General features: G+C 38.3%; 1 long non-coding RNA gene across 1 annotated transcript; it reads left to right on the top strand.

Annotated features, from left to right (window-relative positions):
* The first annotated feature begins 30372 nt into the window (after window positions 1–30372).
* LOC131481594 (uncharacterized) lies at window positions 30373–41577 on the top strand. Its single transcript, XR_009246431.1, has 4 exons — window positions 30373–30572; window positions 31163–31279; window positions 31972–32050; window positions 41354–41577. It is a non-coding gene; the product is annotated as an uncharacterized LOC131481594 (long non-coding RNA).
* Window positions 41578–72089: the final 30512 nt, after the last annotated feature.

The following is a 72089-nucleotide window of genomic DNA, read 5'->3' as shown; positions in this document are numbered from 1 at the left end:
CTTTTGAAAACAGACGACAGAGAATGCCTGTTTTAGTAAATACCTTTTTGGTCTTTGTCTCATAATATTTGTAAAATATTATCAACACAAAGCACATTTGAAAGCTCATGTTTTAATAATGCTAGGATCTTTGAGAACTATGGTATACTTCAGTGCAAATGGAATTTTAGTCCAGGTGAGGATACCATGTACAAGAAAAATGCTAAAATATAACATTAAATGTATATGTATGTCATTTGACTTTATAGGAAATAAATACCATTCTTGCTTAGAGAAATATAGTAACCATGAAGACTGAATAATAATTAATTCTAGAAAATAGAAAACTTCCAAACAGAAAAATTGCAATGTCCAAAGGAATGGAATCATCAAGTTCGAGGAGATTCTTTTTGTTTCAGCAATCACCACGGAATAGCTTTACAATTTCTAAGTGGTTTTGCACAGATCAGATAGATTTTTAAAAACGTCTGATTAGTCCTTTAACAGGTTCTATATAGTTCACAAATTCGCAGATAAGCATACCAAGATATTCTCTCCCACCCTCCAAACCCTCTTTTCTTTCTTGGTTGCTTTGTTCCCTCCCCTCCCTGCCTCCTTCCCCTCTAACTTTTTTTTTTTCCTCTTTTCTCTCCCACACTTTCTTTCATTTTTGAGATAATATATTTTTAATTTAAATTGCGTAGGCTTAACAATCCACAAGCTAAGACATTCAAAAATAAAAGCAGAACACACTAGTGGGATTATAGGCAATGGCAATAAATAATAATTGGGTGGAATTCAACCATATATAGTAAATTAAAAAGTAATTACAGATTATTTAAACTATAGTAATACATTCTTAACCATTGGTTTAGCAAAGGAATAAAACACAAATTTTTAGAAACCTACTTTCAGTAATGGTAATCACTGGAATTTCTTATATTTTTTTGTTCCTTTTAAAAATACTATTTCCTTTTGAAAGAATTTAGCTCCTACACATAAGGAAGAACATGGTATTTTTCATTCTTTGCCTTGTTTATTTCACTCATCAGGATGCTCTTTTGTTGCATCCATTTTGAGGCAAATCATAGAATTTTATCTGTTTTTACGGTTCAATAATATTTCATATCTATCTACCTCTATATAAATACAGACAGAAGTGTTGTCTTGATTCATTCATCCAATGATGGACATCTTAATTGGTTTCAACTTTTGGCTATTGTGAACAGTGCTGCGATTAACACGGCAGTGCAGGTATCTCTGATACAATATTTTCACGTATTTTGGGATATTGTTCCCACTAGTGGAATTGCTGATTTATGGCAAGTCGATTTGTGGTTTTTAAAGAAATCTCCTTACTGTTTTCTGCAGTGGCTGCACTAATTTTCATTTCCCCCAACAGAGTATAAGTACTCTATTTCTCCACATCCTCACCAGCATTTGTTACTCTATCTTTGTATCTTAACCATTCTGATAAGAGTAAGCTGCTACCTCATTGGCAGATAGGTTTTAAATCCTGGGTTCACAATTCTCTGATGATAAAGAACTCTAATTTAAAAACATTATTTAAAATACGGAGGGAAAGAGAGGTGGGGAAAAGGAGAGAGGGAGAGAAAGAGATTTTTTCTATCTGTTCGTTCACTTCTCAACTGGTCATATTGGACAGGGCTGTGCCATATTGAAACTAGGATCACGAAATTCCACATGGGTTTGTGAGATGTGCTGGCAAGGGCTCAAATACTCTGGCCATCTCCTGTTGGTTTCCTGGGAGCAATACAGGGAGCTGGATCTGAAGGGAAACAGATAGGACTTGAGCAGGCATTCAGCTGGGATGCATGACAACAACGACCCAGATCATCAGACTTTAACCTGGTGACAATGATTTCCATGATAAATATAAAATGAAATGGACAGTCATGTGGAGATTTGTTGTTCTTGTTGTTGTTGTGAGTATGCAGGTTGGTCCTCATGAGTCTTCCTAAGATATTATCATTCATCTTGATCCAAACCTACCCTTCAATTTTCTAGCATCATGAATAAGGTCTGAGCACATATGAAGAATTATTAACCTTTCTGGAACAAACACACGTTAATTATTTTCACAAGGGAAATTGCTTAAAACACTCTTCCTTAAGTGTCCCTGTAAACCTCGTACCTAGCATTGGACCTGAAACTAGAGTCCATGCACTTCAGAAAGGCTGAAAATTGATTTATTAATTTATAACCAACCATGTCAAAAGCTCTGGACGCTTGAGCCCTTTGAAGGAACAAAACAGAAATGAAGGCATTTTCTCAGGGTGTCATTTAGGACAAGAAAAGCTGAGTTCCTCAAAGCCTTCCTGCTGGTCCTGCTGATGATATCCTCATTTATACAGAAGAAGTGCCTGGAATTTCTCCGATTACACAGCTCCCAACACATTCTCAGACTTAGAAATAACGTGGCATGTCCATCTTTCCTTTTTCTTTTTTTTAATTTTGAATTTCAAGCAGCAGCTTCTTTTCCATACTGATGGTATATATTGCTGTTTGTCCTCAATCTGATGAAGTCGTTTTGATCTTTTTATTTCTGAGAACAGTGTGTGATGCTTCCTTGCTAGCATCCTACTCATAAATTCTCCCCTTCTCTCCTTCTCAGAAAAGCATATCAGAAGGCTGCTGAGGGAGAGTGATATTTCAGGATAACCTTGACTTCCCTCTAACTTATAAACAAGAGTAAATCATTTGCAAACTTTGAACTATTAATAGTAACAAATTACTTGCACAGAGCTCACAACAGATTGTGACACCCCTTTGAATTTTGACCTTTGTGTCTAATGGAGAAAATGAGAGGCTGTTTTGATCTCTTAAATTTCTCGTATTTAAGAGGAAAATTAACATACACAGCACATAGACCGTTTTTAGTTTGATTTATGTAACATAAAAAGCAAATTTAGGAAACGGAGCTTTCTTCAAACATTTAAAGAAATGAAGAATTGTCCCAGCTTGTTATCAACATGGATTTTCTTAAATGCCTACAAAAGAATGAGGGGAGATATAGGCATTTGTGTTTTAAAATGTTGCAATGTATTTATCTTAGTCGAGAAGAAGAGAGAAAAGGTGGAAATGATAATTAAAGAGAGTAAACACAACTTTCCTGGGTTCCTTAGGCTTTCAGAAGATAAACAGAAACCCATAGGTTCCTTCTTCTCCACTAAGTAAAAACTTCTAATTGTAGCAAAAGTTGGAGTTAGGTTGATTCAACTTTGAGCTTTCTCATCTTCTCCATGTTATTTGTGGGTCAAAAGAGAAGTCATTAGGGACTTAAATTTCCTGTCTCATCTTTTCCTTTTTCCTTTCTCAAATGTTGTGAGAAATCAACTTCACAAAAAAATATAGTAAGCTATGGGCTTGAGTTTCTAAAATGTCCTCCACAGATCTTAATCCTTTTCCAAGGAAGTTTTTCCCCCAAAGCTTAGCCAAACACAAATCTTAGTGTAGGAGGGAAGTGTCTGTGAACACGTAATACCATTTCTCTTAAGTGAGGAATGATTCGTGTTATTAAGCTTTCCTTATCTCTTCATAGCCTTTTCTTTGCTTGCTGTCCTCTGTTATTCTCAACAACATTACTAATCCCGCAGATAAGACAACCAGGTGAATTTATTTATGGAATGTCATCCATCTAGGAATCCGCCTCTGAACCTTCTGCAGTTTCCATTCTCTGGCTGAAATGTAAAACCTTTTGTCTAAGGAATTTTACTCAGTCGAGAAGACAATTTTTGAAGTGTCTTTCTATCCTCATTATGCAGTCGATGAATTTTTCCTATTGAGTGGTTGAGAGATCTGGCCCCTTCTTCAAGCTGTCTGGACAGAACTGGCTTCTCATGGCCACTCCTAATGGCTAATGGAATAAAAACATGATTTTAGGAGTTTTCTAAAATATAGGGACAGGTGCTTCATTATGTAAGACCAGGAAAATTTCTGTTTCTGACAGATGAAAAAAAGATAATCCTAAGGCTGAGGATTTTAATTCTTTATTTCATTTGAAGGACAAAAAGCAGACAAGAGAGACAGAGACACAGAGAAAGGGATCTTCCATGTATAGTTTCACTTCCCAAAATTTCGCAACAGGAGAGTTGGGGAAGTGAAAGCCACAAATCCAGAACTCGACTCAGGCCTTCAGCAGGAGTGTGGGGATTTCAGTGACGGAGAGCCATGCTGCCTGCTTCCAGGCTCCGCAACAGCAGGCAACCGTGTCTTCCCCTCTGCTGCATTCCCCATTTTCTTTTTGCTATGGGAATCCTGAAATTAAAGTCAGAAAATGCAGAAGAAATTAAGAGGAATGTTAGTGGGAAGCACACAGGACGCTGGAGTTCATTTATGTAAGCAAGGTAACAAGGTCTTCTGTCTGTAGGTGCTTGGGGAAGATGCTTTTCCACATACAAAACCCATTGCGGGGGAGGGGCGGCTTAAGCCAAAAGACCATCTGTTCCTTAAGAAGCAGAAAAGACAGGGAAAATCCCTGCTTCAGTTTCTGTTTTGATATGGTCGTGGTTTCACATGATTTTGTTTTCCCTGCTCCATTTCTAAAGATATTGGTAATGTGAAGATACGTCAACAAGTTCATGGAAAGTGGATTAAAATATTCATTTGTTTTGGTATAGTGTTTTGAAATCTATGTTTTTTTGGGGGTAAAATGCACATTAGTGAGTTTTTTTGAAGACACCTCATTAACATCCCATTCACTCTATCTCCTTACAACTCCCTCACAGTGACCCCAACATGGCTCCAATGTGGTCGACCAGTAGCTCTCGTGAACAGATGTTTAGGTTGCATCTGTGAAGAAAAAACTCCAACCTATATTCACCCTTACCTGCTCACATCTGGTTTCTCCCTCCACAACAATTTTAAAATTTTACAAGGAGGAAACTTTGGGGTCGATTCTCACCGTGACGAACTACTGCATCAACCACATTGCTGAATATCAGTCCTTGTTTACCCAGTGATCTTCATTCTAAGCCCCCTCCTGTTCCACTTACCATGTAATTATTCCCAAACATCTCCCCCTTTGCCACGTTAAACCTCTAATGTTTCATAAGTACCTTCTACTTTATCATATTGTTCTTTTTTTTTTAATCTGTTGAGACTGAGCAGATAAAAGGTGGTCTCTTTCAAGGCTACCTTTCCATTTTAGTCATTTTGAGATAAAACTACTTCTTCTCTCACCCTCTATGACCATGCAGCTACAAATGTTAGAATGACATCAATGATACTGACCAGTTGTTAGGGAGTACAGAAGGATGTGACGTGTTGGAAAGCATATGCGTTGTGTAATTATGACACACGTTGTGGAACTAGAGAGGTTTTTGTCACTCAAGATGAGAAGCAAAGTTATGCCATATCCTCCAATATTTCTATATGATAAGCCACAACTTCCGGTTTCACTGAAATTAAAAATCTCTTTATCAGTAAGGGTGTAAGTTTCATTGATCATTGTACAGATCCTGGTAAAGTAGTTGTTTTACAATTGCTTGCTAAATTCAGAGGTTAGTTTCTTTGGAACTTTCACTACAAATGTGTTCATCAGCTCTTTTTTTTTTTTTTTTCTTGGTGGGGTGGTGTGAGCGTCTTGGTTTGTTCTGCCTCAGAAACGTAAGGGAAAGCAGATTCATAAGCTACTAATGTCTTTGGACAGAGGAGAAAAACATATTCAGAGAATGGGAAAGTGAGGCAGTGAAAGAAAAGTAGTCAACAAAATACACATGATCAAGGCATTGACTGTTCTCTTCCATTCAATCTTAATTACACCAGAGAAGGCTTGGCAAGTCATGAAGTACTGTACCTTAATGGTATTATACCCAAGAGACAAGGTTCCTGGGGGTAGCAAGAGACCGGTTTCTTTTATTAATTAATATGGAGACTATTCCCAAGGAAAATTAATACCTAAACCTAACCAGAATGTCACACAGGTGGGCAAAACTGGCTTTGTTGGCAAGAGAGAACCCTCTGGCAAAGTAATAAGGTGCAGGTTACTGCAAGTCCAGCCAGCCTGTACTGAAGTGAGGAAGGCTGGGCTATGGGTAGGGTCTCCACAGTATCTGCTTCAGCAGCTCTACATACTTTTGAATCTGGTAACACAGTGGGGCAATGATTTCTCTCCGCTCCCACTTTTACTAAAAAGAAGACTTTTAATGGTATCTGCAGGGGTAAAAATCTTTCATAATGATTCCTTTTGTGTCTGCCATTTTGGAATGTATAGAAAGAAAGCATCATTCATATAAATTTTCAAATCAGAGGATTTACAGTGTACCTTTCTGTATCTATTGTCTTCAAAGATTGGTTTCAGAAGAAGGGGTTTAGCTTATAAATCCATACAAAAGTTAGGATGCCTGAGACCCAACAATGAGAGTGGGCTTTATTCCCAGCTCGGCTTCTTGATTCCAGCTTCCTCTCAGTGCAAAACCTGGGAGTCAGCAGGTAATCAATCAGGTAGTTGGGTTCCTGCCACACTTCTGGGAGAACTGAATAGAGTTTTAGGCTTCCAGCTTTGGCCCAACTCAGTCATGGTTATTAAAGGCATTTGGAGAATGAACCAGCAAATGGGAGATCTTTCTAGCTAATTCACTCTCTATCACTCCTTCTCTAATACATACTGAATGACAATCTTCAGTCCTGGAATTATCATTGGTGGCACATTAGAGCTCTTGTAATGACACTTCTTTCATCCATTTCTTTTGTGTTATGCAAAATCTTCCATAGTCATTTATAGCAGACACAATATTATTTATACCCTATACTACTTGTTTGGGTAGACACACGGAAGAAATAGACAGGACAGTTGCAGTTTGAAATATACAGAGTAATGGAACAAACTTTTAGAGTGGACTATTATGTGTTGCAGTTAAGATCAACATGTACAATTTTTAAAAATGGTAGAAGAATTGACTATTTATATGAAAAAAATTGAAAACATCCTTAAAAAGTAGCACAATTTGAAATAAGACTCATTAGCATGAATTGCCCCTTGAATGCTGACAGTGGAAAGATTGTAAGAGTTGTTGTTTATTCAAATCCTGAAACAAGGCCGTGACAGTTGGCAGGTGGTAGGGAGCTGGGATTTATAATATCTCAGCAGGTGTACAGACAGGAATAGGACATTGACTATCTGAACAGTGTGGGAGATAGATGAGCAAACTCTTCATCTGAGGATTTGGATTTGGATAACTGAGCACTGCCATGGCTATGCGAGACAGGACAGCCAGCAGGCAGCTGCTTTGTGGGAACGAGTGTGAGTTCAGTTTGGACATGAACTGGGATTAAAGTGCTCGTGACTTTTCCAGGCAGAGTTGTACAGACACGAAAATCCTATCACTAAATCTCCTTAGGAATTAAGGGGATTCCGCAGAGGGCTTTAATGATAATAGTAGAGGTAATGACAACAATAAATATTTCCATTTCCACAGTGGTAGGAATGCTGGATATGATTGCAGGGATTTCTGACGCAGCTTGGCATGCACCAAGAAGCATTTATTATTTTGGACAGACTCATAGATCTCCCTCATTCTCATCTTTCACAAGCTCTCAGAACAACAACATTTAAACTTTAGTAACAACAATAAATGTGTAAAAACAATGATGTCCACAGATGGCATACGAAAGCTAAAACTGTTTGTGAAAATGATCATTTTTTCCCAATGCATCTTGTTCATTTCAGTTGGCGTGGTGGAGAATGTTTTCTTTTTGCACATTGAGATCATTAGATGCATGATTCATTCATTACCTGATATGTCCTGAGCACTTTACACACACAATTTCCCATTCTTCCAGCCATGCTGCTATTTGCTGATAAGGAAATTGAAGGTGAGATGAAATAGTTCGATGTGCCCATGGTCTCTGCTGACTTGCTTCCGTTCTTTCAGGAGGTTCCTCTGAGGATGACATCTCAGCCCTGAGTGTTCCCGGCAGCTGGGAACTGGCAGAGGAAGAGCCTGGGCACCTGCACCCCTCGTGCTCTGCCATGTGAACTCCAGACACTGCCCTTGGGATACTGCTCATTTGCGTTCTTCGATAGGCATTTTTTCTCTTAGGTCTTTCATTCTGTGCTTAACTTCGTTCTGTATTCTTGGACACTTGTGTTTCACACTCTCAATTCTCTGGACAATGAAGCTCAAGCAGATAATATGAATGGATTACAGAAAGAAAAAGAAATACAGTGTCTGATGATTTTTCTCTCGACATGCCTCTCTTCTTTTAAAATAACATTGGGAAAATAAAACTACTGATTACTCCCCGCCTCCCCCCCCCAACAACCTTCCTGCGAACTCTTCTCACTGTTGCTTTTCTCTGACCCTCCCATTGATGGACTCAGTGGGTACTTTCACAGTTATCTCATTGCAGTCAAATGCGTGTATACTGTTTTATATTTGATGCTCATATACATTTATCACAGCTACTTTTCAAAACTTCCCTTCCTTGTCTACATGTATAACTGACACATAGGCAAAAATTTGAAGTACCCGAGTTGGAACCCAAGTTTCCATCTGCTTTCAAAGTCACTACTGTTGAACATCAGAATGTACCTCCACAAATTATGTAAATGGTGCTTTCAACCACACTTTAGAAGGTCTGAAACAAGAATGATAATGACAGTTTTTGAACTTCAGACTTTTAGGAGGCAAAACCATAATGGCATTCCAATAAGGTCTATTTGGAATATGAGTGTGGTGGTGCAGTAGGTAAGCTGCCTATTGGAGTGCTAGTTTAAGACCTGATTACTCCACTTCTGATTCAGCTTCCTGCTAATGCACCTCAGAGGCAAACAGGGCTCTCCAGAGCTGTCATCCATGCCTCCCAAACTGTTGACTTCATTTCTAAGGAAGAAGAATGGAGCCTGCAAGAAGTTGGGAAGTTTGGGAGCAGAAAAATATTAAATTGACTAGCTTTCCAGAGACAGATTTAACTGCACAGTTCACTGATAGCATATTTAGAGACCTACATAAGTCCACCATCCAACTTTATGGTTTTTGAATCTTTAGAATTTTTTTTTTCTTTTCACTTCAAAAATGTCTTTCATACCTATTTGCTGTCAGTTTTCACTCTAACCTCTGGCTGCAGGCAATTACTGAGTAGCTTTGTGTCGTTAAAATTTGCTTTTCCATTTTGGATGTTTCATACAAATGAAATATATCATACAAATGGAATGATAACGCATGGGCTTGTCTGGAATTTTCAAGTAGCATATTTTTTATGTTCAGCTATATTACTGCTGTAACTAGTAGTGAATTTTTACTGTTGAATAATTTGTATTTTTATGATGACTTACGATGTTGGGACTATATTTAAATGTGATTACTAATAATCTTCTTGATGTGTAGTTGGACTCAGCTTCTGATAACTTTTAGGCATTTTTCTGCACCTATGTTAATTGGGAATAGTGTTATGTTGTTTTCTTATAATGTCTTATAGTTTTGGTATAGAGTATTTCTGCCTTGGGCTGATTTGAAAATTGATCCTCCCACCAACTTTTCTGAAAGTGTAGTGCAGTATTAGTGTCATTTCCTTTTGAAACATTTGACAGATCCATGGTTGAACCATGTGGGCTTGGGTTTTGTTTGTAGAAAAATTTTTAATTATTCATTCTAATTCATTTGTTACAGATCTATTTTATCTATCTGTTTCTTCTTTTAGAACATTTGAAAACTAGTATATTTCTAGGACATTATTCATTTTATCCCATGGTTTAATTGGTACGATCAGAAGCAATGTCCTATATATATTTTGTTTTATTCCTGATTTTGGTGGTCTGTGTTTGTGTATCTTCATTTTTCCTTCTTGACCACTATGGCTAAATATTTATCAATACTGTGATTGTTTCAAAAAGAACCAATATTCTACTTCACTAAATTTTTTTTTTTTTACCTTCTCACTTCATTCCAATGGTTTCTACTCTAACTTCTATAAGTATTTAGCTTGTCCTTTTCTCAGTTTCTTTAAAAGGAAGTGGAAGGTGAGCCTGCTGATGTACTGGGTTACCCTCTGCGTGGAATGCCTACAGTTCACATTGCAGTGGCCAGATTTAAGCCCTGTCTCCAATTCTGATACAACTTCCTGCACATGTGTACCCTAGAGATAGATGCTGACTCATATTGGAGATCCAGATGAAATTCCTGGAACCTGGCCCAGCCCCAGCCATGGTGTGTACTTGGGAGATGGAACCAATGGATAGAAGATCTTTTCTCTGTTTCTCTGTTACTCTGCCTTTCAGAAGAACTATCTTTTTTCTTTTTTTTTAGTTAGGAAGTAAATACTGTTAATTTGAACTTCTTCAAAAGAAGTGTATTTAAAGGTAGAATTTTATTCTAAGTATTGATTTACATCCATCCATTAATTTTGACAGACTGATTTTTAAGAATGATTTATTTGTTTTTATTGCAAAGTCAGATATACAGAGAGGAAGATTTTCTGTCCAAAGATTCATTCCCCAAGTGACCAAAACAGCTGAAGCTGTGCTGATCTGAAGCCAGGAGTCTGGAACCTCCTCCAGGTCTCCCACATGCGTGCAGGATCCCATGGCTTTGGGCCATCCTCAACTGCTTTCACAGGACACAAGCAGGGACCTGAATGGGAAGTGGGGCTGCCGGAATTAGAACTGGCACCAATGTGGGCTCCTGGCATGTTCAAGGTGAGGACTTTAGCTGCTAGGCCATGGTGCCGGGCCCTTTCTTATTTTTAAATTGTTTTTAATATATTTTTATTTTGAATTTTGAATTATGTGGTGCAATTTCGTATAGGCTGGGATTTCCTCCAAAACTCCCACCCCGTGACAGATTTTCCCCATTTGACTACAATAGTGTGGTCCTTCATAAGGAATCATAATTCTATCAGTCTTTTATTTAAGTGTACCCTAACATTGTTGGTACAGACAATGTCAGACAGTCCAGCATCCCAGTGTCTACACATGTCCAACAGGTTCATTGGGAAATCTCTTTAGTCTGAAAGCAGGGATGCATCTTCATTATTAATTGAATATGTTTCAAATGGTCTTTAATCACTTTAACTAGCTGGAGATTTTCGTTATGTTGTCCAGTGTTTGATCTATCCTGGAAAATGGGTTACATGTTCTCAAAGAAAGATAAGTCTGCTGATATGCTTTCAAACCTATCGGTTGTAAGACTGGTAGATATTATTTATCAAGTCCTTATTTTATGATGATTTCCTTGTATTTCTACCAGTTGTTGAGTTGAGACATTGACATTTCCTGCTGCAATTGTTGAAGTATTTATTTCTCTTTTGAATTTTCTTGTTTTTGGCATGTTGTAGTAGGAGTCTTTTTAAAGGGCTAATAACTTCATATTTATTTCGTTTTCCTTGTTTATAGGTCTTCCTTATAACTTATTCCCTTTATTTTCAGCTTTTTTCTTAGAGTTCTTTTTAAATTTTAGTTCTTTAGTGTGCACTTATTTGAATTGTATAATTCACATAGTATACTTTTTGTAATTGTTTCACTTTCAATCTGTCAGTATCTGAATTTGAACTGTTTTGTAGTTGCACATTTGTGGATATTACTTTTTAAATTCAACTCTGAATGTCTCTTTGCCTTTTAATTCAAATGCTGCATCCATTCATTTTACTGTAACTATTAATCTCATTGAATATATCTGCTTTTTGTTTACTTTCTATGTCATTTTATTCATCTGTTCCAAATTTTATGTGAAGAAATGTTTTTAGTGTACTAAAATGGCTATCATGTTGATTTGTAAAATATATTTCTGAGTTTCATTTTTTCCCCCCTGGTGTTGTTCTAGGGAATGAAATATTTGCTTTAACTTACCAGGTTCAATCAAAATGAATGAAACCTAATATATTTTAATGACTTCATTTGAATAAATCTAACAAGCTTCTTATAATTCAACTCTATTTTGTAATCATTTTAGTTCTACCATTTTCAGATAAATTCATACGTATAGTTGAAATGCAAGCCAGAAGGTTAGCTGATATTATTATTACTTCATTAAATGTCCTATCCTGTGTGAGGTTACAAGGAGGTAAGAGAAAACACTTGTATGCATTTTTTATACCATTCATATACTTACTGTTTCTGGGCTGGATTTTGGTGATCGTCTGCTGTCACTTCCTTTCAGCCTTGGGGACGGACATTAGAATTTCTTCTAGGAACGGTCTGGCAGCATGCATTCCTTTTAGCTTTTTGTTGTTGTTTTCTATTGTTTTTAAGAGAAATCCCTTTTTATTTTACCTTCTTTTTTGAAGGATCCTTTGACAGCTGTTATGTTCATTGTTGACTGTAATTTTATTTCAATATTTAGAAAACTTCATTTCATGGATTCCTGGCATCTATTCTTCCCATGGAGAATTTCTCTCGTAAGCATATTGTTTTCTTTGTGTTAAGAGTTGCTTACTCTGTGTTTCTCAGGATTTTCTTCTCTGGTGTTTAACAGTTTGACTGTGAGGTTTCTACATCTAGATGCCTTTGTCCTTAACTGAGTATAACTGAACTTCCTGAATTTGTATATAAACATTTAAAAATCAAATTCAGGAAGTTTTTGCACGTGATCTTCAGTCTGTTGATTCATCCTCCAAGAGGCCGCAATGGCTGGAGCTACGCAGATCCAAAGCCAGGAGCCAGGAGCCTCTTACGGGTTTCCCACGTGGGTGCAGGCTCTCAAAGCTTTGGGTCATCCTTGACTGCTATCCCAGACCACAGACAGGGAGCTGGATGGGAAGTTAGGCTGCAGCATTAGAACCAGTGCCCATATGGGATCCTGGTATGTGCAAGGTGAGGACATTAGCCACTAGGCTACTGCACTCGGCCCCACAATTATATTTTTAACTTCTATGAAATCAGCCTTTTCTTTAGACTCCACATATGGATGAGATTAGGTGAAATTTACCTTACTGTCTGGCTTATTCCATTTGCTTTTTTAAATGACAAGATCCCATCCTTTTTTGTAGCCCAGTAATATTTTGAAATTTTATGTGTCACGTATTTTTATGCCTTCACTAGTGGATGGACACTTAGATTGTTTACATTTCTTGTCTACTGTGGGCGATGCTTCTCTGAGCATGGAGTGCAAATGTTTCTTTGACTGATTTCCTTTCTCTTGGATGTTTATATTGAACAGCAGGCTCACTGGATCACAGTTGCTCAACTTTCAGCTTTATGAGGAGCCTCCATACTGGTTTTCACAATGGTTGTACTGATGTATTTTTATTTCACAATGGTAGTACTGACTCATATTCCTCCAGCAGTGAGCATAGATTCCCCTTTCCTCTGCATCTTTGCCAATACTTACTAGCTTTTGTCTTTTTCACAACAGGCAGCGTTATTTCCTGAGGAGATATCTCAGTCTGATTTTGATGTGCATTTTCCTGACGATAGTGAAGAGGAGCTTCTGCTTCTTAGCCACATGTATGCCTTCCTTTGCCAAATTTCTAATAAACCTATTGTGTTATTATAGGCTCCGTGCACCAAGTCCATTGTGCAGGAGAGCAAACAGTTTCCTTGCTTTTGGGGTCTGTCCTAGTTTATCTTGAAGTCTTGAATATTTAGAATCTTGAAGTGTTTTCATATGTGTTCATCTAATAATTGCAATGTTTTAGATAACATTTATTTCTTTAATTGAATTTTTTAAAAGATTTATTTATTTTATTACAAAGTCAGATATACAGAGAGGAGGAGAGACAGAGAGGAAGATCTTCCATCCGATGATTCACTCCCCAAGTGAGCGCAGCGGCCGGTGCTGCGCCGATCCAAAGCCGGGAACCAGGAACCTCTTCTGGGTCTCCCACATGGGTGCAGGGTCCCAATGCATTGGGCTGTCCTCAACTGCTTTCCCAGGCCACAACAGGGAGCTGGATGGGAAGTGGAGCTGCCGGGATTAGAACCGGTGCCCTATGGGATCCTGGGGCTTTCAAGGTGAGGACTGTAGCCGCTAGGCCACACTGCCGGGCCCTTTAATTGAGTTTTGCTTGTGGGTACATGATCAGAGACAGGAGTCTGGTTTTTTTTTTTTTGTTTTTTTTTTTTTTTTTTGCATGTGGCTGTTTACTCTTTCCAGCACTACTTAGTGAAAAGACTGCCCTTTCCCCATCTGTGCTTTTAGCATGTTTGCCAGCGATCAGTTAAATGTAGATGTGTTTGTTTACTTCTAATGTCTCTGTCTAAATCCTTCGGCCTTTGGGTCATTTTGCATGCTTGTTATAATAATGATATCATGTTGTTTTAATAATTATACATTTGTAGCGCACTTTAAAGTCAGGTAGTACAATGCCTACTGCTTTCTTCCTTTTTGTTCAAGATCATATTGGCATGCCAGGTGCAATGGTTCAATGGCCAAATCCTCACCTTGCAAATGCTGGGATCCCATATGGGCACCAGTTTGAGTCCCAGCTACTCCACTTTCTATCCAGCTCTCTGCTTGTAGCCTGGGAAAACAACAGAGAATGCTGAGAGCCCTTGGGACTCTGCACTCATGTGGAAGACTCAAAAGCAGCTCCTGGTTCCTGGCTTTGGATCTGCTCAGCTCTCGTCATTGTAGCCATTTGGGGAGTGAACCAGCAGATGGAAGATCTTTTTTTCTCTCTCTCTGTAAATTTGATCTACCTTTCCAATAAAAATAAATAATTTTTTAAATAAAGATCATAGTTTTGTTTGTATCTTTTTTTAGTTCAATATGTATTTCAGTAGTGTATTTTTTCTAGTTTTGAGAGAAACACCATTGTCAATTTGATAGGGTTTACAATGAATATGTAAATTGCTTTTTCTAGGATGAGCGTTCTAATGATACTAGTTTTTTCAGTTCAAGAATACTGGATATGGTTTCATTTTTTGGTGTGATCTTCAAGTGCTTTCATTAGATGCATAGTTTCATTGTAGAGATATTTTTACCTCTGGTTAATTTTGTTCCCCAGTATTTTGTTTTGTTTCTATTGAAAATAGAATTGCTATTATGATTTTTTACTGATGACTCACTATTGATGTATAATGATGCTACTGATTTGTGTACATCGAAGTCTGAAACTGTAATGAATTTGTTCATTAGTTCTAATACTTCATGGTGGAGTCTGGAATTTTTTTTTGTATAAAATGTCTTCTGCAGGGGCTGATGTGGTAGTCCAGAGACTAAAGTCCTTGCCTTGTATGCACCGAAATCCCATATGAGTGTCGGTTTGTTTCCTGGTCACTCTGCTTCCCTTCTAGCTCCCTGCTTGTGGCCTGGGAAAGCAGTAGAGGACAGCTCAAAGCCTTGGGACCCTGCATCTGCATGGGAGACCCTGAAGCAGCTCCTGGTTCTTGGTTTCAGATTGGCTTAGTTCCGACAGGTGCGGTACTTAGTGAGTGATCTGGCCAGTGGAACTTTCTGTCTCTTCTTTGTAATTCTGACTTCCAATAGAAATAAATAAACTCTTAAAAAAAGTCTTCTGCAAGCAGTAACAATTTTACTTTCTCTTTTTCCAATCTGTATTTCCTTATTCCTTCTCTTGCTTAATTTCTCTAGATAAAACGTTAAGTACTGTGCTGAATAACAGTGGTGACAGTATTTAATTCTTTTCTTTTCTTTTGAAAATATGTATTAAAGTCTTATTTTGGATCTTACAGAGTAAGATGTTAGCTTCTTCCCTTTTCTTCCCATTCAATAGAATGTCAACTGTCGGTTTGCTGTATGCTATTATTATGTTGAGGGCTGTTCTGCAACTAATTTTGTCAGAAATTTTATTGTGAGAAGAGGAAGGATTTTATCAAAAGCCTTTTCTGCATTTATTGAACAATTATATGATTTTTGTCCTTCATTCTGTTGATGCAGTATATTGTACTTATTGACTTTCCTATGTTGAGTTGTCTTCACAAACCTGGGATAATTCTAATTTGGAGGTCATGAGTGATCTTTCTAAGACACTCTTGAGTTCAGTATGCTAGTGTTTTGTTAAGAGTTTTTCATCTATGTTTTTCAAGGATATTAGCTTGTAGACTCACGTATGTGTGTGCATGCATGTGTGCATGTGCATGTGTGTCCTTGTCAAGGTGTATCAATATATTGCTTTCCTGAGAGTAATTTGGGAGGGTTTGTTCCTCTTCTAATTCTTGAAATCCATCAAGAAGGATTGGTATTAATTGTTCTCAAAAAGTTCAGTAGAATTCAAGAGTGAAACTTTTGTTCCTTGTTTCTATTTTTATTGTTATACTTTAGTATTTATTTAATATTTTTATTGGAAAAGTGGATTTGCAGAAAGAAGGAGAGATAGAGAGGGAAAGATTTCCAGCTGCTAGTTCAATCCCCAAATGGTCACAATGGCCAGATCTGATGTAATTACAAACCAGGAGCCAGGAGGCTCTTCCAAGTCTCCCATGGGGCACAAGGACCCAGTGACTTGGACCATCCTCAGCTGCTGTCTCAGTCCATAATTAGGGAACTGAATCAGAAGAGGAGTAGCTGGGACACAAACCAGTGCCCACATGGGATGCCAATACAGAGGGTGGAGGATTGGCCTGTTGAATCATGGTGATGGCCCTTATCATTATTATTATTATTATTGATGGAAGATTTTTTTTTTACAGTACTCAGTTTTAAAACTCAGGTTTGTCTATTTACATATTCTACTTTCTTATGAGCCATTCTTGGCAAATGTATTTTCGATAAGTTATTTACTTTGGGTAGATTATTGCTTTGTGATAATCATGATGCTTACAAAAACTTATTTTGGATATAAGCAACTATGTTGCAATCATTACAGTTTAGCATTGAACATCAAAAGAATGAAAGAGACAAACAGAAAGCAAAGCAAAAAAGCTCTAATAAATAGCTCTAACTTTGTGTTCTGTTTCTGCATTTTAAAGTTTGATGTCACAATTGATTCCTTTCAATATTGTCTACCTCACAACATCTTAAAGTAATCATTGTAATTTGTCTTTGCTGCAAAGCTATAAATTATTTACATACCAGGTATACAACATTACAGCATTCTGCTTTTGTTTGAGCAATTACTTTTACCAGTGAGCTTCCTATCTTCTCATCTTGCTTGTTAATGTCTTCTTCATTTTGAAGAACACTGTTGCAACACAGGCATGGTGGTGGCAAATTTTCTCAGTTCCTATTGGGGCATGGAGTTATCTTTCTGTCCTATGTGAAGGATAGCCTTTCTGGATGTAATATTCTGGTCTGCAAATTTTTGCTCTGGCAGTATTAAAGTTCCATTCCATTTCTTGCTGAAAATTCCACAGGCAGGTGTACTGGGACCACTTTTTATGTTGTTTGATTACTCTTTCTTACAAATGTGAAAGTCCTCTCTTTATTTTTAGCACGGAAGACTCTGACTATACTATGTCTTGGAGTAGATTTGGCTGAGCAGTAAGCTGAGTCATTCCTCCAGACTCCACATTCCTGTCTTGGAGCTCGTGATTCTTCTGTTTGACATATTCTGCCACTGATGCTATCCAGTACATTCTCACCTTCATTTAGTTTATTTTCAGTTGGAAGATTTCTACTTGATAGTATTTAGTTAATTTTACCTATTAAATGTTAGAATATTGAATGTCTTGAATTTCACTGAGATCCTTTATAACAGCTGCTTTGAAATTTTCATCCACACCTTCATAAATTTAAACTCCTAACTAGGTAGTTTTGGGTACCTAATTTTGTTCTTTTGTGAAGTTCTGATTCCTTAAAATTTGATATTTGATATATGATGATGTACCACATTTTCTGTACATTAAGGGAATAGTTATTTCTCTGAGCCCATGGCTACTGCTATTGATTCACTGCTAAATAGTATTCTAAGTTTTGGTTTACCACAGGACAACTATTGTACATCTTTTCCTGTTTCAGTCTTACAGCACTCTTCAAACAGAAATCTGTCCTAAACGTATGGTTGAAGCATTGTTCAGTAAGAAGCCGGGAGCTCTGCTGGAGGACAGATGAGGTAGCTGCTGGAGACTTATTCATCCTCCATATTGGTTCCACCCCTAAAGTTTTCTTTGATCATTTTCATTGTGTTCTTCAGGATGCGTAATGTCTGCGCATTAATCATCAAGAATGCTCAACATTCCCCCCTTTTTTAATGAATTGTGAATTTTTCTCTTGTTTCTGTTAAAAATAATGTTTCTTCTTTAAATTTAATATTTGTTGAGTTTTCACATTTTTTTCTTTATTCAAACACATTCCGCCATTTTTTTAAAATAAGGGGCTGTTTATGTTCTTGACAGAATGACACAGAGAGAGGATACATACAGAGATCTTCCATCTGCTGGTTCACTCCTCAAATGGCTGCAGTGGCCAAAGCCAGTACAGGATTAAGCCAGCAGCCTGGAGTTCCACTCAGGTTTCCCATGCGGTTGTTGGGATCTGAGCACTTGGGCTCTTTTCTGCTGCTTTTCCCGGCATAATAGCAGGAACCTAGGTCTGCAGCAGAGTAGCTAGAATTCAGATCAGTGCTCCCCTCTGAAGTGGTCATGTACAGAGCAGCCCCGGCCGTCTTTCCTTGAACAGACTGTATTTATAGCACCTACATTTGCTGACCGGGGTCTGGACTCAGAATTAATTTGACTTTTGTTTTCCTCTTGCCTGTGAATTACATTTCCACCTTTCTTGGCATTTCTCAGTTTGCTTTTGTCTCTTGTTGTTCAGAACTCTTATTTTAATTTTTTTTGAGAAATGATTTGCTGACTTGTGCATATTACTGTCATTTGAAGATTTTTGTGAATTACTTTTAAAAGTCTATGAATGTCAGTTTAACTGGAAATCGTTGCATTAAGTACGATTGTGAGAGGATAGCCACAGACTTCACAGCTAAGTGTTCTGTCAATCAAGAGGGACAGTCCAAGTTCTTTCCCCTGTTCCCCAAAACCCTTGAGCTCAGGAAGCTTTGTGAAAACCCTGACTATGGAACACAGCAGCAGGGACTTGGAGACAATTCCTGGCTTCAGGACTTAAAATATTGGAAACCTTTGATTTTCACTGCTTTTTACTCTGTTTTGAGGAGGAAGCAATACTGTGAAGAAGGTTTGTGAAAAAGCACCATGACATTGGCCAGTAACTTCATTTGAGTATCAAATTGCCAGCCACGAGGAAAAGCCATCCTGGATACGTTTCTTTTAGGTATAGTTGAACTACTTCAGTGAATTCTGTCTGGAGTAGAGATAAACCTGCTTGCTGAACTCTGCCCAAATTATAAATCTGTGAGCAAAGTAAATGATGATTGTTATTTAAATCACTAAGTGTCTGGGTGGTTTGTTACATGCCCACAAATAGCTGCAGCATGAATTTCCTGCCTTCTTGAGGAATTGAAGCTGAGGATTAAAGTGAAGAACAGTTACTATAAATACATTTATCATGTACCTAGGAAGCAAAAGTTTTTACTACAAAATTGAATTTCAAAAACATAATTCCCTCCCTCCTCCAAAAGGTGGGGGCTGTGTAAGTAAATCTTTTTCTTTTTGGTAGAAGGTGATGGTGGTATCAGTGAATGAAGTTTATTCAGGATGTTGTGGAATAGAGTGAAGACACACAGAGAGAGGAAGGAGAAATGGGAACTTCTCTGAACACAGAATGGACAATCCTGTCATGTCATCGCTTTAATGTCCTATGAAATCTTTGGCTGGAAGATTTTACATCAGCATAAGCTGATGGGTATAAGCAGAATTAAAAGAGAAGATTGGTACAGGAAAGGAGAAAAGGAGTTTCTACTTGGCTTTTTACATCTGGCTACTGAACTAGGAATTAGAAGGCCTCATCTGCCATCCACAATGGCAGCAGGAAAATTCCAGAACTGAGTTATGGGTGACCCACTGATATCAAGGAAATTATGGGAACATGTTAAAACTTCTGAGTGACTTACAGAGCCCACATGAGAGTGTGATATTGAGGAGATGTTCTTATAGCTATGGGCAAGCTTAGCACACCTTCTTGCCTCCTACACACACACACCCACACACACACACAGAAGAGAGGAAAATAGGAGATCCCGTGTGTGGATTGTTCTATCAGTGCCACAGGAAAGCCCATTTAAGGGACCAGTGGCATCTCCAATGTCATTAGCAAACACCAGGAAAGCAAAAGTATTCCAAGAGCTCTGTACCACGAGGTCATGTATATCCATTTTCCATATATATTTGTAACCTATTTCAGTAAGGAATCAAAGAGGTAGAGATCAGAAGTCAGGACATTAATTAATTAACCCAAGTGGAGATTGCTAGGGCTTTAAAATTGTTAGATGAAATTAAACTGATCATTTTATTGGAGTTTTGTAATTTTCTTGTTACATTATGTGGTGGGCTGTTGCTACGTTAAAGACCTGAACACTTTGATATGAAAACCTAGAAAACAGACATTTCAATTCAAATCACAGTTATAATATGAACATATTTGAGGTCTTATAGCAAAATTGCTCAATATTGTTTTGTTCTGTGGAATCATTTCAGGAAGCACTAGTGTGGCTAATATTTTCCTTTAAGCATTTTATCTCAGCCTCTCACATCCCTCCGACTCTCCCAAGGTCAGTTATCACTTTATATCATCACACTTACATGGACTGAAAGGGAGTATCACCTATCTTACTTAGGAAATGCTATATGAACAGGTACAAAAATGAAGATTCTCAGAGAATACACGCTAGGTCCAGAATTTATGGATTTGAATTATTGCTCTGGTACTTATTTGCTAAATGATAAATTACTTAAACTCTTAAATTCCTCAATTTTATCTGCAAAGTGGGAATGATGAAAGACCACCTTTCTTGGTGTTCAGATTATTGAACAAGTTAACACATTTGAAGTATCCACAGAGAGCGTACATCATGCATTATAATTCAACTCTGTTGTCATCCATCTTTCCTTTCTCTCTTCTTTCTGCATCTATTCTACATGCATACTTCTCTGGAAACTTGCGCTTGCTGAAACTACAGCATGTCGTGTTAAACCAGAAGATGGGCAGCCTGGGACAGAGTGTCAGCCCCTGAGTCTCAGGAGTGAAGAGGGTAGGAAATAGAAAGGTGGTAGTCTGTTTATTCCTTCTTGGTACCACCGGGTTGCCAGTGGGACTTAGTGATGGGGAGTGTGATGACCTGGTGCTGGACAATTTGAGAGGTGGACAGGGATCCTAGTATTGTGTTAGTGTTGGAAAGGCAGAGATGGTGAACAAAGGATCTGCCAGCAGCGTGGCTCTCACCTATACTGGCTTAAATTGAAGAGACTTTGAGCAGAAAGCAGCAGAGGATGGGCCAAAGCCTTGGGATCCTATATCCACATGGGAGACCAGAAGAGGCTCCTGTCTCCTAGCTTTGGATCAGCTCAGCTCTGGCTGTCCTGGTCATTTGGGGAAGTGAACCAGGGAGTGGAAGATCTTTCTTTTTGTCTCTCTGCTCTGTAAGTCTGCCTTTTCAATGAAAATGAATAACTTAAAAAAACTAGTGACACTCTTGAGAGATCACTGAGCAGGACATCAGGTGCCTTGGATTCAGGGCATTTTGACATTATCAATCAGTGATTTCTTTGGAACAGTTGAGGATATTGATTAAAACAAATTGTGACTGAATCTTTTCTTAACATCAATTCCCATTTTTAGAATGAAAATGTAACCTTGGAAAAATTCTCTGGAAGATGCCTATGGCAGAAACCAAAATGACAAAAAGTCTAATTCAAGAGCTACAGTGCAAATATCAAGAAGTGGAAAAATCATATAAATTTGTGAATTCTAGGAGATAATATGCCTATATTATTGAAAAATTCAATCTCAGGCACATTATATTGTACTGTGCCTTCATTTCCTGACTGAGAGTGGAAATTATTATCAAACTAAGTTATAGTGGGAACACTGTCTTGGGGAATTTCAATCCAGATCCTTGTAGCAGAATTTTTCTCTTGTTGTAGGAGCAGAAGGTGAGCAGGACATGATCCCAGAGGAAGCTGAGATCCCTGTGATATCAGGTTCATTTTTCTTCTGCTGAACTCTAAGACAATAGTTTGTTTCTAGTGAGAAACAGAAGAATGTCAGGTTGAATGTCTATAACTAACATACCTTTGATATTTATGCAAAAATACAAATTTCAGGTAAAAATACAAATTTCAAGTAAATACTTTTATAAGCAATCATTAAGTTCATAAAGTGAAAAATGGCCATTTTTAATTTAATGAAACCATAAAGTGAATCTTAGTAATTTGAGTTTATTTTCACTGATATGACAATAAACATTTTTATTTATATAATGTGATATAATGTAAGTCCTACCACATACACCCTCCCCCCACACACACACACTAGTACATCTAAGTAAAACATCTCAGGAACTTGGTTAGCAGCCTTATATCAGCAGTCATTTATCAAGAGCTCAAAGCAAGAACATTCACAGCTCCTTTCTGCTTAAAAATTGCACAAAATAATGCTATTAACAAAATGGTGCCCATGCAAGAGCAAAGGCTTTGAAATCATTTCTATCAACATTTGATGTAAAACTGACACGATGAGGACAAAATTTATTGGCAAAACATTATAGAAGTTCAAACTAACTTCTATTATTATGTACATTAAAATTATTTGTATATTAAAATTGCATATTAAAATGTAACTGCTTTATAAATGAACGTGTTAAGGAAAATATCCCCTTAATAAGAGAAATATACATACATGTATTCAGGAGAAATGATCCTCTTGTAAGACTTTGAACAGAGATGGTTTATTTTGTTTCATCAAACAGGAAATGAAAGAAAATCATTAAGTCAAGATTAAAAAGGTTTTACATGGGGCCTGGTATGATAGTCTACTGCTTAAGTCATCACCTTAGATTCACCAGGATCCCATATGGGCACCGGTGCCTGTATCAGTTCTACCTTCCTTCCAGCTCCCTGCCATGGCCTGGGAAAGCAGTAGAGGAAGATACAAAGCCTTGGAATCCTGTGCTCGTGTGAGACCTGGCAAATGTTCCTGACTTTGGATCAGTAGCTCTGGCCTTTGCGGCCACTTGCAGAGTGAACCGTGAATTTGTCTTTGTATCACCTTCTCTCTGCGTATCTTCCTTTCAAATAAAAAATTAAAATAAATTTCAAAAAAAGGTTTTCCATGATTATTCTAAAAAGATTAACCATTTGACATAAAAAGAGAGTGTAGAAGACGTGTAGGTTATAAGTTATTGACAATATTTTATTCAGTGCATGTCATCCTATATGTATATATGCTTGCATTCTTTCATGAGTCTGTTAATTGATATCCAGTTATCTTAATAAATAATTTTTCATAGAAATATCAAGTTCAATGAATGCTTTTACATCTGTATTCTTATTTGTTTACCTAAAAAAAAGACTTTGACTTATAATCCAGACACCTCTAATTACCTGTTAGTGTCTAGTAGGAAACAAATAACTTCAGATAAAGGTGGTAAATACCCTAACAATAAGCACCAATACAAAACAACATCCTGCTTAGCAATGCCATTTTTTTTGTTCTGAAAAGTCGATGCAAAGAACAGTGTTGTGTTACCTTGGTTACTGTGGGAGGCAGTAATGCAAACAAATTGGTGCATTTTTATGGGTTTTTTGCACCCTTTGATTAAGTAATTTTTGTATAAATTCACCAACTAAATAAAAATACAGTAATGCAAATATTGTTGTGCTATAAAAATCCATCCCTTACAGGACTCCTGTATAGTGGTCAATTGTTCCCTAACACACACACACACACACACACACACACACACACACAGGTCTTTTGACTTGGAAAAGGAAATAACAAGGAGTTTTGTGGTCAGTGTGAACTTTGAAAACGGCTCAACATGTTTATATCCACAAATGTGCCATGTGAGAATTACTAGAAAAGAACTCCCAGAGCAGCAGCTTTGGAGTAATTTCCTCTTCATGCTCATTGTTGGCCCTGGGAGGAGGGAGAAATGAATCACCTCTACGTAACAGTGAGGAGATGAAGTGGTGCCACATGAAGCATCGGAGTCTAGAGACCCCCTTTCCTTCCACCGCGACTACTTCCTTGGTAGAAGGGAAGCTTACACATGGCTGCTTTGGCCATGTGCCGTTCCTTCTTGAGGAAGTAGCCAATCAGTAAAATGGAAGAAAGAGCAGCCCTCAGTCTGTTTCCCCATCTGAGGGAGGCACTGGTTGGAAATGTTCCTATCATATAAGGAAGTAGGAAACCACTGCCTTCTGTGTGCTGCTTTTCTACTCCCTCATCTGTTGTCCTAGAAATGCTTGCACTTGCAGGGTAGCTGGAGAAGAACAACAGGTGTAAGAAATGATTACCCACCCTTCGGTGACCAGCCTCCCTGTTCCTTAGTTATCAGATTCTAAGCTGTATTTTTGTTTTGGTAACAGCCCTCCCCTTGCAGCTCGATGTGGTCATATGATAAAGTTGTATGCTACAGGATTATCCAGAAGTGATAAATAGAATATCTGAGTCATGTCCCCAAGGAAAAGGATTTTAAGAATTGTACCATTTCCAACATTTTTTACTTGATGAGAATAAGGCCTGCTAACAGTTATTTCAGACCATAAGGTGCAAGTCATGTGTTGAAGATGGCTGAGAAAATTTGAAGCCTGAATTCATGGTGTTTGTCAAGTGTACAGTCTAGTTCTGGATCGTAAAGATTTATTTTTCAAAGGAAAGGAACAGCCTTCTAACTTATTTAATGCCATATTACATTGGATTTTTCTATATTAAAGCAGTGAAACTATAACATCGTCAAAATTAAATATGATAAGTTAAATGTGAATACATACAAAATATATTAGGTTACACTGAAACTCAGATTCTGACTCAGCAAATGCTGGATCAATTGTAAGCCAGCGTAGCTAAGCCAATGTGCTCAGACAGTTAATGAGATACTCATCTAGAAATCACATGAAGATATGTCCTGGATGTGATTAATATCACCAGTTGAATTTAAGCAAAAAAATTACTTAATTGGTAAAATGAGTGGAAATTTTGCAATTGACCAAATGTCTTAAAAACAAAAAGCAAGATTTTCTAGAGACAAAACAATTTTATTTTTTTAAAAAAATATGATTTATTTATTTGAAAGGCAGAGTTACAGAGAGGGAGAAAGAGAGGGAGAGAGAGAAGAGTTCTCCCATCTGCTGGTTCATGTCCAAAATGGAAACAACGGTCAACTCAAGGCCAGCCCAAAGCCAGGATGCAGAAAATTTATCTGCGTCTCCCACATTGGTGAAATGGGTCCAAACAACTGATCTTGTTGCACTGTTTCGCCCCCCACCACCATCCCAGGCTATGAGAAGGGAGATGTATTGGAAGTGAAGTTACCTGGACATGATCTGGTACCCATATCAGATTGGTGGCATAGTTTATGATGACTTTAGTCACTACACCCAATGGCCGCCTCAAGAGTTTCATTTTTAATTAAATGTATAATTTATTTGAGTGGAGGAAATAGAGAGAGAGAGAGAGAAAGAGAGAGAGAGAGAGAGAGAAACATCTGTAGTCCACTGGTTCATTACTCAAATGCTGTACCCATGCTGTAATAGTTGGTTCTATGTTAGGCTGAAGCCAGGTGCCAGGAACTCAATCCACATCACTCACGTTAGTATCAGGGAGCCAAATATTTGAGTCATCACATGCTGACATGCCGCCTCATGAATACAACTTCTGCACTGCAAGAAGTTGTATTCAGGAGCAGAGCTCAGAATCGAACCCAGGCCCTCGGATATGGGATGCAGGTGCCCCAAGCAGCACATATGACGCCCTGTGCCAGAAGACAGAATTGTGTCTGAGATTGCAGTATAGAAACACTGCTTGAATTTTCAGCTTCCTGGATTTTCCCATGGACTTCCTATGTGCCAGCCAAGATACATGCACACATACGCACAAATACATAGGCACACAACCTGTTGGTTCTATTTGCTGTATAACAGGTTGAAGACAAGTTCTGAAATTCTGCATTCTAGTCATTTCCCAATGCAGCTGGCCTGAACATTGTGCCTTGTGTGGTAAAATTAGAGACACATGACTGTTTCAGTTTGGAGTCTGACAAAATTTGCTGTGAAACTGCAGGAATGCCGTTTAATGCTTAAGTCATATTTCCTCATTTATGAGGAGGCAATGTTGGGCTAAATAATCCTGTGATGCCCTCCAAGTAGTACAGTGTAACTCTGTGATCTTAAACAGCCCTGATCGGAGGCTGAGGGGGAAAGGTAACATGGGGATAGAGATGGTGGCAGGGCAGATCCCCGGCAGTGTGTACAATTGTATGACCTCTGGTGTGGCTGGTTGGAGTGGTGGTGCAGGTTTCCCATGTTTAACTTCCTGCTTGATGTTTGCTGTTTGAGTTGTACTGGTTGCGTTAAACTGGTGACATGTTGTATCTAGAAACTCAGTGTCCGAGGAAAGAGAGTTAATGCTAATCCTTTAGATTAGTAAGCAAAGTCCTTGGGATTAATCGCTTTTCCTCAGAAAACCTATTTCCCAATGCAAAGGGTGGATCAAGTTTAGTGACATAAGATAATCTCTCTTGTCACCAATTTACATATCATGCACTCCATGCATGTTACTAGGATTGTAGAATATGCTTACAGCGAGGGTACTTGGCAAAGTTCATGTGAAGTGAAATAAAAAATATTTTTTGTGTGAAAAGTTAAAATCTATGTATAATTCTTTTATAACAATTATTTTATCATTGGGACATACGTTAAGGATTTCATTTAGCAAACGTGGGTATTCACAGAGTATAGATATGGAAAACTTTCATAATAATATAATTATTTCATTTACTATTTAAGAATATCCTTTAAAATCCATTTAAAGTCATGAACTATTTAAGTTGTGTTTCTTTTTGAATGCTGATTTACATTATAGACAAAACTTTTGATTGTATCTATCTGTCAGTTTTGCTTCTAAAATCTTAAATTTAAATTTTTTTGGCACCACATGCAAAATGAAGCTGTAATCCTTCTTTAATGATGAGAATCTATTTCCATCTATAATATACAATGTGGTGTCTTAAAGTAAGCATCTTTGTGTAATTGGGCCTTAAGCAGCAACACAGACAATATTTAGAGATTGTAATTCCATCATTCTACCATTATCCTACTGTCCTATCATAAAATGGCATAACAATGAGTTTACTGAATTGTACGGCATACTCAGCGCTTGTTAATTGATGGTATGGAACTAGGTTGTACCAGAAGAACAAAGGCATTGTCTTCTGGGAACATATGTCTACTCATTTGCAATAAAGCAATATTCATGTACCAACTGCCTGTGACTTCCTAACTCTTCCCTCAAATGCTGCAGGAGGTTTGATTTTATGCTAATGGTGGTGTGTGTGCATCTATGCACATGTGCTACATTCATGTGTGCTTGTGTGAGTGGGTGCGTGTGTTATGCTGAGGGTGGGAACTGGAAAGAAAGGAGCCAATTTCTACTTGGCATGCCAACTTGAATGTGGTTGAGAGCTTTAAATCATTTTCTTTTTGTTCCAATGTCAAAAACATTTTCACCTCTATTTCCAACTCTAACAATATTGCCTCAAGGACCTCTTCTAATACATATTGCTCCTTTTTACATATTAAGGGAAAAGCTGCTAAAAAATATGGCAAACAACAGAAAGGCATCATGCACTTGATCAAGACAGGCACCTGTTGCTGCCTCTGATGGAAGTGTTTTCTTCCCCATACTTAGGAATGGGGCAGAAGGAGTGAGTATCCTCAAGCTTATATTTTTCAAAACTCAAGTCCATTTATTTCCATTTTGAACTGATCCTAGGAAGGAAAATGGAGTAAAAAAATCTCAAAAGAGATGAAACTTCAGTCAGTGTGTTCTGTTCTTCAGCTCTCATATTAATATTTTCCTGCTTGCCCAAAAGGAAGTTGACATAACCTTTTATGAACTATCAATTATTTGTTTGAAATCCTGACATTCTCCCATTCTTCACAAAACAAACAGCATCTTTCACAGTGTGACGGAAATCCCTGTGGCCGTTTGATTTGTGATTGTTTGCTTGTTTGATTTATAAAGCTACTTTGATTAATTTTATAAAATGTCAGGGGTTAAATTACTATCAAATCAATGAACGTAGATTCGATTTGTTGCATTTTCCCTATTTAGATTTTCATCTATCAAGGAATGACAGCATTGGGGAACTATTCCCCAGTAGAAAGCTGGCTTTGAGAACTTTGGAAATATGATTTATCCCAAATACACCATGGCTGTGTTGGTTTAAATTAGTCACAGCATTGCTGGTTGAGCTGTGCAAGGAATTAGCTTCATTTGGTGACAGCACTGATACTCTTTCAGGTCTTGACTTCTGATTCTTACTGCAATGCTAGTCTAATCAAAATATGACATCAGCTGCCTATCTCTGGGCCTCTTTTGGACTCTGGCAGTGTAATAGGGCTATTCTGTAGTTAATTCACAGAGTCTGGTACGTCTCCAACAGTTTACCAGATGGATTTCTAGTCAGTCTCTTCTCAAACTCTTTATTAAGTATTTATAGATCCAGATTGCAAAAAGGCTCAGCTTTGCCCCTAGGGGTAGGAGGGTGGGTAGGTGGGGGAGGGTGTGCAGATATCTGGATCAGACTGGAGCAGCTCAGTCTAGGGAAAGAGACAATGTTTTCTTTAGGAAGTTTCTGAAGGATCTTAAATAGCTCCCTTTCTTGTTGAGCAGTGAAATCATAAATCCCTGAGACGCATTCTAGAGAATAAGCAGGTCACCACGAAAACACAAGTTGTTGTTGTTAAAATGCCCACCAAGTCCAGGAGTCTTTGAAGCCAGAATTTGTCACTGCAGCAGAAAATGTGGAATTCATAACAGCACTTTTCCTGAAGTGGCACATAGAGATGGGGAGTTGCCAGAACAAAGTGTTAACGAGGATGAGCTTGTGAAAATGTATAGATTTGGAGATTTAGAAACACTTAAAATATCATTCATTGGACATATAGTGGAAGGTGTTAAATGGGAAAATGACAAATTTATTCCAAGTTTTAGCTGAATTGAGGGATGTGGGGTGTTGGAAGGGATGCTGTGGATGCTCCTCCTCTGGCACAACAAGGTCTTGTTGTCTTCATAGTGGGCCACCTGCTGCGGGCATTGAAGCTTAAAATCAAAGCAAAGGTTATTGCCATTAGGCATGGAATTGAGAAAAAAAAAAAAAAAAAAACTCTTGCATTCCAAAATGTGTATGGCGCTTCAAGAATAAATGCCAATAGTACAACATTCACACTACATTGAGTCAGGTTGGGCAGCAATTTGAAGGTTTTGGTCTATTTTCTTGTTGTTGGACAGTTTCCTTTGAAACTGTCATAAAGACTAACACACTAATCTGGGGAAGTGTGATTGTGCCAGATAATATCCACATACTTAATTTTAATGCCACAGATAAATGACAAACTCTAGCATTTCAATGCTTTCACTCCCAGCAGTACCAGGAAAATTTTAAAGATCTCATTTAAAATTTTAAATGACAGAGATCAATTGGCAATGTGTAAAGCCGTGAATGTCCTTTACATTTGGCTAACCTTATGAATTTAACTGAGTTATATATAACCACACATCAAACCTTTTTTTTTTTTACATTATAAATACTGAACTTAATGTTTCTCTTTTTGCCAAGACATTTACTAACTGTTCTTCCGTGGTAAAGCATGTTCATGTATTTCCAGTACTATTGACTTACCTGTTTGTTATCAACAATCTATGGTGTCCAGAACACAGTAATATTGACTGTAGACATATAAAATGGATGAATTCTTGATCATTTTGTATTGGGGAAGTTCATCTTTTACTAGTTTGGGAATGGGGGAAGAAGTATCCATGCAAATCCTTAGAACTATTTCCATGGGAATCTGAGTTTGACATGGTAAAGGGCTTTTACACAGTGAACGAATGATTAGAACAGAAAGAGTTCTTCGAGGTTTTTCTTGGATGTGCCGATGTGCCTGAAGTACCGCAAGTATAAGCTGAGCTTAGTGAAGGGCATAAGTTAGAAATGAACAAGCATTTGCTGTTAAGTGCAAAGCAGACTCTGAACATATTCTCTTGGAATTAGGTTAGCACCCCAGTGATGGGGCAGTGTGCGTCAGAGTAGGTGTTAACTCTGCTTGCTGCCGTGAACATGGTTTAAACAGCTGCAGGAGAAAGGTCAAGAGCCTCACTCAAGCATACCTGTAGTAAACACTGTAGTTTGGAAAATAATGTGGCTGAAATAGCCACGATGCAGCACCGTACCTAATTCATCAGGTCCTGGAGCTAAGCTCAAAGAACATTCATAGATGTTCAAAGTCATCAACTATGGGGAAGCCAAAGGGTACGTGGGTCTGCTGTATCTCTCCACAACACCGGCTGTGTCACGTGGCACTTGTCCCTCCTAGAACCCATGTCTGAGGCTTCCTTCCTAGCAGCATTTGTGAAATAGCTTTGTATGTAACTCGGCAACAAACTTGCTGTGGCAAACTGACCTTGGGCTGCTGGAAGCCATTCTGGCAGTCACTCAAAGGACATCAAACAGTAAACGAAGCTTCATTATATGGGATTTGTATAGCTTTATGTAAATTCTCAGAAATGAAGATTACCCCATCTGCCCACACTTGAAATGTGTGAGGGATAATGTAAAGACACAATACCTATTGAAGTCTTCGGAAAGAAAAGCAATGAAATGTATAGTCATATTTTTGAATGTTTTTCTGGGATTACTTTGGGTTTTCATTTGTCTTTTCACAATCATAGTCTCATTACTGAGGAAAATTTTGGACCTGGTTTTGAAATAGAGATGATAATTGTCGGTGATAATAGTAAGAGGGCCACCGTGGGAAGTCAAGCTTATTGTCCACAAAATCAAAATAATAAAACTCAAACAGTATTTTCTTTTCGTGAATTGTTAAAACTCGTAACTTCAAGAAAAGAGCAATTTTTATTTTTCTTCTTTTAGAGTTTGCCAACTCAGACAGACTGAGCCGGGTCATTACCATTCTCATCAGTTTAGATTTATATGATGCATGCATTGAAATGAACATCTGGACAGTTAGAGAATGAATTTCATTTGAAGGCCCTTGAAGCATATTTTTTTTTTATTTCAATGATTCTTTTGGAAAACAGCATAAGTAGAAAAATAACATTCATCAAAAGAGAAATATTTTAAAGCAACAATTATTACAAATGGGATTATTGAGCATTTATATTGTCCACAATAATAGTATAAGTAGGGCCATAAAATATCATGCAGAAATAAAATCTATTTACTCTTTAAGCTTTATCTTCAATCCAGAGAGTCAATGAACTTGAACTCCAGTATGACTTCCACAGCAACAAGCTGTAACCACAGTTTCTAACAATCTCCCAGGAGAAAGAGGAGATGTTCAGCCTGGGTAAGTATTTCATAGAGACATTTGAGCCAGGTGCTTTATGTAGTAGGCTTGGTGATTCAGTATGTGGCATTTAACAATGTGAGACAGAATTAAATCAATGTCTCAGTATTATGGTTGTGGAGCTAATGGAAGGGCCACCTCTCAGATGAGTCATTCAAAGCAAATCCTGCTCTGGGCCACTTGCTGAAGATTGCATATTTTCACAAGCATCTATGAGGATAACCTTCATATTCTGCCCTTTCTATGTTCAGATGATCAGGCTGCTCATCTCTGTTTCCCTAAAATAGTTTTGAGCTACAAAACTGCTGCTTGTATTCATTTATTATTGTTCTTTTTCTTCATGTGTGCAGTGTCCTACTTCTTGGATAGCAAAAATGCAATGGTTGTATTTTTAACTCAATGTATTCTTTTAGGGGCAAGCTACATTTGTTATTTATAACCTGTCTTTCATCCAAATATATTCGAGGCAGTTTATAGAAGACACAGATATGCTAAAACTGTTCAAGCAAGGGCAAATGAATGTGATTATGGGCTATGCTAGGTCAAGGGAGAATTTATAGGCTAAAGATAGCTTCTGAAACTGAGCATCAAATTTAGCTTTGAGCTTCCTGAACATTATTTCAACATGTATCACTTTGTCTTTTTTTTTTTTTAATAAATGTCATTGTCCTCATTAACATCTTATGTTCTAGAATACAAGCCCAAGGAGAGGCTGATGCTGATGCTGCTGGCACACCACATACAGGCTGAGTGTGGTTTATCAACCACAAGGTAAGTTTTATTGATGATTAATCAGAATGTAACTTGAGAGCAGCTAAGTAGTGTGAGATTTTAGTGGAAGGGGAGAAACAATGATTTTTCTCTGTACTAAGTGAGATCACTAACCAATTAGGTAAAACAAGTCAGACACCTGGTAAGTCCTTTCCCACTCACACATGTAGCCGATGTTAGTAAACTCCTCTTTGGGAATATGAGTATGAGAAAATATAGCTTTTAGGAAATAGTGGACTGGTATTTGACGGTTGTAAATGACAGATAGGAAGCTAGATTTGAAGAGAAATCCTTTGTTTTAACTGCTGGATGCAGCCTCATAGCCCCATTAGCATAATACATCACTGTATCATCTTGTATTAAAATTAAGAGGGGGGAAAGGAAAGAAAGGAGAAGAAAGAAGGAATAAAAAATGTGGAAAGAAGGGAGAGAGAAATAGAGGAGGAGGGGATCAGAGGGAAAGAACAAGGAAGGAAAAGCACTTCTAGGAAGTTTCATGAGTCTTTCACATGAAAATGCAAAAATCATGTATTTTATTTTCTATACTTAATTATCACAACTGAGTTAGGAATATGGAATTTTTCAGAAGTAAGGGTCATGTATCTCCCTTGAGTAAATAATTCTTGAAACTAGACAAAGGAGTCAGACAGAGATAAGTGACTAAGTTTATCACTGTGATGGCTGAACTAAAGAGCATGAAAATGTAGCCATTCTGGATTTTAAATCACTTTGCCTACATCAAAATGGGCTGAAACAATGGAAAGACCAATTATTTGGAGAAAATACAATTAGCAGATTTTCAGTTTTCTAACACTGTCAAAGTTGGGACAAGGAGGTACGTTAGTCTCCAGATAAGTTCTAGAAGCTTGGTCTGGCCCCTTGGTAACCATACCTACTTTGTGGGAACAGGAGATCTAGAAGAGGATGAGTCCCAAATCAGGGAAAGGCTATGCTGCACCTCACCATGTCTGCTCTGACAAAGCAATCTCAAACTCTGTTGCAGGAGGAATAAGGGCGAGAACACTGACCAACTTATGCCCAAGTCCATGGTCACTCAGCAGGACTGTGTGTGAAGTTGAATACACACCATGCACACATTTGTCTGGGCTCTGAATGTGTGGTTACTCTTGACAAATAGGATAACTAGAAAATAAAGTTTGATTTTTAGTCCTTGAATTGTTATGCAGCAGAGGTTCAGTGGTATTGACTGAATAGATTACTTAAGAATTCATTGGATATTATCCAAGGATGAATTTGTCTGCATTTAATTCAATTCCACTTTATAAGGAAAATGATACTTTCCTCACCTTGCATCTGAGTACCGTGTATTTCAAGATTGCTCAGGGTAAGACTATGCCTTCTAGAACTCCTCAGGGAATGACTGAGCTGATAAGTGAGGTTGGCTGGCTACAGGTAGTTCCTCTGCAATCGGCATCTGGCAATCTACAGTGGGGAGCTGTGGGGAAAGAAGCCCAAAAGGAGATGGTAGATGGGCAAACCATACAAGGACTTCTCTGTGTTGGAAGGCGCCATTTCCCATCCCAGCACCGTTCAGATCTCCACCGAGGTCTACAGCGTCCACTTACATTTTGGTGTGAGTAAATTTCAATAGAAATTAGTGGAAGAGTTGGCTTCCACTTTCTGGAATTGAGGAACTAAAATAACCTTCTAGCCTAAAAGCAGCTGTGGTTGAAATCAGATTGTGTAGGCTCCTGACTGCATCTGTCAATATCCCTATCGATATGTAAACAGAAAAATCAGTAGATTGTTCTAACAGAAAAATCTACCTTACGCTAAGACTGTCTAAATCTTCAGGGGCCTGGTTAGTATGGCATTACATCAGAAATTCAGTAATAAACAATGAAGTTATCAGAATTTCCATTCTAAAATATGACATTTTAAACCTTGAAGCATGAATAGAAATGCAATAATATTTGGAGTTTTTATCAACTTTCTCCGGTTATAATGGATATTGCAACTGTTTTGTGTAAATTACATTTCCAATTCTAAAAGTTGCATAAGTTTTTAAATTTCTGGAAGGAAACGTGTTATAATTTGACTTGCAAATATTTTTTAGCAAACAAAACGAGCCTTAGAAGTTGACAAAAATGGGTATAGAATGTATACAAATGTAAGGTGTTATTTAACGAACTAGGAGACATAACTCCTCTGTAAAGCTTAGAGATTTGTGCATGTAAGAAAATAACAATATAGCTATTATGTTTGTAAACTTTGCAGCTGTAACTGCAAATGTGTCTCATCCATTTGAGTTGCTGCCAGCTAAGAACACTTTTATTTTATCTGTCTTTCCAATTACAAGCAACTTCTTTCTGGAACTCAAACTCTATTCAGTTTCAAACTCCTAAAATATTCTCCCTTTTAAAATGTTAAGAAAAATGCAGCCTGACACAGTAGCCTAGTGGCTAAAGTCCTTGTCTGCATACTTTGGGATCCCATATGGGTGCCAGTTCTCATCCTGATGGCCCTACTTCTGATCCAGCTCCCTGCTTGTGGCCTGGGAAAGCAGTTGAGGACGGCCCAAAGCCTTGGAACCCTGCACCCAAGTGGAAGACCTGGAAGAGGCTCCGGGTTCCCAAGAGGCTCAGTTCTGGCCATTGCAGCTGCTTGGGGAGTGACTCATTGGATGGAAGATCTTCCTCTTTGTCTCTCCTTAAGTAGTATCTGACATTCTAATTTAAAAAAATAATAAAAATAAATCTTTTTAAAAAATGTTGAAAACTAGTAAAACGGGTCCAAATGACTTTTCCTAAATGGGTCGCTCAGATACAGTATTTTGTGATTCTTGGATGGTTCTAACTGTCCCTTTTATCATCTTTGTAGATTTTCAAACTTGGCTGGAGACACAATTCATACAACTCCTTTTTTTCTCTTTAGAAAGCTGAAGACATTTAGTTTTGAGCTCTCCACCTTCATTTTTGCTTTCTAGAAGGTTCAAGTGATTTTATCATCTGCTATATGGTTTGGGTTTTCTGGAGGAAGCCTGAAGAAGTTTTCACCTCTAACACCAAACAGGAAAGCAAGATGAGTTTTGGCTTTGAATGTTCTGCATTAATTTTGCTTGGAATAGAGTTCACTTTAGAACATCTCTAGCTATTTTTCCCTCATGATCTCATGGAAACTTTCTTGTTTTGTATTCTTTAGTACATTTTTAGTTTTATGATTTGACTTTGTGTTTCAGAGAAGTTTGTAATGATATGTAGGCTTTTATTTGTCCTGAACATCTTGTTTCTTCTGTCCTCCCTCTCTCCTTCCTCCCCCCGCTTCCTCTCTTCTTTGCTTTCTTCCTCCCTCACCTTCTCTCTTACCTTTCATGTTTTTCTTCATTCTGTGTATTTGTTGGGATCATGAAAAACTTGATTCATAGTGGTTATTTTATTTTTAGCTTTTCCTATAGTATTCTTTCTATTCTAACTTATTGCTGTGTTTCTTAATATTTCTTCCTTGAACGCCAGTTTTACTTCATGCTGGAGTGCCTTTGCCTTCAGATTCTTCTTATTTTAAATTTAAATCTTTTTATTGTTAAAGCCTACATTAATACATAGCATTACATCTAAGGCTATTTCCCTTCTTTGTCTTACTTACTTTCATGTTCAGATGTTTTTCTGGAATGAGAGTATTACATATTCAACTGAAACCATACTTTGTGTTTTGAATTTCAGTCTTTATCTGGGCTTGTGCTATTCCTTCACAATGCTGGGCACTGTCAGAACTTTCTTTCAGCCTGGTGATCACAGGGAAAAGCATTGGCACTGCCCAGTGTATAATGCTACTGAATGGTGTTGTTCCATAGGATATGCTATTTAACCTTATGACATTTTCACCTTGTGAAGAGTTAATTTGCTTATAACTCCACTGTAAGTTGAGACACACCTCTGCTTAATGTAAATTGTTTGGTACAGGTACTGTGATTTGCTGCTTTTGCTGATAAAATGCACGGCAACTTTAATTCAGTCCTTTCCCACCATGGTGGAGAAGTTTTTGTTGCCTTTTCTTGGGGCTGCCACCAGAAAGTGGGAAATGAAATGAAGCTAAATAGTGGTTGTTGTAAACATCTTAAATCATGATTTTCTTTACCCAGTATAGTTTTTTTTCTTTCCATTTTCTCCTCTTATTCTCCCTCCCAGGAATTATATTCAATATTTTCAGTTAGAAGAAGAAAAAAATTGAGAGCAGGATTTCATTTTGCTTCCTCAGAGTTTGGCAGTCTTGTGAAAACTGTCACCATATTATTGACTTAGCATTATTGCTTCTAAAATAATGTGAAGGCTTAGAAGTTGGGCAGGTTGGACACCGTACTTCAGCATATTTTTTTTTTTTAGATTTATTTTATTACAAAGTCAGATGTACTGAGAGGAGGAGAGATAGAGAAGAAGTGGAGCTGCCGGGATTAGAACCAGCAGCCATATGGGATCAAGGCGAGGACCTTAACCACTAGGCCACGCTGCTGAGCCCCTACTTTAGCATATTTTGTGTGCTTTTTCTGCTCTCCACTTGCCAATGCTTTTATGTTATGTTGTGTACATTGTCATTGCTTTTCTTTTTTCTTTTTTAGTTGTTGCTGATAGGAATTACTTTATTTGGATAATTTACTTAAAGCATGTTTGTGAAGGTAGAACGGAAAAGGGAAATGATGTTATACGGCGTCACTCTTGCATATACCATCTTTTCCCCTAAAATTTTGCCAGTCAACATGTACTTTTTCCCCCAGTTTATCTAAGAATAAACTTTGAACTTCCGACAGAAAGTGCTACTGAGAAAAGTCTTGCACTTTATTACCTGTTGAATGAATTGATTTTTCTTCTTCAATTCTTTTGTGTTCTAATTTTGAACCTAAGCTATATTCTTGGATTCAGAAGTGATTATGTAAGTGTGTGTCCAGTCAGTCCATATGGCTTATTGTTTGCCAAATTTGATCATAGGGCCTCTTATTCACATTTTAAAGTCCTACAGTTTTTCATTTACTGCTTTCATATGCTGATTTCATATTGTGCTTCATACTCATTATGTTATGAAGATTTTTCCATTATTTAGTGAAAGAATAGAAATTGAAATGCTGTATAGAGACAAGAGATTAGATTTTATTTAATTAAATGAAAATAATACGGTAGCTTTGGCAGAAGGGAGGTGTTTAGGAAAGCCATATTAATAGTAGAAAAGCTAAAGGAAGATTCAGAAAGAAAAAGTAAGTAAAGATAAGACTATTTTTTAATGACATTATAAATGAAGGAAATCCGTGGAAGCAGCTTTTTTTTTTTAATTGTATGGCTCATAAAAAATGTTGGTTGCAGTGATCTTAGTTTCTGCTTTTGTGACCCTGGTTTAATTTGTACTCTTTCAATGTCATCATTGGCTTTCTATATTAAGCATAAGCATTTCAGGTGGCTGTCGTTGGGTTCTGAGCTTTCCATGGAATGTTCAGATGGCTCAGCAAGAGCCTTGCTCACCAGGTGATGAGAGAATGCGCAGAAAGAATCTCCATAGGTAGCAAAGCATACGTTGAGTTTTGGTATTAATAATCATGGAATTGGGCCCGGCGGCGTGGCCTAGCAGCTAAAGTCCTCTCCTTGAACGTCCCGGGATCCCATATGGGCACCGGTTCTAGTCCCGGCAGCTCCACTTCCCATCCAGCTCCCTGCTTGTGGCCTGGGAGAGCAGTTGAGGACGGCCCAATGCATTGGGACCCTGCACCCGCGTGGGAGATCTGGAAGAGGTTCCAGGTTCCCGGCTTCGGATCAGCGCGCATCGGCCCGTTGCGGCTCACTTGGGGAGTGAATCATGGGACGGGAGATCTTCCTCTCTGTCTCTCCTCCTCTGTGTATATCTGGCTGTAATAAAATGAATAAATCTTTTTAAAAAAGTAATCATGGAATTCTTGTACATTATGCTACTTGTGCTTTTGTCCTCAATTTCCTGATGTTGAACATGACTGAACACGAGTTTTTGCTGTGACATAACTAGTTATATTTTCCACTGAGCCTTGTAACTCTTGTTTCTGAGGGGAAAAAAATAACTAAGAAATATGCAAAGTCTCCTTGAGTGAGTAATCTGAATTGTAGGAAGGATTCACTGCCTTCTTTCTCAGCAGTGATTTTCCATCTGAGTGACTCCTGGGTAGTTAGTGCATGAAGTGTATTGGTGCTGGCTGGGTGCAAATTGTGTTCTCTGGAGCTGCCTGCTCTGTGCCATCACCTGCCTCCAACAGAGCAGGGGCCCTCCAGTAGAGAAGTCTCTTTAACCAAATACCAAACAAATTAACCTTTTAGTGTGTTCCTAGGAGCCTCTCAAGACAAGGACCATTCCAGTGACATCACTGATGGCAAAGGTTAGCCTAAAAGTAAAATGAAATCATCCTGCCAGGCAAGGGCCCTGTGGGACAATCAAGCCTTGTAATTAGATTGAAGGCTCCTAGGAAACGAAGCCCTGTTGCAGGAAGAGCATTTGCAGAAGCTAATTGGGGTAAGCTTTTGCATCAGCGCCAGTGCACCGCATCACTTACAGCCTTGAAAATAGCTGTAATGATGTATGATGATTGAGTCATTCCCTAATTTTAGCAACCTGGGCTAAGCATGAATTAAATGACGAACATGCACTTGAGTTTGTCTTATCTGTGACCACAGACTGCTGGAAGATTCCGCTCTTCAGACTAGTGAAAATGAAGGGAGTTTTTGGAGAGTTGCAGGAATTAGGGCAGCTCCATGCAGATGGATGCTGAGCGTGCCCTGTAAACAGCTCTATGCATGGATCTCCATTCTGTCTGCTGCTGCTTTGGCCTTGTCAGCTAGTGGAGGTCTCCTGTCTTCTTTGTCCTCCCACTTTTGTGTTTTGAACGTGTTGACTGTGAAACTAAGTCTATTAATTGTTCGACATGACTTTTTGTAGTAAATTAGCTGTGGAGAGAGAGAGAGAGATTGAAATCTAGGTATTAGGCCATTAAGCTGAAATCACCAACCTCTAACTGTATGGCATCAAACCAGAAACAAACTGAGTCTGGGGGAATGAAATGGTGAGTGGAGAGCCAAACTAATCTCGTCTTACACTTGTCTAACCTTATCCTCAGCTCGTACTTCACCTCTGCCATCCATAGTTATCCCTTGGCACTTTCAGAAATACTCCATCTCAGTATTGGTTGTTCAAGACTACATTACACCAAGGCAAGTCATCACCTGGCAGCCGCCACTTACTACCTACAAGGCAGAGGCCCAGCATTTACGCTTTCTGAGCCTTTAGTTCTTCTATAAAATGAACACGGCAGAGCCATCCCTGGAACATAAATAATACTCAGAACTGCTAGCTGTTAGTTTTGGCAAAATAGGTAAAGGAGATGGTGTGACAGACGTATTATTTACTTTGATAGTCAGACTTTAACAACACTGACAAAAGCAGATCAGCTTTTTTACACTTGCTGTTCTTATGCCAAGTATTAGTGCATTGCATAGTGATGTTATATAAACTTCATTTCAGTATTCTCCAGGAAACTGAGGCATTTAGGTACCGTCACGAAGATAGCAATACAGTAAATAATGATTCATCAAAGAATCACAGCTAGAAGTCTCATAACAGGCTCACCTCATGGCAATATGTGCAATGCTATTGAATCATTTGTTTTCTGCAGATCTCTACAGTTATTCTAAACCAAAACCCACCCCTTTATCTCACATTAAATCTGTTTATTTCCCATATCTGGAGTCCTTTATACATTCTGTGCTAGCTAATCTCTGGTTCTATTTCAAATCAGAATCTGGACATTATTTACCATCTGCCTCTATGGAATGCACTTGCCAAGTTCCTTAATTTGGTATAACTGGCAGGTTTTCAGTGTACATAATTTATAGAAAAAAAAAGCTACCCTGAAAAAAGATTAATTAAACTGTTTCTTCTGGGTGTCTAAAAGTGTAGTGGTTTCCAAGAGGATGACTTTAAGGCCATAAGGTCTTCTGTGTGTATATGCTGTCACAGCTGAGCACATTAAAAATGTATGTTGGGTTGGTCCCTGGTGCCTCTGAGCTGGTCAGAAAGATGTCATTGGCACCTGGGTAACATCACAAATACTCACTGAATTAAGCAGCTCACATTTGCATTTGAGTCTTTTGTTCCAAGCTTTCCAAACACTAGAAACTACCAGACTGCAGGGTAATTTATGGATACCTCTGTGTTGACAGTTCTATCAATGATATGATAGGAAGCACTGGAAAAAAAAATATACCCAGATGTGCAGAATTCTAAATCGAGTGAGAGACCACAAACTGACTCAGACAAGTAGCGCATGTGGCTAGCAAATAGATGTTAAAGTTCTTTTCCTCTTTCCTTTTTTCAGTCTTCTGCTAAGCTCATGATTCGGAACGGGAGATTCCTTAGTCTTCTGGAGCCATGCTGGTGCTTCCCCAGCCCTGGATTATGCAACCTGGTAGCGTGTTTCTTAATATATGCCTACAAAATACTTGGAGATTATTATCAACTCCAGTGATAGGAATTCCTGTATTTTCAACATGTTGTGACAGCTTACCAATCTCTGTGTAGGTTACATAGAGCGGCTCAGGAATGAGCAGAAAGATATTCAGCCGTTTCACTTTTTTCCTGGAATGCCCGTTTTCCTCCTCTTGTCTAATCCCCCTCTTACCTTTCAGCTCTCAGCCCAAATGCGGCCAGGCTTGTCCCAGCTCCATATTGACCTGAGATGATGAAGGTGGCTTCTCAGGTGCTTCGGAAAAAATTGTATCTGAAGCTTAGGAAATAAGTCAAACATATGAGCAGTTTCCATACATTTTCCCCAAGGATGACTAAGGGTCTACTTAGACCACCTCACTGCTTGCTATTAATTAAAAATACCAGACCACGAAGTTACACATTAACTTGTAGCTTTTTGTATGGTAGAGCTGCAAATCACTGCTGCCAAGTGGAACAGATTATTCTGAAGGTTGCCCCTTTGGATATGAGCCAATTTTGTATCTACCCATCAATCTTAACCTAAGACTGTGTAGCTATGTTCTTTCATCTGGTCATAACATCTTACTTATTAGTTGACGAATTAAATAAAACATGTTCGCAGTATGTGTGTGGGAGTCACAGTTTTGAACTCCAGTAGACTGTCGCTTATACATGTCTGAACTATCTCGAGTCTTGCAATATGTATAAGCCTTGTGAGGGTAGGAAGCTTGCCTGGTATGACTTTGAACCTTCAGGCCTCGGTGACATGCTTGATGCCTGAGTCACTCAAAATGTCTGCTGTAGGAATAGATGTTTCCTTATTTTAATTCTCACTCAACCTCTTCATTATTGTTGCAGATCAGTTCAAGGACTATTACTCAAAGAGCAGCTTCTATTTTGGGTGAATATAAACATGGATTCAAAAATGCTGTGGAAGCCTCTAGCGTGACTTGATGAACTTTGTGTTGTGGCCTTCATTTTAATCCCTATCTATTACTGTTCTTTTTCTTTGTAGTGTCTTTGGATTAAGAATAAACAACTTTTTTCAGCACCCATCTAAGCCAGGACATTTTGCAAGGGAACATCGGGGTTTTTTTTTTATATGTAGCGCCTTGTTGACTGAGAGCATGAAGGAAGTATTTTTTTTTCCCAAAGAACACGTTGACCCTTTGTGAGAAAAACAAATTCTAAATAAAGTCGTTGTATGCCTGAACTGCTTTCATCAGCCTCCAGTTTATGACGTTAACCTTTAAAAGTATTTGCCTAAAAATAATATGTGATTTGTAAATATTTGCTTTGAATGATAGATTGGGCAGATCAATCAGACCTGTGGGATTCGTTAAGAGTCAATATATGCATGTATGTAAACAAGCTTTTCTGTATGTTCTTGACAGCCTATGGCAATGTCTCCGTGCTGCCTTCGTGGCCTTCCCTTCCTTTCCACATTCTGCCTTAGCAATACATTTCCTGGCAGAATACCACTTTAAATGTCTTTCTTTTCATATTGTCTATATTTGGAAATGTACTCAAGGAGACTTCTAAGGAGGAATCATGAGTAGGATGAGCATTTTCAGAAACTCCTTTGTAAACCAATGTAATGGGAATTAAATGTCCTTGTAGAAGGAATCTAACAACACTTATGATAATTTTTCATATTTAAGAGCATAAAAATAACCAGATTAGTTAGGCATAAACTCTATCCACTCTCCACAGAATGAAAATTTGTGGGAGGCTGGAGATAATGACCTTTAAAAATATTGTTAGATCTGTGCTTTGCATCAGCAATTGGCACATTTTTCTGTTCGGGGCCATAGTAAATGTTGTTGACTTATGGGTCATAAATGTCAGTATTACAACTATTCAACTCTGCCATTTGCATCTGAGAACAACCAGAGATAATATCTAAACAAATGAATGTGACTTGACCCTTAGCCTATAGTTTGCCTCTGTCTTGGGTGGTGTTTCCTTCAGGTATTTCACAAACATTATTTATATACTTGTATTATTTGGTGTTAGAAATAATTCACTTACATTTCCCCAACTTTAGGAAGGTAAAAGACATGTGAATGCATGCACCTGTCTACTTAAGAAACTGCATGTTCCTTTAGGAAAATAGACACTAGCATACCTCGAGGGCAGGTGTTTGGCGTAGTGGTTCAGAAGCTGTTTGAGATGCTTACATCCACACTGGAGTACTTGGCTCAAGGTGCAGTTTTGCTTCTGATTCTGGCTTCCTAGTAATGTGCATCCGCCCTGGGAGGCAACAATTGATGACTTGAGGAGTTAGGTCCCTGCCATTTACACAGGACCTCTGGGCTAAGTTCAGAGTTCCTGGCTTCAGCCTGACTCAGGGCATGTGGGCATTTGGGCACTGAACTAATAGATGGCAGATTTCTGCTCACTTGCCTGCTTGCCTCTGTCTCCGTATCTCTGACTTTCAAATATATCTAAATCATTTTTCAGTACAACTACCATGAAATTCTATAGATTATTATAAGTATTATATCGATGGAACTTTCTCAATTTTGAGGACCAAATACTATGCTAGGAAAGAAAAAATAAGATGTCTACTTAATGCTCCAAAGGTGTGACTGCTTTATAATAGTGTGGCATAGGTTTGCGCAGATGTTTAAGCTATGAAATGATTCCAGAGCCCTGTAATTTTATCCCTTTCTTCTAGACAGTAGTATCTAAAACATAGAAACTATGCTCCATCAGTTCCAAGGTTAGGTGATAACTGAACTAGTGCTTTCTTCCTGTTCCATCAAGGGCAAAAACCTTCAGTCTTTTGCTGTAGGACACACAGAAACTTAACACTCTTCTCTTGAGATTTAACTTAGTACTAAGCTCTTTACTGATCGAGTACATTAAGGATGTCCTCTATGTTGGAGATATTTAATACGTGTCCTTGATGCCAGGCATAGATAATGCATGAATCCAAGTCCATATTTTGTACCCAATTCATAACGGAAAATTACACACACAAATGAAATAGTAAAATGCAATCTGGTCATGCAAACCTCTTCCTCAGTCCCAGAAACTGAGATGATGAAAAATTCTCAGCGACCATGTTGTAAAATGTGGTTATTTTAACAGAAGAACTATTTCTCCTCTACAGTGAAATCCATTGTTTCGTATTAACTAAAGATATTTAGTTGTCAATTTAATGATCATTTTAATGGAGAAAATCCTCACTTCTGTGTCTCCCCATTCATTATGTCCTAAATAGAAAAAAAAGTCTGTAATCTAACTCATTTAAATGGCATTGCCTTTGTCTTCATCTCAATCCTCACTTTTAACCTGAAGCAGCCAAGAACTTTGGATGTCCCCACCATCCTGGCCTAGGCAGCTAGTACACCAATTTCTCAGGAAATATCTTTTTATAGAAATTATACTGCTTTTGTATCTTTTCTACTGACATTTCTTAGGTGCTATGTAAATATGAGTACATGCCACAAGCTACTATTAGTTTAAAAATTCTTTAGAAGATAGAAACTGTTACTTCTTTGTGAAAAGCACAAAGATCAGAATAGCCACATTTCTTGTTACTTGCCCATTGGCAGAACCTGCGGTCTGAATTTCAAGTGAAATTCCATCTAGTAGGAAACCCTGTCGCAGAAATATTCATTCTTATTCCTTAACAATACACAAATAAAAATATTCACAACATATTGTTTTGCAGAAACAGCAAGTTCCTAACCTGCACCTGGTTGATACTTCAGCCGCTACTGTCTCCGGTCTATCACAGCTTCCTCCAATGGGGCTGGCCACTCCCACTAGAAGACATTTATGAAGATCTGCATGTGTTGTAGGAAATCCTTGCAGCACTCTCCCATTTGCCAGATAGAGTCCAACAGACCATGTGACATTCAGGGTAAGAAAAGGGCTACAGGAGGGTGTACTGAGGCATACAGCAGAGCTACAGAAGAGCCCGTAGCTTCCAGTGAGTGCACCAGGAAAGTACTACTGGGCTGGAAATTCTAGCATGACTTATGCAAATCCCCTGCAGGGTCACCTGAAATATTTAAAAAAACGCAAATTTCTAGGCCTTGACCCTCTAGAATCTGACTTTAATTAGGTCTTATTGTTGTCTAGGAATCTTTATAATCAACACTGACCTTTAAGAATAACTGGTTCAGGGCCCAGCACCATGGCCTAGTGGCTAAAGTTCTTGTCTTGAACGCGCCGGGATCCCATATGGGCGCCGGTTCTAATCCCGGCAGCTCCACTTCCCATCCAGCTCCCTGCTTGTGGCCTGGGAAAGCAGTCGAGGACGGCCCAAAGCCTTGGGACCCTGCACCCGTGTGGGAGACCTGATGGAAGTTCCTGGCTCCTGGCTCCTGGCTCAGGATTGGCGCAGCACCGGCCATTGTGGTCACTTGGGGAGTGAACCATCGAATGGAAGATCTTTCTTTCTGTCGCTCATCCTCTCTGTATATCTGACTTTGTAATAAAAATAAAATAAATCTTTAAAAAAAAAGAATAACTGGTTCAGAGTAGTTGCATGGATTTGGGACTGTGTGAAGTAGGGGATGATTCCCAGGGAGGGGAATTTCAAAACATTGGTGCTTCACAGAAGTGCGCCAGCAGATCCTCTGTGCTGTGGGAGTGATGGGCTTATGAAAGTTGACAATTATTTCTCCTAGAATCTGTTGTAATATCAGCACAGCAGCCTCAAATAAGCTCAGCTTTTTCTTTTATCTGGTTTCTGTTTTCTTTCTCCTTGCATATTTAATTAACATTCATGGGCAACGATATTAATTTGATCAAACTAAGGTCCCTCTTTCATTATTTAGTGATAACAACATGAAATCACACAAATTGAGAGGCTAGAAGATATAAATCAATCTGAATTAGGAAAAATTTTGTAGTTTAACCAGGTAACATTTCCATGGATGTAAACAAATATATTATGTATAATGAGTTGAAGGAATTGGTATGAAATTGAATTTAAAGCCTTAATTTAAACAAAGTATGTTCTCTAGTTTATATCAAATCAATACACACAGCATGCAGAATTTCATAAAATATGATACAGTACATTGCTTCCTCTATACACCATTCACTATTTTTATAAGTATAGAATATTATTGGTTCATGAATATTATTAAATATAGCAAAACCATATGAATTAAATCCAAGAGGATTTTTCATTTTTACCGAATTACAGGCTTGCTGTGGAGCTTGTAGGCTTTGCTATGATGCTATCAGCAAAATGTATTAGCCCCTGAGGGATAGGTTTTTATTATCAGTTATGGATTTTGTGGGCTTTAAATTAGAAAGAGAAATGCTATGACATTTGTCTTTGAAGGCAAAGAAAGGAAACTACTGAAAAATTTTAAACAATTAATGTTATCTTCAAATATGAGTGTTTGGGTTTGTACATAGCTCGCTCCCTAGTTACAGCTGAGATCCATAGTGCATGCACAATTGCATGCAAATTGGACTTAATTTACTGCATGCTTTGCCTCTTCAATTAAATAAAATGAGGAGATGATTTTTACATGAGAAGAGTAAAAATTCAATGTATTATAATATTTCACGTCAAAAATTTCCATAAATAGCTATGTACTCAAATATTATTCTGAAATAATTCACTTACCACGTCTATATTGAGTTGAGCTTGGTGTGGAAGACATGGGGATGCCCTGAGGGAGCTTCTGGACTCACTAGGAACAGAAAATGCATCAGCATAGTGAACATGGTTTGCAGATTTACCTTCCCCAGAGATCTCTTGTGTTCTTCCCACTCATCTGTCTTCAAAGTCTGCATCATCAGCTGATATACGGAATCCAAACCTTTCTGTGAAGCATATTGATTTCCTAGGACTTTGTAAAAACATCCTTAGGTGAGTGGCTTAATACTGTTGAAGTGTATTATATCACAATACTCGAGTCTAAATATCCTAAAGCAAGAATCACAACAGTCACTTCTTCTTTGTCTTTCCCAAGCTTTGGATCAGCAGTTTTTGGCTTGCAACTGCAGCACTTCAGGCTTTGCCTCCACTGGGCCAGGATGTTCTCAACTATGTCTATGTCGAAATCTATCTCTCTTTATAATGTGTACTGGTTTGTATCGCGACTGAATCTGGCCCGACCCACACTCTATTCTGGTGCTCGGATTCACCAGCGGGTGATGTGAAGTGATTCAGCCTGGTCTGCCCACCACCTATGTCATTCGTATGATGGTGGTATCTTCCTCTGGCCTGGTCTGGGTGCTCCTTATCGTGGTTCTTGTGCTCACCTGTAGGGACTGTGTTCTGACAGAGGAGTCTCCCAAGCTGCTCCTTCAGAATCTCTCCTTATGCCAGGCCTTACACTTACTGGTGGTTCCATGGGCCAGCCCTCTTTGCTAGCCTTCAATCCACTCCAGTTCTTACTGTTGGATGTTTCAGCCCAGCCAGGGCTTGTCCATACCCAGACAGTTATCGGGTCACGGAACTTTTGGGCAAGCATTGGGACTGAGTCCTGATGGTTTGGAGGAGAGTGTCCTTAAGATCTATTTGGGCCAGACTGATTCACTAGCCAAATTAGGAATCCTGAGATGGACTGTTAGCATAGAGCATTACTGACGGTCACACATCAGTCCACACTAAAGCTATGGATGGACGCCTGTCTGTCAGGGCTAAATACCAGTACCTAACTGGGTGGTGGAAAGTGGATTAGTCACACTTGGTAGGGTCAAGACACTAACCAGCTCATGAGAGAACTAGGTCTGGGTGTAGACTCTGTGGGGGAAGTGTGGGCCCAACCCTGTGGAAATATAAGTCCCGCAGGTTAGTTCACGATTTGGGGTGGCGATGGGCTGAGCCAGGTATGACCATGGCACCTGCTATCACTTGCAGGTAAGGGAACCGATAGCAGTCTGAGCAGGTCAAGGCAGCAGCACCCAAAGGTGCATCCTAAAGTAGGATGTGGAGTGGGCTGAGCTGCAACTGGAAAGGGGTGGACTGCGCAGGGCCAAGCAAACCTTAGCTCATAAGAAAGAACAAAAATCAGGATGGAGCACATGTCATGACAAACTAGGCTCTGACACTGATTGGTCTGCCAGGGATATATAAGCCAGGGATACTAGGCCACAGCATCAAAGGCAAAGGCTGAGACAGGTGAAGGACTAAGCCGACTGGGTCAGAACAACCACTGCACATGCGTAATCTGGGGCTGGGAATAGACTCGGTTGGGGAGCTGTGAGAGTACACCCTTGCTGGGTTGGGGTTTCCATGGGAGAGTGTGGGGGCTGGAGTGGGGACTGCGTTCTGGTCTGGATATGGCTGTAATCTCCCTTGGCACAAGTGTGGACTGGGGCTGGGTGCACCGAGCTGGGGCTCTGGTGCTCTGGAGACGCTGAATAGATGTAGGACAGGGTCTCTGCCTAGGCTGGGTCTCTGCCCCTATTGAGCCATGTATGAGCAGTGTCTGGGTATGGATAACTTCTTTTTAAAGGTTGATTGTCCTCTGGTCTTAGAACTCTACTCTTACTGCATCAAGAAGTCTTTCTGGCAACCCAGACACAATTGTGTTTCCTGATATTCTCATGGCTTCATATATTTTCCCATTTTAAACATCACATAATTTAGAGTCATACATAATCTAGCCCTCAAATTAGTATTTGTTTTTACTTTTAGATCATAACCTCCATGAAACAAAGCCTATATACTTCCATCATTAGGCACAGATTCACAAATTCTTGTGTCTTTTACCTTCTTCAATGGTTACCTATTTTCATCTGCTAGAAGTGCAGGATGGCAGGGTGTAGAGGAGTGAAAGATAGACAAAGATGGAGGTTGATTTTTTTTTCATCCACTGTCTCACACCTGAAACGCCTACAACAGCAACAACCAAGCTGAGCCGGAAGGATTTGAAACACTGGCATCATCTTCTGCTGCCTCTCTGATGTGACAGCAGGAAGCAGGATTAGAAGTGGCACAGCTATGATTCAACCAGACACTTTAAAGGTGGAATACATGCTGGCTTGTTTCCTTTCCTTTTTTAGTTCCTTCCTTTTTTTCCTTTCTTTTATTCTTTCATTCTTTTCCTAGCAGATTCAACTATTAAAATTTTAAAATGAGAGCCCGGCACCATGGCCTAGTGGTTAAAGTCCTCGCCTTGAACACACCGGGATCCCATACTGGCATCGGTTCTAATCCCGGCAGCTCCACTTCCCGTCCAGCTCCCTGCTTGTGGCCTGGGAAAGCAGTCGAGGACGGCCCAAAGCTTTGGGACCCTGCACCCGCCTGTGTAGGAGACCTGGAGGAAGTTCCTGGCTCCTGGCTCAGGATTGGCTCAGCACCAGCTTAAATATGATGTCTCACGAGGCTTTCTCCTGACATTGCGGATGGTTGAGTTATATATATTCTTGTCACAGTGAATAGAGAAGTGGAAACTATAGGTACTTTTGAAGGAAGACTAAATGATTTTTATGAAAATTGAATGGGTTTGAAGAAAAATGATGATCCTGTTCCAAGTTTCTCTCGGTTTTCGCTGTGTTGTTTGACTTCCAGCTTATTCCCTGTGATATGAGTTTATCTTCCTTAGTTAAGAGCTTTTGGCAGGAGAATTGAAGGTCATTACAGTAGACCCAGTATTAACAACTTTCGAAAAAGCCCTTCCCTATATTTGCTGCTCTCCATGTGTTCTCAGTTTGAAGTTCAAGCAGGCCTATTATAGGTTATTATTTCCTGAGTCCCAGCATATTCTATAACTGTTGATGATGTCAAGATGAATAAGACCTGTTCTAGCTTGTAGAGAAGACACAGTAGAGGAGGAAATGACTAACTTCCTTTTAATGGGGGAGGGTGATCTGGGAGAGCTTATCATAGGGGAGTCATATGAAACTCGTATCAGATTGAGAGCACAGATAAGGCAGCCTGGTAATCATTGCTTTTAGACAGACAAGCAGGTGTTAAAGGCACACAGCTCTGCGGAGGACACTATATTCACCAAGAGATAATTTGCTAGATAGAGGACTTTCGTTGAGTTAAATAAGCCTCTTTTGAAACAATGTATTTTCTGAGTTAAAATGGTTTACTCATATTCTCAATGAGATGTACTACATGTGTGACTCAGCTTAATAAAAAGTGGAGTTTTCTACTTGTTGAAGTTTTCCAAATCTGGAAAGAGCTAACTTTGGAGGTTGTGACTTCCCAATTTTGGGGGGATTCTTGAGTGTCATACAGGTGATGTTCTTTCCATTCTTGTCTTTCTTACGGAACACACAGAAAACATTAGCATTTCATGACACTTTGAAATGACAACCAGAAGGAGTGTAAAATCCATCTCTCCCATAACTCCTTTATGACATAATTTATGGAATGTGACAGAACAGATAATTGAAGCTTCCTGGGGTTTTAGACATACACATATCAAGGTAGTTTTTAGTCATTAGATTGTTTAAACAGAAATGATTTTTTTCATAACCTTCACACTGAATCCCAAAGTAATGAATTAATGCTATAAACCAGATTATGTCACTTCCCTCCATAAAGCTCTTTAGCTACTGCTTAGGCATTTTCAAGAATATCCAGAATTTTTATCTTGGATTCACAAGACCTGTGCAGTTTGGTCCCAGCTTATCTCTTTCAATCAGTTTCTTATAAGTTCCTGTTTTGTTCACTATCATCCAACCCCAGGAATTTCTTTCAAATTTTTTAAGTAAGTTAGGTTCACTTCTGCCTCAGATTCTCTGCACAGGCTAATATCTCCAAAGGCAAACTTCAGCTTAAATATTATGTCACAAGGCTTTCTCCTGACTGCTGTATCTGAAGGGTATCTATATATTATGGGATGTATCACATTGCATGTTTGTTTCATCGAGTGGTATACTTTAAAAAATTTACCATTTTAACTTCCTGCTTGTCTCTATTGGCATTGTCCCTCTCACTACCCACCCCAACTAACCCATATACACATGTCACTTACCATACACCTTTCCCTTATGCGTTATTTTGGCCAAATAGTTTCAGCTCAGTGCATATATCATGTTGTCTGAAACATTGTAGAATCTCAATACTCAGAAGTTAAATGAATGATTTCTAGCATTTCAAAGACAGTTGGACAAACAGATCAATGTGAGGTGTTGTAAATCCAAAGAAGATGTGTGTTGAGTGTGTGAGATGAGGCAGAGACAGATACCGAGGGTTGGTTTGATGATTGAGTGCACATGGGGATTCAGGAATTGGGAAAGGTTGCGGAGGTGAAGCTCTAGATGTCTTGTAAAATACACTTTTAGAAACCATATATATGTGTGTGTGTGTGTGTGTGTTCAAAAGAGAGACAGGTTGTGCTTTCATTTATTGTCTCAACCTCTCTCCCCCCAGCATCTCCAACATGCTCACAATAGCCAGGGCCAAAACCCAGAAGAGTAAGCTCACTCCACACAAAAGGAGATAGGCACAAGAAAAATGTATGCTTCTCCAGTAGGCATTCTTTACCTCAAGGTGATATTTTGTAATGTTTGCAAACAGTTTTGATTGCTACAAATTTTGGGTGATACTGTATATACTAGTTAGAAGTCAGGGAAAGAGTTAAACATTCTTCAACGCACAGGACACCTCGTCTCAACAAATGATTCTCTTCCCCAAATGTCAGTAATAATAAGTATCCTATTAGAGAAAGATATAGTAGCATCCAAGAAAATATTCCTAATAGTAATTTGTTTGGAGGCTACTCTGGTTGTCCCCATATGATGATGAAACCTGCCTTAGAGGAGTGAAAAGGGCGAGGGAAAAGACTGGAGAGATTTACATTATTTCACAACTACAATGCTCAGGGATTGCCAGAGCTTGGCTATGCCCATTTTGTTTCTGAAGTTTTAAGTATAAAAACTTATGTCTGTTTGATTCAGCTCACATGCATTTTGAAGGGAAATACCACAGTCTTGACTTTTTGTCCATAAATGCTTGGAATGCCCCTGAGGTTTCTTCAGCATTTTGTATCACTTGTTTTCATCAGTGGGTGGAGAATTTAAAAACATGTATTATAATAACTAACAAAACTGAAGCTTTGGCGAAGGAATTTGTTATTGCACCATATTTAGGGGTGGGAAGAGCGAAAAAGGAAAGAAAAAAAAGTAGGAGGAGGGAGAGAGGCAAACAAACCAGGCCATGACAATTTTAGAAGTTCTGTTGTAGAACATTTGTTTATAGAATACTTGGATGAGGAGGATATTTGAAAAATAGAGTTATGGCATCTTCGAGTTGGAAGGTTATCTGGTCCAGTCTTTTTCTTTTTTTATTTGGGCACAGAATCAAAACATGCAATGGGATGGCTGAGTACTCTTGTCTTTAAGATATTCAGTGCTTGGCCAGCTGCCAGGTTACTCAGTCTGCACTCACATTTGCAGCAGGTTTCTAAGATTTCAAGATGTTGGCAACCTGACAAAAGCCTATTCCAAATGTAACTGGTATCTTTATTAAGGTAGAGCAAAGGAGACATGAATAAAAACTGCAAAAGAGCCAAAGTAAAACTACAAGGTAATTTTTAATTGGACTTTATTTTTTATTTGGTATGCTAGTGAACTCAGTTAAACAAAAAAGGGCAGCATCTTTACTGCTACATTTTCATCCTGGCTTCCTCTAGGCTGGGACTAGCCAGTGACCATGGTAAGGAAATAGGGTGCACATCAGTGATGTCCGTATTGTTGCCCTAGAGCTCAGCCCTGTGAACACTGGCCTTCGTGTTGCATAATGTGCTGTGCTTCCTGCTGGTCTGTGGCTGAAGCTGGAGTCCAGTTCACAGACATGGGGGAGAGGAGCTGAGTTGAATAACACTCTGGCATGGTCCAGGATTTCAAGGCACATGTATTTTAATAATGCTATCATACATTCTTGAAAATACGCATTTTACGTTATCCCTGTAGTTTAACCACAGAAGTGAAGAGCGTGTAAGTGTCTTGCCTTTTCTGAAAGGAACATCAGACATGGAAGCTTTACCACTCCTAAGAAAGCAGATGTCCGGTCCAACTGATGCAATTCGTAATAAATGTAGCCCATGAAAAGGAGTTGCTAATGAGGACTGGCAATGAGTAAGGAGGGAAACTGTTCCATAAGTTATTAGGAGAGAGAGTTAATGCAGAAGCAAGGTCATTACTAATTTCAGTTTGACGTTGGGGTTTATAGTGACGTGTGAACAGGATTTGCAGATAACGGGAGGAATGGAAGGATAGCGCTGTATACCATGCTTTTATAGAACAGAAATCTGTGCAAATGTTGAGTTAGGTACGCTTCCTTCACGTTCTCATTCCCATCGACTCCTTATCACTTGGTGCAAAAGACAATCACCACACAGTAATCTGCTCCAATGGTGCTAACAGGTGTATATTTTCTTTCTGTTTCTGCTTCAAGAAGTCCATGGGAGACATTTAGTAAAACTAGAAATTCTTTTTTGCATATCTGATAGACCCAAGTCAATATAAAACAAAAAGATAATAGAAGCATAGGCTAATGGAGAAAAAACATTTTATTTCACTTACTGACTAAATTCTTTCAGGTACTTGAACTGTGGTTGTGCAACAAGGTGGAGGAATCCACCATGGTGGGAGGGTTTGGGGAGGGGTGGGGAGAATCCCAGTACCTATGAAACTGTGTCACATAATACAATGTAATTAATGAATTAAAAATAATAAAAAAATAAATTCTTTCAGGTGGATTAAACAGATTTGTTAGAGTCTGTAGTTTTTAAGTAATCACTGAAATATTACATTTTCTTGTCAAAAATATGAACTAAACAATTGAGCAACACTCCTGTGCAGAGTGAAACATTGAAGGCCTTAGTAACCTTTAGGGCACTCCATTTCCTACTTTGAATCCTAGTTACTCCTTGCTAAGTTTATGAGCAAAAAGAAGTTTCTCATGGGATGATTTCCCAAATATAGAGGACTTAATATTTTCGTTTCTTATTTTTTATATACCTTCAACCTATTATTTAAACATCCATTCTTAAAAAACTATTTTACTCATCAACCCCTTGACTTAGAGCACCCCCTTCCCCATGGTGAGACATCGGGCTTCAGACTTGGCCTTTTTGCTGCTCCAGGGCCCGGGCTTGGATGGACCCAGAAGGCTGGAGCTTGTCTGGATTGTCCCTGGAACCTGACTGAGCATCCAAAACCCTCTGTTGGGTCTGAGATCTCGCCAGGGGTTGGACAGAGTGCCTTAACGTTGGGGGGAGGGGGAACCTCCGCTTTCAACCGAGGGGTGGCGCAGTATGCTTTGCTGCTGGTCCATGGTCCCTCAGCCTTTAGCCAGCCTGGAGACGTCTCAGCCTGGACAAAAGCCCGAGGGATAGTAAAAGTTTTGAGGGATCATAAAAGCTTTGTCAAGCTCCTGAAGCAGAGGAGGATTGCTTGTCTGGGATACACTCAGGCCAACATGAGGCTCACCCTGACAGTTCTCTTTGTCAAAGTGTTTAATCAAACGACTCTCCACAATTCTGAGGAACTGCCTCTCCAATGTCAAGAACATGTGGAAGCTGTGGCCCTCGCTGCGGAAGTGGGTGGAAGAAGGCAGCAACAAGAGAACCTTCAGGAGGTATGCAAAGCCTAGATGCTCCTGCAAGCCTGGGAGAGAAAGCAAAGGGATTTGGCGATGCAATCGTGAGACAAATTGGAGGGCAAGTTTCTGCAGGTCCCGGACCCCATGCTGAAGCAGATCGGCCCCATGGCCCAGAAGCATAAAGAACGTGAACCGAGTACATTTCTGCCAGTGGCACAGGAAAGGAGGACGTGCAAGTGGTGAAGGCTCCTAAGGAGAGGATGTTGTGTCAGGGGCACCCATATCTTTTCCTCTGTCAACGGTGACTCAGTTTGGTACCCAGGCTACGGCAGACCTACTGCGCATCTTTGGACTCCTCCATCACTTGCTTCTAGGAGGAAATCTCCCGCTCTTTTCCCTTCGCCACTCTAGGCTCTCTCATGCATCCCACTGAATTGCTACCCTTTCAGGAATGGGGGCAGACGTAGGGGAGATGCTAAGGAAAAGAGAGCTTGGAGTATATACCAGGACTTTTGGGAATTAAGTTCTCCATTCCCTCAGGAAGAAGTTGGAAACACAAAGGATGGGATTAGGAGTCTGGGGGCAGCTGGTTGGAGGGAAGGTGAAGTTCAGTCACCCCTTGAGTCTAATCCCAAACTCATTTTGTTTTCAAATAAAGAATCATGAGAGATAATAGATGACTTCTAAAAAATATGTCAAAATTGTATTTATTTCTTTAATTTGAAACACAGATACAGATAGATCTTCCACCCCAGTATTTACTTCTCAAATGTCCATAGTGGCCAGGTCTGGGTCAGGTTGAAGACTTGAGCCAGGTCTCAGTCTGGTCAACTGCTTGGTTGGCAGAAGTTCAGGGGCCTGAGCTGTCACCTGTTGCCTCCCAGGGTGTGCATTAGCAACAAATTAGATAAAGGTGTGGAGCTGAGGTGCCAACCCAGGCTCTTTGATTTCGGGACAGGTATTCCAGGTAGCCTTTTAATTGAGTGTTCCTTTGAATTGGAACATAGTAATTGTACATACACGTGGAGGACAGAGGGGCATGTCAACATAGGCTTACAACGTCTGATGATAACACCACAGTGATGCACAAATCTTTTTTCTGATCTTTATTATTTCTTCCTCTTCTACCTATGACTTACCTAGTGCTTTTCAAACTTTCATTTTTTCTTTTTATTTTCTCCCTTTTTTCCCTCCGAGCTATCATTTTTTTTTCTGATCCAGATTACCTGCCCAGGAAAGCAATACTATCTCAAAAAAAAAAAATCATGAATTAAATGAGTATATACATGTTGAATGGAGGAAACAACAACTTTCCTTTAAAGAAACGAACACAATGAAACTTCAGGTTTTCTTTACATTTTATATTTTATTGTTATTATTATTATCTTATGACACAGTTCCATAGGTTCCTGGTATTTCTCTTATCCCAGCTCCAATTTCACCCCCCCACTTAGTTCCTCTATATCGTTACTAAAGTATAGTTCTTCATACAAAGTCATATGTCCATCATTGCGGGAATGGGCAATGGCAGAGAGTTCAAAATCTTATTGTCAAGATATATTAAACAGTTTCGTTGTAAGTCCATCTTTGTCTGGAGGTAGGAATGCATACTACATCGTATCCTCACATCTGGATATGTTAGTCTCCATTTCATAGTTACTGTACATCCCCTCAAATGAAAAGTCATAATACAAAATCAACAATAGAAAGAAAAATAGACACCAAAACCAAAACCAAAGGCAAATGGGAAGAACATCCCAGTGAAATAACAACAGAAGACTAAACCAATGAATAACCCATTCCTAAAATGACAAGACCAAAGTACAACCCATACATATTAAACTCTGAATGTAAATGGCTTAAGCTCAATCAAATGGCATAGATTAGTAGACTGGATTAAAAAATAAAACCCATCTGCTTATTGGCTGGAGGAGACACACTTCACCAACAAAGATCAGCAGACACTATATTGCGTGGGTTATGTTGTTTTCTGTTGGTTTCATCTCTTCAAAACACTTACTTTGATTAAATCATTCAATGACTCATAGATCATACAGTAGCATCATTTTCTTCAAGAAGGTTCTTGATTTTCATTTCTTCAGCTACATGTTAGTCATTTAATAGCATGTGATTTAACTTCATGGTGTTGTTAATTTCTTTTTTCTTTCTGATGTTGATTTTGTTTTGTGGCTCTTCATTTAAGGGGATGTATAGTAGCTATGTAATGGAGACTGCTATATCTAGTAACATGTTATTTAACTTCACGGCATTGTAAATTTCTATTTTTCTTTCTATTGTTGATTTTGTATTATGACTTTTCATTTGAGGGGATGTACAGTAGCTGTGAAATGGAGACTAACATATCCAGATGTGAGGATATGTAGTATGCATTTCTGCTTCCAGACAAAGATGGACTTACAATGAAACTGTTTACAATATCTTGACAATAGGATTTTGGACTCTCTGCCATTGCCCATTCCCGCAATGATGGACAGACATATGACTGTGTATGAAGAACTATACTTTAGTAACAATATAGAGGAACTAGGTGGAGGGGGGAGGGAATTGGGGAGGGGATAAGGGAATATGGAACTGTATCATAAAATGATAATAATAATAATAAAAAATGTCAAAAAATTTTAAAAAAACAACAGCACAAAAACAAAATTAATGACAGGCACCAAGGCAATGGTCTAGAAAGCTCGGAGTCAGCAATCAGATGCTATAATATCTGAACTTAGGCTTATCATACTCAAACTACCAAAAACAAGCACAGAGTTTTTAAAAATAGCTTTAAGAAGCCAGAGGAATAAAATGTTGAATTAAACAGGACAAGAATAAAAATCACATTGTTACAGGCATCTCATCAAAAACCATGCAAGCAAAAAAGTTAATGATGTGAAACATGTCAATGTTAGAAATACGATCAACCTAGAAGACTACATTCAATGAGATTATCCTTCAACAGGGAAGGGATGACGAAGTTTATCTCAGGGAAAAACTGAGAATTTTCATCACAGTGGATTGCGTCTTAAATGTTTTACATTCTTTAGAAGAAGGGAAAAAAGCATATAATTGGAAGTAAAATATATGTAGTAAAAGAACATCAAAGCAGGAATAAATGAAGACAAAACAACATTGTTATTCTTGCTTCTAATAATCCTAGTTAACCATTTGTCCAAAGTAATAACCACGCATTGAGTGATGCAGAATGTGGATAAACGAATTGAAAGACAGAAACATTCTAAGGTACATGAGGTAGAGGCTTATACATGCTTTGCTATTCAGTAACTGCTTTCTACGTAAGAAAGTATAAGATTTTTCAAATAGATTTCTTACAAATATATGTTTCAAATTCTAAATAAACCATTAAAATATCTTAAGAAGCATGAGTGATATTTTAAAAGAGAAAAACAAACAAAGCCATATGCATTGTGACTAAAACCAGATGGGACATAAAAAAGGCAGTAGAAAAGAAAATAAACTGGAAACTAAGTGTAACAAACAAAAGACTACTATAAACATAAAGCTACTTATCCTACTTTATCAATCATTAGCTCAATGATTCAGTCTAAACTGATTAAAATACGGATTATAGAAGAGGTTTTAAAAACACAAGATTCACACATATACATTGTCTTTTGCAATTTTATATTATAACCTATTTCAACAAAACATTTTTAAAAATAAAACACCATTAAGTAAGCAGATGTAGAAAGACATACCATGGCAACCGTTATCAAAAGAAAATTTGAGCAATAATGTTACTGTCCATCAAGACAGACTAGGAAAAAAAATCACGAATAAAGGAAGCTAGCAAGTAGTGATAAATCAGTGAATTGTTCTTATTTGTTACTTTTTGTTTGTCAGAAAGCACAAGAGACAAAGACAGACCTATATAGATCTTCAGTCCTCTGATTCACTTCCCAGTTGTCCACAGTAACCAGAGCTGGCCCTGGCTGAAGCCAGGAGCTTGGAATTTAGTGCTGGTATCTTTTGTGGGTGGCAGGAGCATAAATATCTGAATCCATCACCTCTTGCTTCCAAGTGCACAAATTAACAAGAAGCTAGAATTGGAATTAAGTCAGTACTCAAACCCATATACTCTAAGACAGCAGATGACATTCGAAGTAGCATCTTAACTAGTGTGCCAGATGCCTGCCCCTAAAACGGTGACTTCTTAAAGACATAATATTCATTAACATATATGCACCTAACCACAATCACCAAAATGTGAAAGGCAAAAACAAATAGAACTAGGGCGGGGGGAGGAGTGGGGTGATTCCCAGTTCCAACGAAACTGTATCACATAATACAATGTAATCAATGAATAAAAAAAAAATAGAATTGCAAAGAAAAATAGATAGTACAACTGAGCTAAAGATATTAATATTTCCTTCCTGCAATTAATAGATGAAGCAGGAAAAAAAAAAATCACTGATAGCTTGAGCAAGTAATCTGAATAAGATGTCAAAAATCATGGAGTGGAGTCCAACGTCCAGAATAATGGCCTGAGGAAGCAGGGCACACTTCTTCTCAAGAGGTATCTATTCAGCAGTGAAAATTATTCATGTTATCAAGATGTATATTGAAAGGTTCTGGGATTGTTAAACAGACTTAGCAAAAATTAAGAAGTATTTATTTAGTGAAACTGATTATATTTTTCTATGAATGATGCAAAATCAGAGTATGTGCATTTGGGGCTGCGTTTATGCGCTGATATGTTTGAAGTGAGCTAGCTCTCAGTGTCCCCATAATCTCCTGCTACATGGTGGGGGAAAGCCAGCTGCTTAAAAAAGTATACCCAGGTGTTCCCATATCACTGTATTGCACAAAACGTCTTAGTGGACTCAGTATCTGACCTGACAGTTCTATATTCTTCAAATTTCTAGAGCAGGAGGCTTATTATGCTAGAGTAAACAGCCAGCAAAATCAGCTTCGTAACTGAGGAAGATCCTGGATAGTTACAGCCATTGGGCAACAGCTCTCCTTCTCAATCTACTCTTAAAACAAAGCTTCTGCTCCATAGGAAAGATCCAAGTAGGGCAGCCAGAGAAAACCTTTTCTCATCATGCATAACTTCTGCCCCATCACCAAGGCGATCTGTCTAGTTGAGCGTAAAGTAGTTTCAAACACTTGGCAACTGTCTTCTTCTGCCAAGGAAACTGTCTGCAGTGGGATTCAGTGTGTAATCAATGCACATGCCACAGAAATGTCCAAATGAATAGAGCAATCATCCAGCAATAGAAAGAGGCCCCCAACACAGTATGATGCCAATTGCTGACCAATCAGAAGTTGAAAGGAAGACTGAGGTAAAGGACCGTTAGGAAGCTGGCAAAAACATTTGCCATTCCTAATAATAAGGAAAAGTCGTGCAAATCTAAAACCGGAAACTTTAACAGCTTTACTGTGTTTACTGTGGGTAGATAGATAGCACTGCGCAAGTGTAAACAAATCACTAAACAAATTGTCAATAAACAAACAGTAGCCATGAAAATCTCGAACATCCAGAGTTTTAAAAGGATATAGAAATATTCAGGTTCCAGGAAATAATTACAAGACATTAAAAAAAAAGTGTGGCCAGGGGACCCAGTGTGATAACCTAGCAGCTAAAGTCTTTGCTTTTTATGTGACGGAATCCCATATGGCCATTTTCCATCCTGCTTCCTATCCAGCTCCCTACTTGTGGCCTGGGAAAACAGACAAGTGTGGACCGAAGCATTGGGATCCTGCACCCACGTGGGAGACCAGGAAAAGGCTCCTGGCTCCTGGCTTTGGCTCAGCACAGCTCTGGCTGTTGAGGTCATTTGCGGAGTGAATCATAGGATAAAAGATTTTCCTCTTTGTCTCTCTCTCTGTATGTCTGACCTTCCAACAAAAATAAAATAAATCTTTTTGAAAAGTGTGGGTTATACTCAGGGGAAGAAAACCATTCAATAGAAAAAGGCTTGGAAATAGGGAATTTAGTAGTCAAAGACTTTAAGGCAGCTGTTATAGGAAATGTTTACAGATGTAAGGAAAGTATGACTAAAGAACTAGGACTGCATATGAAAGCAGTGTCTTGTCAAAGAAGAGCGATTTTTTAAAAATAAAACTTGAGATGTGGCTCATGTGAAAAAAATCCACTGCAAAGACACTACAAAAGATCGGAGTTGGCAAAATAATCAGCTTATTTACAAAGAGAACCATAAAGCTTATGGAATCTGAAGATTAAAAAAAAAGGCGAATGGAGAGAGTATGCAAGGTCTTAGTAAAGCACACATTATGGGAACTTTAGAATGAGAAACTAAAGAGGAAGAAGTCCAAAATATTAAAATAAATAGAGTCTGTACTGCAGTGCAGCGAGTTGAGCTTGTGACAGTGCCGGAACAGTGCTGCTTTAAGACCCGGCTAATCTGCCCCAGCCTCTTGCTAATGCAACTGGGGAAACAAAGGACGGCCTCGTACCCCAGGCCCTTCCACCCATGTGGCAGACCCAGATGGCATACTTGGCTTTTGTTTTAGCCTGGCTCAAGATGGATTTTTCCGGTGTTTGAGGAGTGAACCAGTAAATGGAACATACTTTCTCTCTTGCTCTCTCTCTCTCCTCCTTTTCTCTAATGCTATGCCTTTAAAATAAATTTTTTGACAAAAATACATAGGTGTTGAAAACACCCCAGTTATTGGAAAAGATTAATTTCAAGAGAACAAAAACGCAGCCATTGAAATTGGAAGAAATATTGTGAATCATATTTCTAGAAGGAGATTGTACAGAGACATGTATTGAGACTATATGAAGATGCCTTATATTTCAAAAACAAAGGTAATTAACCCAGTTAAAATATAACAATAAGATTCCTTCCCTAAAGGTGATTTACAAGTGGTTTAAGTGTATTAAATAATGTTAAAGCTCTTAAGGGAAATGCAGATGGAAACCATGTACTAATCACGCTTATGAGGGTAATTAGAAGTAAAACAACAGTTAATGAAATGTGATGTGACCTATACGGAATAAATTGGAACCCTTGCATTCTCCTGGTAGGAATGTAACAATGCTTAAATAAACCTGAAAATAAGAATTTCTGTCACAGGTTAAATGCAATTTATAACCTATGATTTTATTTCCACATACACAAGAGGATTAAAACATACATCCACAGAAAAATGCTGTATCAGCATTCACAGTGCAATATTTAGAATAGTCAAATGTGTTCAACATCATATCAGAAAAGTGATGCTATTCAACCATAATAAAGTTTTGTTGAATGTTTTGTAGTGGAATCTTAAAGATATGAATCTAAGTGAAAGATGTTAGTTTATATGGTCAGATAAAATACAATTCCACTAGAATAAAACACCCAGGATACGACGATCTATGGAAACATTGAATAGATTTGTGTTTTCCCCGACACTGAAAATGTGGGAAAAAATAGGGGTGAATTTTAATATATATAGACTTTCTTATGGGTTGACAAAAGTATTCTGAAAGTTAGTTGTGGTGAAGGCTACATTCCTCTTTCAATATACTTAACATGGTGATTTCTAAAATTTAAATGGGTGACCTTTATGCTAGGTGAGTGACATGACAATAAAGCTGCTAAAAATTAAGCGGGAGAAAAGAATTGTTGCAGGCACGGGGAAGCAGATGCAATGCTCTGGTGGGAGGAAGGGGCACTCCTTAGGCACAGCCTCCCTTGCCCTGGAGAACACAGGCATGAGTGTGCTGCTGGGCTCACAAACTACAGAGAAAAGCCGACATGTTCTACCCAGTGCCCTTCCCCAGGAATCACCCTGCTGTCCTCATCCACCCTGTCACTCTCCTCCAGAGGGATTTAGTTCCTGCTTGTCTTGCTTAGCACTTCTTCCTCAGGAATGAAAGGAATCCCATCCACAGTAAGAATTGGCCCTTCATTTTAGTGTAGTCATCATCTAGGTTTCCTGTCATCACTGCCCGTGACCTCCGCCAATCAAAACTTCATCAGTACGGTGGCCAGCACCAAGATCTAATGCCAGGATCCCATACGGACGCTGGTTCTCATCCGGGCAGTCCAACTTCCAGTCCAGCTTCCTGCTTGTGGCCTGGGAAAGCAATCAAGGACGGCCCAAGGCCTTGGCATCCTGCACCCGCATGGGAGACCTGGAAGAAGCTCCTGGCTCCTGGGTTCAGATCTGCGCAGCTCCGGCCATTGCGGCCACTTGAGGAATGACTCATTGGCTGGAAAATCTCCCTCTCCATCTCTGTTCTCTGTATATCTGATGTTCCAATAAAAGTAAAATAAATCTTACAAAGAAAAAAAATTTCATCATAACAAGGACTGTATCAATGCAGAATTAATTTTTAACTAAAACACCTCACAAAATGTCAGTCTTGGTGTTGTATGAATTTATCCAGGTGAAGTTCCTTTGTCGTCAAGATTTTTTGATCATATGGGGACTGCACAGTGCATACACACACTTTCTTGAAGTATCAAGGGACAGGCACACTTTTTGAGATTGATATTATAATATGTTGTGTAAAATTGACTGACTCTTCCCATTCAAATGTATTGTATTGATCTTACATCCTGTTTAATGAATAAAGAATCTTGAAACATTAATACGTGCCTTATTATTGTTCCATTCATGGAGAATGAATCTTATTTTCCTCCAAAATATTTATACTTAAACAAAAAAGCAAGGCTGTTTCAAAACATTAAATGTAACCTTCAAGAGAGTGACACAGCATCTATTAGACTGGCATTGATCTCAAAGTTCATACAGCCACTGTGATCCTAAGTGAGCTTTGATTTTCTTAAATATCTCAGGCACACTTGCATACCAGCTGTTGTCTTTGATTGCTCACTACCATTCCTTTCTTCTCACTACAAATTACACTTCATCATAACACAAGCATTGGTGTTGGCTGAGCCATTAATACAATGAACCCATATCACTCTCTGCTATTTTGTCTAATGACAGGTGTATCACAAAGATGAATGAATGGCATTCCACAGACCTTGCTGCTCTAAGGTTAAACAGTCATGAATGTAAATATAAAATTATAAAAAATGTTACTCAACAACTAACAAAAGCCACATCCTCATTATGTATGGAAGTTAGACAGAAATAACCCCCCACACAGGGAGCAACAGAGGTAAGACACAGCCAGGTTGCTTCTGTGATCCTCTGAGTTCCTAAGATCCCAGGAGCTATCCTCACTCCTGCAACTTTCCTCTTGGCCTGTAAACAAAGCACAAACACTGTGGTATTTAGAGAGATGTGAAAGTTGATAGATGACAGATAATGACAGAACTAGTAAACATATGTGCAGATTTGACACAGTATAAAGCAAAACTGAATGTAGGCTGGTACAAGTAAAACAACATTCAGATTCAGTAGTTACAAATGAGTTTTTTCTAGATGCTGATCCAAAGAATCTTTCTTCTTCTTAGGAATGTAAGATAAAACTCTCATGTAATGAAGAACATGATTTGGAATGTATGAAAGAGCCTTTTCTGTAAGGAAGCCTTGGTAAGTAACCACTAGTGAGATTGTCATCTCAATAAACATTTGCCAGTGTAAGCTCCAAGACCTGCACGATAATCAATTACATCAGCTGAGGTAACATGGTTAGATAAGCGGATACCTTCCCCAGGAGTTTTCCATCCGTCACTGCCACTCTCAACTTCAGCATTACTGACACTGAGGCTAAATAATCCTGTCCTAATGGGGACTGTCCTGTGCATTGTAGGAAGTTTAACAACATGCCTGGGTTCCTACTGGCTGGATGCTTATCACATACCCTTTTGTTACAACAAAGTATCTCCAGAAATTATCAAATAGTCCCATAAGAAAAGAATCACCCATAACGGAGAAAACGTTTCTGTATTAAAAATACACTCCATTTGTTTTTTTTTCTTTGTTTGCTTTTTTGGTTATAAAAGTAATTAAGAATTTACTGAAAACACTATTACAATCATAGAACACCAAAATAAAAGTTACTGGCATTTGATTATATACAATTATATACAATTATATAAACATGTGGTGACATGTTGATACCTTTCATTTTGTCTGCTATAAATTTTAAGTCATATACTAAAATTGATATTTGGTATCCTGCACCTTTTATTTAATATTCCATGTGAGTATTTCACAGCATCATCCAAGGTTCCTTTCAAAATGTAGTTTTGAAGAGGCTAAGAGTGTCCAATTGCATGATAAAATTCTTTTCTTTCAGTTTCTCTCCCTGTCAACCTTTTTAAAAAAAATTTATTTAGAGAAATTCTCTTAAAGCAAAGTCAACTATATGGCATGAATATAATGAGCTCTTTGTCGGATCAGAAAGACAACCCAACGGTAGTACAGTAATTCAATGCATACCTCCATGTTTGTTCTTCTGATTTTTTATACTATCTTCTTTGGAAATTTTATATCAAAATGCTTCAAATCCAAGAACATTTCAGACTTCATGTAACTTCTACTCACTGAGGGACTCACACCAGTTTTAAAATGAGTGTGTAGGCAATCCTTAGTGTACTTAAAAGAGCCAAATTATTCTTCTAGATTACTACAACAGACAACATAAAGTGACAGGGACCAATAAAAAAGACATAATCCTCGCATGGAAAGTGAACATCAGGTGATGCGACTGCAGGACAGTGCAAAGTCCTGGCGTACAGGAGTAGGATGCGTTGCATGGAGAATAAGGGAGGTGAAAGAGAGAGGCAGAAGAGGGAAGGGAAGTGAGAAGCTCACGGGCACCTGTCACAGGCAGCTGCTGGAATTTAGGTTCTATTTACATTTGATTACTCACACCATCACTGATGTTAAGAAATATCAGATGAAGCCACATGGCCATCCACCTGCTAAATGGTTACACAGCTAGCAAATGGTAGAGTTGAGACTAAAACTGAAGGTTCACTCCCATTGTCTTAAAACTGTCCTACGCTTCCTTTTAAATTTGATCCATTATATTAGTAACAGTAAATCTATTATACCTTAACATTCTCTTTCTTGAGCCTTTTTCTCTTAATCTACATCCACAAACACTCCTAGTTTCCTGTGCTGCCATTTAGTTTCCCCAATTATGATGCATTACAATTATGCATACAACTCTATATGTGTCATCAAAACCCAGTCGGTGACTTCAGTGCTATACAGAGCAAGCCTTCGAAACATTCTCTGCTTAGATCAACTGAATTCAAGAAAGGACACTGAGGTTGGCATTTTCATCTCTCCCAAAACTGCTTTCAATCATTTGTCTTGCCAAGCAACTATAAAATCTGAGAAATATCTTTGCTTTTTGGTTCTATGTGTGTTTCTAGTGGACCCCAGTTTGTTGGGATTTAAATACAAATCAAACTTGCTGACAGCAGGCTACGTGCGTGGGTCAGGGTATTAATTTTGTTTTGATTTTAGGCTTAAAACTGGATTAATTTGCCTCTGTAATAATAGAATCATTTCCCAGGCATTTGTTTTACTCATAAATGTTACCTGAAATGACTGTTATTTAACAAAAAGTTTGTAGCTAATTAGAGAAGCATCCTACTGATGTACCCTAATAAGAGGAAGAGCTATTATGACCAGAGTGTGAAAGCTTCAAGAACACCTTCATAAAATGCTCTTTCTCAGCTCTGTAAATATATGCTGTTTATTTTATTTACAACAGACCATAGATTACTCAAGTGCATAATATACTGATATACTCAGTGACATAAAATATCTCTAACATGAATTCTTACCAAAGCACTCTATTTGCTATTAAATTTTTATTAAGGATTGAGATAAACAATTCTCTTTGGAGTAGGAATTACAGCGCCTGCTGATGATCACTGAAATGAATGAGAATGAGACAATAAAAGAGACAGCCGTGTCTTCCAGGGAACCCTGAGTGATCAGTGTCCATTGTGTTCTGACCTGGCCCTTAAGATTCCCAGAGGTACTTCAGGTCACTTCACATAAATGGAAGCCAGAACAGCTAAATGTCCTGGAGTGAGTGCCACGACGTGTGAAGATACAAAGGCCACTCTTGGAAGGAGTGTCTGAATGTAGGTTTTGTTAGGACAAAAGCAGTCTCAGCATCAATGAGCCAAGTACCGCATTCCACAGAGGCATGACATGAGCTTTAAAAAGACAGTGTTCAACTTCTGCGAAGCTGGCAATGGACCAGACAGATGGTAAACAAGGCAAGGAAGTGGGGAGAAGGACAGAACTGGACTCTCTACTTAAGGAGGAGCCAAACTGGGAAAATTGGGAAGATATTTTTGTGACTAAAATACATAGCCATGATACTAACTAAAAAAAAAAAGACTTCATTTCAGTGGAATAAATGTTTTTATTCCAACAGTTTTCTTTTTTTTAATGGGAATTATATGACTGAATCAATTATGTGTTCCATCTTTTCAAAGAAAGAAGCTATGCTGATATTTCTCAGCATTCAAATTAAAACATCAAGTGAATTGCAATGCTTGATTTTTACGTTTAGTATCCATATTTATATTGTTATCATTTATTATTAAGGAAAAGCTCAATTGGTAAAATGAAAGGGGAGTAATCAGTTTAAAAATGCACCATCAGTTCTGTTCAAAAACACTGGCTTGGATTGCCAGGTTTTGCAGAAAGAAAAGTGCGAATCTTGAAAATGAATAGTCCTGAGCTTAAGCCTTGGCTGCCTCATCTACTGACTGTGATTTTCAGCAGGTTACCAAAATACAAGTTGTCTCTATACATATTTGGAATACTAGCACTGACAGCTAAATGCTGTTGGGACAATCAAGTAAGATAAATTTGCCATGAAGACTACCCTTATTATGAAAGACATTAAATAAGTCGTAATGATTAATGGCCATGTTAATAAGGCATTAACAAAAAATATAGACAGTGGTGTAATTTAAAGGAGGTTAGAGATGTCCTACATTTCACATATGAATAATCAATGAAAAAACAGGATACATGGGTACTGTTACACTTCAGAATTTTGTAGTGATGACATGGGAAAGCGGAAAATAATATTTATAATTTCTACTTAAACTAACCTTTGCTATGCAGTTTAAAAAGTTCTAGAAGACCTTGGTGCTTTCCGAAGGACATCAGTGAATTGTCATATTACAAATGTCACTCCTCCGTTTCCACATGCTCCAAGCCCATTGATATCAGGTGCTGATACATGTGTTTAGAAGATAGTTATTGGACATTTTTGGGGCTACAAACATAATCCATGACCTCCAGAAGCTTATCGATGAATGTAGAAAGAGAGATAGTAAAAAAACAAATGAAAAATTAAAGGTGTTATTACAAATATTGTGAAGTATTTTAGGGGAACCAAGTCTGAGAAATGCAAAGTGAAGAGAAAGTCAAACCAAGCTTGAATAATAAGCAGAGTAGATGAAAATGATTCTGAAGTTGTAAAACTCTTCAGATGACTCAGAACTGTGTAGGCCAATGTAATTAGACACAGCATTCTATATTCACTATCATGAATAAAAACACTGGGGAAAAATTACATCTGTTCTAACAGGTACAGTCTTTGTTTTCTTTTTGTAATTCCCTAAACAATACTGTACTACAACAACTACTTGCTTATATAACATTACATTGTATTGCACACTTAAAACTATCTAACAATAATTTAAACTATTTGGGATAATGGCATAGCTTACATAACTTTTGTAACAGGGATTTGAGAATCCTTGAATTTGGGGGTAGACAAGAGATCCCGAAATTAATCCCTCATGGATATGAAATGCCGTGCTGATTTTCTCATTGTTGTTTGCAAACCTAAATACTCCAATAGACTGTAGATGTTCTTTTTTAAAAAAAAAAATATTTGAGATGTAAAGTTACAGACAGGAAAAAGCAGAGGGAGACAAAGAGAGAGAAGAAAAGAATCTTCTATTAGCTGATTCACCTTCCAAATCAGCTCAAAGATAGAAACTAAATTGGACCCATTCCAGAAGCCAAGAGCTTCATCCAGGCTTCTCAAATGGGTGCAGGGTCTGAAGCATTCTGGTAATCTTCTGTTGCTTTACTAGGTTCATTGCCAGGGAATTAGATTAGTTGTGGGGCAGCCAATACACCAACAGGTGCCCAAATGAAATGCAGGCATCACAGGTGGCCTTGTAATCCACTAAGGGACACAGCAGCCCACATTTTATTCTTTCTCGATATTAATCAGTAAGAATGTTGCAACAAGCCAAGGACTTTGAATGGGAACTTTTCCAATCATCAGTTCCACTGCTGAATTGGGAGCGATTAGATAGGAAGGAGGCACGACTCCTGAGTGTAACTGGTCTGGGATAGCAGCAGGGAGTCCAATGTGTCAAGACCTGTAAAGACACAATTGGCAGGCACTGTATTTTGAAGAAACAGGGCACGTGGCCCGTGGAATCAACTCTGACTCTTTGTGCTATCATCCTGAGCCTTTTCTTTTCATGCTATGTACTCCATACTTAAGTCTAATTGTTCTGCCTTTACACTGAAATACACAGTGATTTTTCGGGTGTGTCCTGTTATCATATGAGTAGTATTCCAAGAGTTAAGCTGAAGAAAATACAAAGGTGTTAGGAGAAACCAATGCATAAATATTATAGCCCATTAATGCATTTGGATCAAATTTCGATGACAGGATGTTTAATATTGCTAAGCCATGAGGAATACTCCATGGACGTATTTCTTGAAACATTGGCTTATACTCACGGGTATATTCCCTTCCAGTTACAGTTTCCTCACTGCACTGCAATCATTGGCAAGCTCAACTCTTTGATGAAAGCTGCCTACCTAAAGTCATTTATGACTTTATATCTTTGTTTTCCTAATATATACATATAACACTATACATTTCTCTCTAAACACTGCCTTCACAGCATCCTGTATGTTTTAACAAATTATATTTTCACTTCCATTTGGCTCAAAATATGTTATAATTTCTCTTGAGACTTTTAAGTTTTGTGTAATCTAGAGGCATGTTATTTACTTTCCAAATATTTGAGAATTGTCCATCTTTCTTTATATTGTTTCCTCCTCATTTAATTTCATTGTGATTTGAGTAGATACTTTGTGTGATTTCTGTTTTCATAAATTTGGTTAAGGTTGTGGTATTGGCCAAAAGGCTTCCTGTCTTTGCATCACAGGAGCTACAAAAGAAAGCATCTTCAGCTATCGGATTGAGCCGTCTATAAATGCTGATCAGATCCAGTTGAAGGTTTGCACTGATCCCTAAATGGGCACAACAGCCAAGAAGTGTGGCATGCTGAATCTAGGAGCCAAGACATCCATCCATGCTCCCCACCAGGAGTGGCAGGCAACTAGGAGCACTAACAGGAAACTGAATGGGAAGTGAATAGACAGAACTCAAACCAGCACGTCGATGTTAATGATGCAAGCAAGAACTTAACACAGTACACAGCACCAGTCCAACATCCCTTGGTATATAAGCATTCGAATTCATCCTATCTGAAGAAAATTGGAGACAGCATAGAATTGGATCTTTTAATTCATAGAGTTCATATGCTTAGACTCTTCACAATTAATGCAATTATTGCTGAGATGAAATAAGTATCTATTATGGCTGTCGTTAATTTTCAAGGCATTTACCCTTCCACTTGTTTCTGCCTTTTCTGGTTGTAAGTGAGCATTTTCTAGGATTCCTTTTATTTTCTCTCATAACATATCAATTGTACAACTCATCATTTTTATGATTTCCATAGTTTGTAATACACTCTGTATCACTTCACATGTAGGATAAGAAAGATACAACAGAGTAGTCTCCGTTTTTATCCCCATCCCTTATGAAGTCCTGCCATCCACTTTAATGGTTATTGGGTTCATTAAGAGTAGGAAAAACATGATATTCTGTTATCTTTATTAATTCCTTCTTTTCTTACTTACTGAGAATTTTTTTTATCTTATAAATTATTTTCTTCCTCCTTGACATTTCTTGCAAGGTAGGTCTACTGTGATGAAAACTCTCAGCTCTTTTGATTATTCCTTCATTTTTGGGAATAATTTCCATGAATGTAAAATTTCAGATTTAGCTTGTTTTTCAGTATGTTTTTTCCATAGTGTAAATATTCATGCCATTACCTTTTTCTTTTTTCTCTGCATGATTTCTAATGAGAAGCTCTTTATAATTACTTTATTTTGCTCCCTATTTGACTATACACAATTCTTGGCATGTTGTGGGTCTGGGATTTGATATCTGTCATTTCATTTGTGAACTATTATTATCTCAAATATTTCTTCTACTCTTTTCTTTTTTTCATTCTGGCAATCCAAACATGCTGTTACAACTTTGAAATTTTCTCCTATTTCTTAGATGTTTTATTTTCCCTTCCTCCCTCTTCACCCCTTCTCCCTCCCTTGTCATGTCCTTCTTTCTCTTTTCTTTCGGGTTTCAGTTGTGTTTCACATCTTGTCCAAAGCCTCAGGTTCTCTGACTCTTCCTTGCTTATGTTCTGCCCTCCAACAACCCCATCAAAGGCACTCTCCATTTTCGTAACTTGTTTTATATTGTTTCTGAGGTTTTCCATAGTGTGTTTCTTCCTTTCTTTTATATTTTCCATCTGTTGTTGCAGTTTGCCTGCTTTTCCTGTGACAGATCCCCATAGTAATCATGGTTGTTTTAAATCTCTGCCTGATAATCTTAATAAAGATCTCAGTCTTGTGTTGATGCTTTTTTTGTTTGTCTGTTTCTTTACACTGTGAGTTTATTGCTTCTTATTTGTTCATCACATTTTACCTTATCATGTAACTTTTTTGTGGAAATCTGTATTAGAGAATAGAAATTCAGAAATTTTCTTTTGTGTAAGATAATATGTGAATATGTCTAGGGTTTGTGTTTTGTTCAATGTCTGTTATACCTGTAGGTGCCAAAATTTTCCACTCTTCACTCTCCTCACTTTTGTCCTGTTTAACTTTGAGGCTTCTCTGTGGACTGGTTATTGGAAACCTGTCACATGCGGAAAATTCAACCACAATCCCTTATTGTTTGTTGTAGCCTGTGGATGTTGACAGGGCAACTGGGAACACTTTCCATAATCTTATGATTAAATATAGTTCTTATGGTGGGCTTGTGGCTTGCACAATAATTTCTTAGTCTTTTTTACCCTAATGTGACAGCAAAAAACAAAACAAAACAAAAACAAAGAAACAAAAAAACAAAAAACTACACTGGATTGGAATTCAAAAATGACTCAAGTGGGATAAGCTTCTGATATTTTCCTGTTAAGAATGCCTTTGCATTGAAACATTCTCTAGGCTTGTATCTCAACAGTTATACTTTTCTTTCCATACTAGAGCCCTGTAGGTGATGTTTTGGGAGGTAAAACCAATAAAATTGAGAACTCCCAAGAGTTTTTTATTCCCAGGCTAATCTATGCTCCCTCTCCATCATTTGTCAACACGACCAGTTGAGTCTTATTATTAGTTTATTATTCCCTTAGAATCCACTCCATGCATTAGATATCAGTTTTCACTTTGGGCACTCTCCTAACGTCCCACATTGTGGGGTGGCCATGTGGCATATCACCTCCAAACTACAAACTGCACTCAGGAAAAACTGCTGATTTTCAGTGTCTCGGGCCTTTCCTTCTGAGAGTTGGATTGGTGGCATCCACAATATTTGTATGATAAAGCTAAAGCTGAAATGTTTTCTACTCTTTGAGGCAATAGTTGTGAAATATTTGGCAAAATTTGCTATCTTTTCCTTTTGAAATTTTTTTCTTTATCTGTCATTCAGTACAGCCTTGCTCAGTCTTCCTGTATCCATTCTCTCTCTCAGCATTGGTTTACATTTCAGTCTGATTTCTTTCCACGATACAATGTCTTATTACTCTTTCAGTCTCTGACTTTAAAACTATAAACACAATGAAGGAAATTGCCATTCTATTTCATCATGTCAGATATCATCCCGATGTCATTTTGTCAATTATCTCTTGGGATCCTGTTGATAGTTATTAAAAAAAACCTTTCTGACAAGAAAAAGTGGAACTTAAAATCCTATTCCATTTTCTATTTAACTTTCTTCATTTTCCATTTTGATTGGTGACACTTAGTGACTAAATAACTTGAAACTGCAATCTATTTCAAATACTGTTAACTTAAACTCATTTATGTCATTCGATTATTACTCTTTGATACCTATTAGCA

This window comes from Ochotona princeps, chromosome 1 (assembly GCF_030435755.1).
Source record: "Ochotona princeps isolate mOchPri1 chromosome 1, mOchPri1.hap1, whole genome shotgun sequence".
NCBI lineage: Eukaryota > Metazoa > Chordata > Mammalia > Lagomorpha > Ochotonidae > Ochotona > Ochotona princeps.
Note: the sequence above shows the minus strand (reverse complement) of the source record. Positions and strands in the feature narration are given on the sequence as shown.